A 72,089-nucleotide genomic window follows, 5' to 3' on the forward strand; every position below is an offset into this window, starting at 1 on the left:
TGTCTTCTTTGAAGAAATGTCTATTCATATCTTCTGCCCATTTTTAATTGGATTATTCACTTTGGGTGTGTTGAGTTTTATAAGTTCTTTATAGATTTTGGATACTAACCCTTTAACAGATACATCATTTGCAAATATCTTCTCCCATTCAGTAGGTTGCCTTTTAGTTGTGTTGATTATTTCCTTCACTGTGCAGAAATTTTTTATTTTGATGTAGTCTCAATAGTTTACTTTTGCTTTTGTTTCCCTTGCCTCCGGAGACATATCTAGTAAGACTTTGTTGTGGCCGACGTTAAAATCCTAGAGGATTTCAAGTCTCACATTTAGGTCTCTTATCCATTTTGAATTTATTTTTGTGTATGGTGTAAGGAAAGGCCCAATTTCATTCTTTTGCATGTTGCTGTCCAGTTTTCCCAACACCATTTGTTGAAGAGACTCTTTTTTCATTGGATATTCTTTCCAGTTTTGTCAAAGATTAGTTGACCATATAGTTGTGGATCCATTTCTGGGTTTTCTATTCTGTTCCCTTGATCTATGTGTCTGTTTTTGTACATATACCATACTGTCTTGATCACTAAGGTTTGTAATATGTATAACTTGAAGTCCAGAATTGTGATGCCTCCAGCTTTGCTTTGCTTTTTCAAGATTTCTTTGGCTATTTGGGATCTTTTGTGATTCCATACAAATTTTAGGATTGTTTGTTCTAGCTCTGTGAAAAATGCTGGTGGTATTTTTATAGAGATTATATTAAATGTGTAGATTGTTTTGGGTAGTATAGACATTTTAACAATATTTCTTCTTCCAATCCATGAACATGGAATGTTTTTCTATTTCTTTGTGTCCTCATTAATTTCTTTCATTATGGTTTTACAGTTTTCAGAGTACAGGTCTTACACTTCTTTGGTTAGCTTTATTCCTAGGTATTTTATTGTTTTTGGTGTGCTTTCAAAATATGCTGTATGTTTATATGTATATATATTTACACACATATTATTCATATGCACATATGTATATATAGGTGTGTGTATATATATATATGTAAAATGATATCCTACAGATCATTTATTATGATATATTCTATATTTTCTTCAAATGTATGCTATTTATATTATATATGTCATATATATGTTCTTTGAAATTTAACACAATTAGGAATATGCTGGTGTTGGTCCAAAAATTATTCATTAAAAAAGTATAGAAACTAATAGCCCATTATTTCATTGACACTGTAGTGGCTTCCCAATACATATGTAAATGACCATTGTAATGATACAGCTAAAGAAAGTAATTCATAATTCATGCAGAATAAGGCCACCACCTTCACGTCCCTAAGTCAAACGTGTTTATAACAATCACCATTTATCATGTAATTCAGATAAATGGCAAACCTTATTCCAAATGCATCTGATGGATAATAAATGACATCCTAAATTTTAATGTTTCAACATTCTACAAAATGCATACTCTGAATTAAATTTGTCCCCAATTTGGTCATTACAAAGCACAAGTTGATTATGAAATGTCAAAGAAAAAGTAAAAAATCACATTATCTAAAAACATAGGGAAGTTATAAAAAAATTTAAATTTAGTATGAGTAAAGTACTAAAAATCAGGACTAAAATAGATTATGAAAAGATTATGAAAATGATTTTAAAACATCAAGAAGTAAGTATAAGGTAACTAATTGCATATAGTAAATCTAATTGTATTTAATGTCTAGATTTAGAGGTAATGAATCATGTTTAACTTCTTGGAAACCATTGTACATTTACACAATACAGTAAAATGTTTAGATAAAAAAACTTATCAATTCATGAGCTCATGGCTACTAAATCTGTTTACCATGGAAATAAGTTCTTTGGCTTTTACCAGCAATGGATTGTCATAAGAGATCAAATATGAAAGCAAGTGTGTAACCCATACTGAGTCATAAAGAGAAAGTAATAAAGGGAAAGGGAAAACATTTTTTTGCAGTAGTACAACTTTTGCTTTGATACAGTTTCCTGTGTTTGTCATTTATAAATCTTTTCTCTAAATGTTTCCAGTATTGGAAGGGACATTTATAATGTCTTATATATATATTATATATAAGACATTATATAATATATATATATATATAATATAAGGCATTATAATGCCTTATATTCAGATTGTGAATAAGCTTATTAATGTAATGATCATATTATGTTTCTCAAGAAAACCAATCAAATGCATTCTTATTCAAAGTTTTTTTTGTTTCAATCACATCATTATATGAACTTTTGCCATACTTAATTGGGATTGATACATTTTTGATTCTATTCTTCCCTCATGTCCAGGAGATTACTAGTTATATTCAGTCTTAAAAGAGGAAGAAGGAAATTTGTTGTAGTTACAAATCATATTTCAATCAAACTGTGACGAATTGATTAAAGCAGAATTTAGCAAATGTGTATTGGCTACCCGCCATGTAATAATCATGTTTAGGTTATCTGGGTATTAAATATAAAGCAAGATATAATTTATGGAATCTGTTTTATGTCTGTAGCACAGAGAAAGATTCTAAAAGTATTTTGGGCACTCTTTTACTTGTCCTTGTATGAAGCATGAAATTGCCTAACTAGTGGTAATATCTGAAATAGAACCTGACAGAATGTTGTTAGTATTATCTATATCATATTGTATGCATGAGAAAACACTTCTACGTATGCTGTTAATATATTCTGGTCATTCTCTGGGTAGATAGATAGCTAGGTAGGTAGGTAGACATCACTGATCCACTGCTGCTTCTGCTCTGAATTATTTGAAGGCTAATAATTATACCCACAAAAATGGATTATTTTAATTTAATTTTACATATAGTTACCTGTATGTGAATTGTGATTTAAGTTGTTGGGTCCTTTAATTCTTTAAATCTGGCACTATGTCTTATCTTCCTTTCATACTTTCCCATTGCTAAGCAAATAATAATAAATACACAATTTTGGAATTAAATAATCGCCAATTTTAAAATAAAAGGAAACAAATAAACAGAAAGCACAGCTATTAATTTTATGTAGCCAATCATCAAAAGCAATCAAATTTCACACAAAATTTGAGAAAAACAGTGAAAATTATCAAGAATCAGGACATATGTTTTATAATTCTTTTGCCAGGGATTATGACTTATTCCTTAAATAATTGATTCGTAATGTCAGTAAATCACAAGGCATTTCCATTTTCTGAGTTTTTTAAGTTAAAATAACAAGCAAAATTCTCAGGGCACCTGGGTAGGTCAGTCAGTTAAGCGTCCAACTCTTGGCTTCAGCTCAGGTCATGATCTCAGGGTCGTGAGATTGAGCCCTACATCGGGCTCCATACTCAGTGGGGAGTCTGTTTGAGGTTCTCTCTCTCCCTCTCCCTCCCTGTCCCTACCCCCACTCTCTCTCTACAAATAAATAAGTAAATCTTTTTAACAATTACAAGCAAATTCTGAGAATTTAAAAGATCATTTGTAATTAAAAAAATAATAATAATCAGCTCAACACATAGATTCTGGTTGAAATCAGAAAGGCCAAAGCCATCTATAGAATTTACATTTATGAATACCCATGTACATATAAAATATAGTAATCAACATGGTTCTACTCTCTAGCCATATTACAAGCATACTTTCTGAAAGAATGTTCTTTTCTTTGACCTCAGAATTGTGTTAAGGATGGAAAATACTCCATCTTCCATTTCTGCTCCTTAGTTGGAACTAAGTACTCTCATATTTGAAAGAAGTATAGGTTATACATGTATGAAGTATGAAAAATTATGCCTTTTCTTCAAGAAAGATTATGAAGCTTGAGAAAAATCTATACCACAAAGTAATTTTTAAATCTTTCTCACCAGTTCATTAAACTTACACATACCAAAAGGGAAAAGTTAATTTCCTATATAAAATTCAATATCATGGATCTTAGGGCATAGTTAAGCACAGTGTTCTATAAGCATTCTCTGGCAAGGGACCTACCATTTTCTCATTTTATCATGTAATTAACCTGCATCCATGTGGAGAAAGTGTTGATCATAGGGTATCGGATGAGCAGTGCTGAGACGTGTGTGGTTACTGAGAATGATCAATAAGGTGGGTCTTTCTAAAAAATAGGACCCATTAATGCCCTTACATTTTAAATTTCTACAACATATTAGAAGACAAATATGATGGTCACTCTTGAACTTCAGGGACTTTAGGATTCTTAATAATTTTAAACAATGCTTAATTATAAAAAATTGATACCCACTTTTAATTTTTTTCTGGAAATCTCTAATTGTTTTGATATATTGAAGGATTCTCAAGGTTAGGAGAAAATAACAGAATTCCAAAATTTTCAGCTAAGAGCTCTTCCAAAGTTATTCAAATGTAAGCTCTCAAAAAAAAAATGTAAGCTCTCATTCAACTCAGCTAACTTAGACACAAAAAGGATTCTTTAAATTCTTGTTAGAGATGACATGCTTTTTGTATATTGGCTCCATTGGCAGAGATAAGAAAGAATGACTCAAAAGTGAGCCTCCAAAGTCCAGAAAAGAAAAGACTTTGAAATGCATGTACTGATTTTGCAGTCATTTATGATTTTTATTCGAGTACCTCTGTAGCATGTGCCAGGCAGGGTATTTGGAGGGCTGTAGACATTTAGTTACTTTAGAATTTTTAATGATGCTCTTGACTACTTCTGGGTAGCTAGCCAGAGCTCTATAAATCTGAACATGTATAGATTGTTTGCTTTAGCTACAAACATTTCTTTTTTTTTAAATTTTTTATTGTTATGTTAATCACCATATATTACATAATTTGTTTTGGTGTAGTGTTCCATGATTCATTGTTTGTTCATAACACCCAGTGCTCCATGCAGAATGTGCCCTCCTCAATACCCATCACCAGGCTAACCCATCCCCCCACCCTCCTCCCCTCCAGAAACCTCAGTTTGTTTTTCAGAGTCCATTATCTCTCCTGGTTTGTCTCTCCCTCTGACTTACTCCCCTTCATTCTTCCTCTCCTGCTATCTTCTTCTTTTTCTTTTTTCTTAAAATATGTTGTGTTATTTGTTTCAGAAGTACAGATCTGTGATTCAACAGTCTTACACAATTCACAGCGCTCACCGTAGCACATATCTTCCCCAATGTCCATCACCCAGCCACCCCATCCCTCCCACCCCCGACCACTCCAGCAACCCTCAGTTTGTTCCTGAAATTAAGAATTCCTCATATCAGTGAGGTCATATGATACATGTCTTTCTCTGATTGACTTATTTCACTCAGCATAACACCCTCCAGTTCCATCCACGTCGTTGCAAATGGCAAGATCTCATTCCTTTTGATGGCTGCATAATATTCCATTAGCTACAAACATTTCTTTAGAACAGCTTCTCGTATGTTACTCATTAGGATCAGTTTGGTCATAATTTATTTTGTATTTTATTTTTTTTAATTTGTATTGTTATGTTAATCACCATATATTACATCATTAGTTTTCGATGTAGTGTTCCATGATTCATTGTTTGTGCATAACACCCAGTGCTCCATGCAGAATGTGCCCTCTTTAATACCCATCACCAGGCTAACCCATCCCCCTACCCTCCTCCTCTCTAGAACCCTCAGTTTGTTTTTCAGAGTCCATCGTCTCTCATGGTTCGTCTCCCCCTCCAATGTACTCCCCTTCATTCTTCCCCTCCTGCTGTCTTCTTCTTTTTCTTTTTTCTTAACATATGTTGCATTATTTGTTTCAGAAGTACAGATCTGTGATTCGACAGTCTTGCACAATTCACAGCGCTCACCATAGCACATACCCTCCCCAATGTCTATCACCCAGCCACCCCATCCCTCCCACCCCCCACCACTCCAGCAACACTCAGTTTGTTTCCTGAGATTAAGAGTTCCTCATATCAGTGAGGTCATATGATCATTCTCCAATTTAATTTTGCTGATACTATTATAAGGCCTCAGTTTGCATTTAAAAGCATCTCTATTTTCTTTATACTTTTACAACTATTTTTCCCTAAGCAAATATTTGCAATTTAGATAAAATAGTTGTATCTCTTGAAATCTCAACTTTCCAAAAAAAATACAAGAAGATATGAAAATCTGATTATTCCTGTATCTTTCAAGGGAATTATTTTTTAATTAAATATTTTTAAATAGAAAATTTCAGGCCTAAGGTTGTCACTGTTTAATTATTTCAAATATTTAAAGAAAGGGCAATGCTTATATCAGAAAATTACTCATATTCAAAATGTATAATAAATTTTAACAAATCCATAAAAAATAAACACACAATTTAAAATGGGCAAATGGATTAAAAAGGATACTTTATAAAGGTAGATATCAAATTTGGCCAATAACCATGAAAAATACTCGACATCATTTTTCACCTGAAAATGTACATCAGTATCACAATTAATTACCGTTATCTACCTCCCCTATCCCCATGACTAAAATTTAAAAGATGGATAGTATTATATGTTATTTAGTATGTGGAACAAATGAAACTTTCATAAACTGTGAATGTAAATTGACATAGCCCCTTTGAAAAACCTTTTGGTATTATCTACCAATAAGAACATTCTCGTGCTAATGACTCAACAATTCTACTTTCGAGTCTATAACCAACAAAATTGTATATAAATGTATACCAAAAGACACTTAACAAAAATGTTGATTCCAGCACTGTTTGTAATTGCCCCAAACTAGGAACCAATGTCCATTAACTGCAAAATGGATATATAAATTTTGGTATATTTATTCAAAGCAATTCTGTGCCATAATGAGAATGAATTAACTATGGCTATACACATCAACAAAAGCAAATCTCACAAAATGTAGATAGCATTCTGAAAAAGCCAGACTCAAGAGTACATACTGTATATTTTCATTACATAAAATTTCAAAGTGGGCAAAAAATAATGTGCCATATTAGTGTTGCTAACCTTCCAGGAATGTGGTGACTAGAATAGAGTTCAAAACTAGCTTCTAGAATGAGGGTACTGTTTATCTTTCTTTATTTGAATGCTGTGTAGATAGTGTGTTAACTTTGTGAAAATTTATTGAGTTCACTATTCATTATTCAGTTCTTCTACTAGTACACGTTCCGTCCCCCAACTGCTATCCCCCATTTAATTTTTTTATTTCTCCCTAGATTTCAGATGAAAAATTCTGAAAGCCACCACCAAGACCACTGACATTTTGTACAGGATAACCATTTTATTTACCAATAACAGAATGTTACCTCTGCTAGACAGAAGAAATTATCTTTTAGATGGTCCCCTTAATTCATTAGGACCATTTGCTGGTATAACTCACTTATAACCATTCTATATGGTGTATGGTCAGTGTTATGAGCCAACATAATTCTCATTTCATCTTAAAAGCACAAGGAAGTTCAAAATATCTCATCGCTTCCACAAGATCTCATATTGGTTGAGATTGGATCTTTTGGAATCTTTTAAACAGGTCTCTCTAAAGGTATTTGTTTTCTAAATAGCCTGTTACTAGAACCTATGTAGAAATGGAGTCTAAGGATAATGTTAATAAACCCAGTAGATAGGAAAAATACTTCTGTTTTTGCCTTTCGCTTTTCCATTTCAGACACTTGCCATTTTTGCTGATAAATTGCAATACTGATTAATTTTAGAGATAATTCATTTCACTGTCTGGTAAAAAAAAAAAAGAAGTTAATTTAAAATTGTTCAAGATCACAGAACAGGGGCACCTGGGTGGCTCAGTTGTTAAGTGTCTGCCTTTGCCTCAGGTCATGATCCCAGAGTCCTGGGATCAAGCCCCGCATTGGGCTCCCGGCTCCGTGGGAAACCTGCTTCTCCCTCTCCCACTCCCCTTGCTTGTGTTCCTGCTCTTGCTATCTCTCTCTCTGTCAAATAAATAAAATCTTAAAAAAAAAAAAATCACAGAACAAAGCACATGATGAGTGCATTGAGTATATACTGTTGCCTAATAGAAGTTACCCCAGAATTTAGCAGCTTAGGACAGCCATATTTATCACACAGTTATGTGAGTGAGGAACCTAACCCTTTCCTGGGTCCTCTGGCTCAAGGTATCTCACAGAAATGCAATCAGAGTTTGCACCAGAGCTGCAGTTATTTTCAGGCTAGACTGGGGGAGGATTTGTTTCAACCAATGACTTCCATACCTCACAATAGGCAGCTTGCTTCATCAGAGTGAACGCACAAAAAGAGCAAGAGAGAGAGTGTGAATAAGATGCCAGTCACAGTTTTTTATAACAGTCTTGGAAATGACACCTCATCATTTTTTCTCTATTATATTTGCTAGAATCAAGAACTAGCAGCTAGTTCTTGACTCATAACCTTGAATGGTTATGAATTACACTCAAGGTTATGAATTACGCTATGGTGTGAACACCAGGAGGTGGGGGTAATTGGGAGATAATGTAGAAGCTGCCTACTGCAACAAGACAGTTTTTTAAAAATAACCTAAATAACTTACAAAAAAATTTTATTATTGACACAATCACAAGTTAACTAGAAAAATGATCTAAAACAAGTCAAAATCATGAGACATAGAAAATGTAATTTCCACTATCTGGCAAGTATAATAAACTGCTTGCTAGGATTTGTAAATTATTATTGATGGAAAATTACTTAAAATTCCTTTCATTACCTATTTGCAGTCTTGCAATTTTCTAGTTTCTTTATAGTACTTTCTATTTTTCATTTGTCTACATAAATTGTCTTAACTAATGTAGCCTTTTATGATGTACAAGATTAGTTTTATTCTATTCATAAGACAAGATAGAGCTTTATAAACATAAAAGTACTTTATGAAAATTAAGATATAGTCAGCTTCTAACATTTGTAGAATTTAATCATGTATGAGAATTTCTAGAGAAAAGTGAAAAGGTTATATTAGAGGTGAACAAGAGTCTAGTTAAGGGTTAATTTATAGAAACTCAATGTGGATATGCTTAGAATAGTACAACATAATATGAAATTCTTAGAGAGGCCAAAGTTCAATTTTGAAATCTCTCCTAATTAAAAAAAAAAGTTCAGAATAAGATTTTTGGTGCATTTTACCAGTATGCGGTCATTTTCCATACTGAATATTGGATGATATTTAGCATACTGTGGATGACCTAGTAATATGCAAAAGTAGCAATTATGAGAAACAGATTATAAAAAAAGAATTCACTAAGGCTAGGGAGGAATATCTTGTAAGATTGTAAATCATTAGGCAAATTCTCAAAACATAGCCATTCCACTAAAATGAATTAATATATATCAGTGCACAGAACTAAGAAAGTAACTCAAGACAGACAAAATTTTGTTGTATCTTTTGTTTTTTAAGTTTAATAATTTTAGAAGCAAACTGAAAAAAGTCTTCTTTCAAAATGAAACTCTGAAATATCTCTTTTTGCTCAACTCTTAATATCAAAAAGGAAGAAGAAAACAGAAGATAAAGGCACTTATAATTATCTTATGTTTATAATGTAAGAAAAACAACAACAACAAAAAATCCATAACACCTTATTAAATTCTGACTACTGTTTTTGTTTGGATTTTCCTTTTTTTTATTTAAAGATTTTATTTATTTATTTGACAGAGAGAGACACAGAGAGAGGGAACACAAGCGGGGGAGTGGGAGAGGGAGAAGCAGGCTTCCTGCGGAGCAGGGAGCCTGATGCGGGGCTCCATCCCAGGACCCTGGGATCATGACCTGAGCCAAAGGCAGACGCTTAATGACTGAGCCACCCAGGCGCCCCATTTCTTCCTTTTTCATAAATGCTTATCTAGAAGATATTTTTTCCTCTTACATGTTAATTACATAGAACAGGTTGTAAAAATTAATATATTTTTTGGTCCAGCACTTTTAATTCTTATAACTTAAGACTAGCAAATGACCAGTGATCAAATATATATGTAAAAGCATATTCAGCATATATCATTTATAATGCCATAGTTGTAAAACAAGTAGAATTTTTATCACTAGCAAACTGCTTCCATATATTGTTAAATTCATACATTAATGGAATACTAAACAGTTGTAAAATTACTATAGAGTTCTTTTATGGATATACATATGTAACAATTTAGATCCAGTCAGGAGAGAATCATGCATAAATTGAAGAGTAAATTTGGAGCTGAAAGGCAACAAATTGATAATTGGTGTAATATATTTGTTCATATTTATAATGCTAGGAAAAAATCAGGTTATAGAATCACAGATAAAACATTTATTTCTCCAACAAAATTAATATACTAGGTGGTATCCTGTGTATTATAAGTACAACAGTATACAAAACAGATTTCTTGGTCTGTGGAGACTACATGCTAGTATATTCTTATTATGTTAAAAACTATACACATGCAGATAGATATATCCAATATACAGTTCATTCAGAGTGCTATAAAAATCATTATCCTAAATGAGAAAGATTCCTTAGGATGAGATTATAAAACAGCATTATTTTTCTTACAATACTGTGTTTCAGTAATATTTTGAATTTTCCTCTCTGTCACTGAACAATAATTTAGGCAGAAACCATAGATTTCCAACGCAGTTTCAGGTATTAAAAGCTTCATTCTCAATTATTAAAAAATTCATTCTGATCTAAATCAAAATGTTTACCTCTTATTCACTTAGAAGTATCTCTCCCTTGGGCCTAAATGAGGCTTAAAAAATGATTATAAATGGATGTGTGATCAATTCCTTTATTCTTTTCCTACCTTACTGTTTCATGATTTCTCTTTTCACTCTGGTACCTCTGATTCCTGCAGATTGAAGCAAGGAGGAGAGAAAAAGTGAGAGGTAGACAAGAAAGCACTTACTTGAGGGCACTATTATAATCTGGCACCAGGTACTTTCCATATGACAGGTGCAATTGCTTATCAGAGTAATAAAACCTCAAAAAAACACCTTTGGAAGGTAGCGTCAAAGAACCCTAAAAATCAGAGTATATACCATGATCTTTAGATATTACTTCTGAAAAATCACTCTCAAATAATGCATCCACCTAGCATTGTCATGTGGAGATAATTTTAACAACTAGCGTCTTATCTTATGGTGGTAATCCAATAGCTAGAAACACCTGGCTTTTATTCCCTAACCCATTTATCCAACGCTAGCCATCATGGGTGAGACTGAAATGCATTCTCTGGTCAATATGAAAGACAGAGATTAGTCTAACATATAGGCAGATGGTACATCATTGTTCAAAATAATGGTAGAGAAGATCACCAAATGAAACATAAATATTCTTAAGTCCTCCATCTTTCAGAATATAATCCATTCCACTAATATCCAAATGAAAGCTTAAAGTCCTATTCAACAACAGTTCCATTCTTTTATGGGGCTTTCCATCCAAAGTATTTTTTTTAATTTTTCTTTTTTTCTTTCTTTTTCTGCTTTTTGTTTTGTTTTGTTTTCAAGAATTCTAAGCGAGAGATTACATGGTTTAGAAATCCATCCTAAATGTCTTTACAATCCCCTAGCAAATCATTGTTAAGGTGACCCTTAGGTCAATTTCTATTGTCACAGGTAATTTTTTTTAAAGCTTTAATTAGTGTTGGAAATAGCATGTCTGAAATCTTAGACATAGCACATGGGAAGTACAATGAGAAAGTCCTGAAACGAGACCACTGATACTGCTCTAGGTTTTGCTCTTCCTGGCTGGTTTTCGGCTAATCTCTCTCCAAACATGCTCAAGTGTTAAAAGGATTCAATTCTCCACATTCCACACACCCCCCCAAACAACTACCAGTGACTATTATCATCACCCCAAAATTAGGTACTCAACCTCTTCTAGGGTTCAAATAGATGAGAAAATTAAATAAGTTTTCCCTTCTCTCAGAACTGCCTTTAGCTTGGTGATATACTCAGGACTACAGTTCAGAAAGACAATTTTTATATCATTATACAGAGCATTTAGCTCAGCATTGTTTCATTATCTCTCTTGTTTCGGATTAGGCTCTCATTAAAATGTCTTTCTATCCAAACAATTCAGAAATTTCCTTGAGGCTTGAAATAGCGTTTTGTCATCAGTTTTTAAACATTCTTTGAAAGTACCACATTATATGTATGAAACCTATGTGTAAATGTGAACTTACATTTTGAGTGGGATTTTCCAGCTGCTCATCCAGTTGTGTGTGGCTGAAGAACATATTCAGTGTTTCTGCCTGTCCTCAGGTCTTCCTGGGCTTTCACCTTCCACTGGTATCTCTTCAGTCATCCCCACTCTTGAATACTTTGGACATCTGTGAGGAATATCTAGAGAGCTTATCACAGCCTTTTTTTTTTTTTTAGGATTTTATTTATTTATTTTTATTTTTTTTTAAAGCTTTTATTTATTTATTTGAAAGAGAGAGAATGAGAGATAGAGAGCATGAGAGGGAAGAGGGTCAGAGGGAGAAGCAGACTCCCTGCTGAGCAGGGAGCCCGATGCGGGACTCGATCCTGGGACTCCAGGATCATGACCTGAGCCGAAGGCAGTCGCTTAACCAACTGAGCCACCCAGGCGCCCTTTATTTATTCATTTTGACAGAGAGATAGTGAGAGAGGGAATACAAGCAGGGGGAGTCGGAGAGGGAGAAGCAGGCTTCCCACAGGGCAGGGAGCCCGGTGCGGGGCTCAATCCCAGAACCCTGGCGCCTCTATCACAGCCCTTTTATATCTCTCTCATTTCCACTATCCATTAATTTCTGGTTGGACTTCCAGGCATCCTGAACCAAGTTCATAATTTCAGGCTAACAATCATATGGGTTGTTCCTATTCATTAGAACCTGAATTGATAATTTTTTGGCTAGCAAAGCTGCAGATTTTTACTCCATCTACACCCCCTCCAGTGCTTATTTGAGTCTGCCATTGCTTATAGCAATATCGGTGGATTGCCCTATCAGCTTCAAAATGGTACACCTGTAGTTTTCACCTGAGTTGAGATTTACCAGCTAAGATGGCCACAAATGCTTGCTTTTCTTACACCAGATGTTTGTTGTTTTTCAGGAATAAACATTTCTCAGTTTATTGCCTTCCTTTGGGTGACTTTTATTACCTAAAATGGTTGTTTTTGACAATTACATTTAGCTTTATATCATTTTCTATAGTGTAGGGGAATGCCAGAATGCTTCTGGTTACCATTGCCCAAAGGTCTTTCACAATATATGGTTTCCATAGGTACTTTTTTCCTAGAGTGAGATGCAAGAGAATCATATAAATAAAATCTTGTGTGTTTTCTAATTCTTTACACACATAAGCATAAATATGTACAAATTAAATGAAAATGTCACATCCTCAGAGCTGGAGGAAAACCAGTACTCAAAACTGTAATTAGGCACAGCAACTCATGTTTTCACGTTAATCATTATCTTTCACATAAAATATAAACCACTGTAGATTTTCTTTTAAAATATGTATTTTTCTCATATTTATGCCAAGTAGAGTGTATTTCCCCACCCATGGAGTTAGGTTTGGGTATGACACTTGTTTTGACCAAGAGAATGAGAATGGGTGTCATTTATGCCACATAAGCTTTAATAATCATCAGCTGCTTCTGAAATTTCTCTTTTTCTTCAACAGAATGTCCCAGATTGGAAAACCTTCTTTAAATGAGATCTCTGAATAAAATATGTGTGAAGGATAGCTGAAACACCAACATAACGTAATATGAGCTAGATAATGAATCTTTATTTACAGTGAGTCATGTTGTAAATCATTGAGATTGGGAAATCATTGTTTCAATTCAGGGTAACCTAGTAAAAGCTTGATGCAGTTGGATCTTCCCAGAAGTATCACCCAATATTTCTACTCATGTCTCATGGTGAGAATTTGGTTAGCTGGGCACGTCTAATTTTAAGAGGTCCCGACAAATATATTTTACCAGGGCACATCCCTGAGCCCAGTAATGAGAAAGAAGGAGAAACTGAGGATTTGGATAAGGCAGCCACCGGCCTCCGCCATACCGTCACAATGCCGAAGGTCACTCATCGATGCCTTCCTTTCCTTTTCAACAAATATGTGTTGCATATTCTCTATATTTTAATTGGACTTTACCAAATGTAAAAAGATGAATAGCACTTGTTTTGCTTACTTTGCCTGCAAACTTCCTCACAGCTCGATTCAGATCCTGATTTCTCTTCCCTCGTTCCCTTTCATTCCTGCTCCATTCTCCATCACTCCTTTTTCCTCTGTTTCTCCTTAGGCTGATTTTGTATTAGAATCTGATAAAATATATTTTCCAAAGCCAATTTTAAAGGAATTCCTGGATTAGTCACCTCCTACATTTTATTCAGTTATTAATTATACAGTCATCATACTCTTCATATTTTCATTTCTTTAGAGTTTTTCTCTAATAAAAAAGGCAGACAGTGGCTTGAGGTATCTTAATAGAGATTAACTTAACACAAAATATAACCAGTATTTTCCTATTATAATGCTGGCATTTTGAACATTCAGCTTAAAGGAAAATAACATTAGAAGAAGTAATGAATGACTTGGAGTTGGGGAAAAGTATGAAATGCTTCTAGTGGCATTTGGCCTACTTCTTTCTTTCTCCCTGACCCATAAGCAAAAATAAATAAATTAAGTAAATAAATAACTATCAAATCATCTACAAATTCAAGTTCTAATTACATTTAAACCAAAGTGGCTTGGCAGGGCTGTGTTTGCCCTGTTGAGTAGAGACCCCACATGTTGTGTCGGAATAGATATGTGGAAATCCTCAAAATATGTGAAGAACTAACATACTGGCATTTATCACCATTGAGTGGAGAACAGTATCAGAGACAAGCTTCTTTTTCTGAAGGAGAGTGTGTTGTCAAATGTTAGGAACAGCTGGCTTGACAGATTGTCCTTGTTTGTCCCCAGTTTAGATTTTGTTGAACACTCAGCATGTATTGGGTATGCTATTTAGGTTAGACATGACGTTTCTAGTACCTCTTTAAAGGTCAGAATGACAGATGCCTGAGTATAATGTTCTCCACTGCAAATATTTATACAGTGATCAATGCTTATGTATTTTTCAAACACTGCTCTTTATTTTAAGAGATTTGTAAGAATTTGTTTTTTTGGAGACCCGGGTTCCAGTCCTGGATATAACACATAATGACACTCTTGTGAAATCAGGTAATATATAAATATTTACTCCAAGGGCTACTGTGAGAACTAAATACATGAAAATACTTTGCAACTCTCAAGTACCATATGAACATGAGTTATTTTCATCTAGGTATTGTGTGTGCTTATTTTTATATGAAAAAACACACATAATTTCTAGATAGACAGATACTAGAATTTGCATCCAGCAGATATCTGACTTCTTCACATGTTCACTCTGCTACCATCCAAAACCAACTATTATGTAGTAATCAAGTCAGCGTCCTTTCAGCACATCGAAACAGTATTAATACCATAAGCACTAGTGTGTATGATGCATTTACTTACATTGGTAATGAAAGAGACAGAAGAGGGTTTAACATAATATATCTCAGAGCAAACAACTTCATAAATGCCCCTTTAACACAGCTCTTCTCCCAAATCTAACTTTTGACTAGGAGTGGTGGTAGGGGTTTGGTATCAGTTTTGCCCTAGATCAGTCTTTGCTTCCCAGTCTTGTTTTCCCTGCTAAGTCCTAGGTCCCTCCTGTTTCTGCCCAGCTTTCCCACACCCTTTGCATAAAACATATTATTCTACTCCAGTTCTTAAAAAAAAATCATATATACCACAATTTATAAAACATGGCTCTTATAGTTATCGTTTATCAGGGTCCACTTCCCTAAGAAGCAGCAGATCATTTTAAATAATTATGCCTCCAGTTAAACAGGTTATATTCAAAATAAAAAATATTTTTATGTGAGACAAAAAAAGTTGTTAGTATTTAATCTGCTCTGTCCAATTATTCTAATAAACTCTACAGATAGTCTGATATAACTTGACATGAATAATTTTTATTAAATAGAAATATTGGGATTATTTAATTAGAAATTGTCTTTATCTTAAAAATAATTTTGCATGGTTCTCACACTATTATAAAGAATTTAAACCATCATTGATTAAAGAAGATTGGATGTTTCCATTAATGTAACTGGAAAAGTTTCTCCTTAAGATTTTCTGTGACTCAGGACACCTGGGTGGCTCAGTCAGATAAGCAGCCAACTCTTTATTTCCTCTCCGGTCAGGATCTCAGGGTCTAGAGATCAAGCCCCGCATTGGGCTACATACTCAGCAGAGAGTTTGCTTAAGATTCTCTCTCTCTTTCTCCCTCAGTCTCTCCCCCCACTCACTCTCTCTCACTCTCAAATAAATAAAGGAATCTTTAAAAAAAAAGATTTTCTGTGACTCTCCATTTAGTCACAGAATTGTGTCCATCTCCACAATCAATTTCAAAACCTGCCATGCTCATTTAAAAATTAATTTTATACTGTCATATAAGGTTGTTTAACTATTGTATTTCTCTCACTTTTCAAGAGTGTGTAGAAAGAATTCTTACTTTTCTCTTAACCAATCTAATATAAATTATCTTTTGTATTTCATACTTTAAATTTTACAAGTTACGTCGAAGAAACATGCACTTGATTGAGTATCCTAGGAACAGTTGGAGAAGGAGTCATATTTAAAAATGTTTGACTTCTGGTGTGCCAGGGTGGCTAAGTCTGTTAAGGATCGACTCTTGATTTCAGCTCAGGTCTTGATCTCAGGGTCATGAGTTCAAGCCCCACATGGGGCGTGGAACTTACTAGATAGATAGATAGATAGATAAATAAATAAATAAATAAATAAATAAATAAATAAATAAATAAGACTTCTGTCTCTAAGGTATACGCTCCTGAAATGTGTTTTTTTTCCTACTTTTTTCCATTTATTTTTTTATTTTATGTTACATTAATCACCAACATTATATCATTAGTTTTTGATGTAGTGTTCCATGATTCATTGTTTGCCTATAACACCCAGTGCTCCATTCAGTATGTGCCCTCTTTAATACCCATCACCAGGCTAACCCATCACCCCAAACCCCTTAATCCTGAGATTAAGAATTCCTCATATCAGTGAGATCATATGATACATGTTTTTCTCTGATTGACTTATTTTGCTCTTATTTTAACAGTAAAACTTGTTATTTTTAAAACATTTTCATACATTTTGGTAATGCTCTCTTTTTCTTTTATTTTAAAGAAGTTTTTACAGGTTTATATTTATATTTCTAAAACTTTGTGCTTTTGAGCTTCAATTGAATATGTCAACTGGATAAATTATGATAAATATTTATATCCCATGAATTTTGGAAATACCTGAAAGGAACATTCTTATTTAGTAGACAAATATGTTTTTAAAATGCATCCTCAAAACTCAAACAGTATGTAAATCTGGCAAATATTTGTTCACATAAAGTTAGGTTGGTTCTAAAAATTTTTGGAAAATAATATTCTGGTGTTTACGTCTATCATGACAGAGGATTATGACACTCATATAAATTGACCCTAGAGAATCTTTAGGTACAGATAACATAAAAATGCACCAAGATCTTTGTATTACTGTCCTCAATAATCCACTCTTTCCTGTAGGAGCATCATATATTTTCATTCTGGCCAGGTGTCCTTGTAAGTACAGTATAGTCTCTTGCCCCTTTTCTGGCTTAGCCAGGTGACTTCCTTTGACCAAGAGAATGGGAGCCTATATGAGGTATATCATTTATGAATAGGAGATTTAAGTGCACTCACACAATTCAGTTAGTCTTCTGTCTCCTCTTTTCTTCCATGAGAACAGCTTGCTCCAGTTCAAAGCTATTCCTGGGTCACGGAGTAGGACAAACATAGGATCAGAGCTGAACACAGTAGAGCCGAGCAGAGCAGGACAGAACAGAACTGACCTACAGAACTCCGAGTGTGAAATTATTTTTTATTGTTGAAAAACAACAATTTTTTATTGTTGATTTGGGGGTTATTTTCTAGCCACAGCATAAGCTGACTAATATAGTCTTTCTAAAGGTATGCTGCAAAGGGAAAATAAAGCAAGCAAATGAATAATAACATTCGTAGCTATCTGTTGACCTATCTCACTCCATGTCAGTCATTCACTCATGTATTCATTCTTTCCTTTTTCAACAAATACATATCACTGTAGGAGCAAAGAGTTGCCAATTTCTACTGGAAATTAAGAAAAAAAAATGGATATAGGACACTCCAAACACATTTGTCCCCTTAAGAAATTTACTCTTTAACACAACTGTGCACATTAATGTTGAAAGTTATTTTCTCTACAATATTTCAATACTGGATACTATATTTTGATATCAATAGGTAAATTAAAATTTTATAACCCTATGATTCAAGAAGTATGTTGAAAATTACTTCCATATTTTATACTATCTGATCACCATTAGTGAAGTAAATGGCAAAATATGGTAAATATTGGGACGCTCTGTTAACTTTTTCATCTTTGTGTACCTATTTTTCCCACAGTTACAAATATTTTCTTCCTCTAGAGAGTGTGTTCTGCAACATTACCCCCAAAATCCTGATCACTGAGGGGAAGAATTTAAGAAACTCTAGTACAGCATTCTAAGATTCAGTTTGAATTCCCCTAGGAGTTGATTTTGTACCTCATGTTTAGTATCTGGGCATCATCATTCTTTCCAAGGGAGAGACCTTACTTGTACAGTAAGAAAGATTTTTCATATTTCTTAATTGGATATTTATTAAATTTCTCTCTCTCTCTTTCTCAATCTCCCTCTCTCTCTCCTCTCTATCTCATTCTTTCTTTCTCTTAAATAAATTTTTCTTTTAAATAAAATTCAAGGGCGCCTGGGTGACTCAGTCATTAAGTGTCTGCCTTCGCCTCAGGTCATGATCCCAGGGTCCTGGGATTGATCCCCGCATGGGCTCCCTGCTCCACGGGAAGCCTGCTTCTCCCTCTCCCACTCCTCCTGCTTGTGTTCCCTCTCTCGCTATGTCTCTGTCAAATAAATAAATAAAATCTTTAAAAATAAATAACTAAATAAATAACTAAATAAATAAATAAAATTCAATTTTTTCTAGGCTGCAAAATTTAATTTCATCTTCTAAATTGGACATTTTTCAGTGTTAATTTATTGAGAGACTGAGAGCACAGGGTGTGGTGATGGGAAGTCTGATCATTGAGTCATCTATCAACACAGGCCTTATTGAGACATGCTTGAACTGGCCGTCACCATGACCCCTTTAAGACTCATTCTCTTTGGTGCATTAATGCCTTGAATATTCATGAAAGTGGAAAGATGTTGGTTCCTGTTTCAGAAAGACTTATGCTCCTGACAGACCTAGGGACATAAGGATCTTTGTGAGACTAAAAACAATCTGCTGGATTCACCATGCATCACCCCCAACCATTCAATGGAAAAAACCTGGTAAAAAGCAAGTTCACAACTTACCTTGAACGCTTCAGAGTGCTAGCTGACATATCTAAACAGGATGCAGTCAGACACCAACAATGTGAGTTCAGCTAGGATTTTGACATATTGGTGAAGGATGGTCAAATGCAAGAGTAGAGCCTCTGGGGCAGCAAATACAGTGAGGAGTCTCCACCATCTGCAGTTTCTTACAGGCTTTTTCTCCACAGTCCTCACTGGAAAAAAATTGAGAAAACAGAGCGAGTCTCTGCTGAGGTATAGAATTAGAGGAAGGGAAGAAAACGAACAGCTGTAGAGGAGCAAACACTTCTAAACAATTGCTGGGACCCTTCTCTCTTATTTCCTCTCTGGAACAAAACTTCATTTGGGAGGGAAGGGTCAACAAACTCACTGAAGTTAGAAGGGAAGAGTAGGGAAAAAACTTCAAATACCAGGAGTGTGTGAAAATGTTCTGAGTTCAGAAATCATGCAAGTTAGAAAACTGGGATATTGTCTTTAAAGCACCAAAAGAAAAGAAATCAACTCAGGATTTTATGACCAGAAATAATATTTTTCAAAAACAAGGATGAAATAAACACTTAAATTTTTTCAGGGACACCTGGGTGGCACAGTCGGTTAGGCGTCTGCCTTCAGCTCAGGTCATGATCTCAGGGTCCTGGGATTGAGCCCCACGTAGGGCTCCCTGCTCCGTGGGGAGTCTGCTTCTCCCTCTCCCGTTCCCTCTGCTTGTGCTCTTTCTCTCTGTCAAATAAATAAATAAAAATAAAATCTTTAAAAAAATAAAATAAAAAAACAATTTTTTCAGACAAAAACTGCAGGAATAAATTACAGGAAGTTCTTTAGGAAGAAGACATATGGTATCAAACTGAATCTTCAATCTACACAAAGAAATAAGGAACACTGGAAATGGAATACATGAATGTAAAACAAAATTCTTTTTTACCAACTTTTTGATCAGAAAAATAATTAACAGTCTCTGAAAAAAATTAATAATGTGTTGTCATGAAAAAGTGCTCAATATCACTCAGAATCAGGGAAATACAAATCAAAACCACAAAGAGATACCACCTCACACCAGTTAGAATGGCTAAAATTAACAAGTCAGGAAACGACAGATGTTGGCGGGGATGCGGAGAAAGGGGAACCTTCTTACACTGTTGGTGGGAGTGCAAGCTGGCGCAGGCACTCTGGAAAACAGTATGGAGGTTCCTCAAACAGTTGAAAATAGAGCTACCATACGATCCAGCAATTGCTCTAATGGGTATTTACCGCAAAGATACAAATGTAGGGATCCAAAGGGACACCCGCACCCCAATGTTTATAGCAGCAATGTCCACAATAGCTAAACTCTGGAAAGAGCCTAGATGTCCATCAACAGATGAATGGATAAAGAAGATGTGGAATATATATACATATATATATGTTTGTGTATATATATATACATATATATATACACACAATGGAATATTATGCATCCATCAAAAAATGAAATCTTGCCATTTGCAACGACATGGATGGAACTAGAGGGTATTATGCTAAGCAAAATAAGTCAATCAGAGAAAGACAAGTATCATATGATCTCACTGATATGAGGAATTTGAGAAACAAGACAGAGGATCATAGGGAAAGGGAGGGAAAAATGAAACAAGACAAAACCAGAGAGGGAGACAAACCATAAGAGACTCTTAATCTCAGGAAACAAACTGAGGGTTGCTGGAGTGGAGGGGGGTGGGGGGGATGGGGTGGCTGGGTGATGGACATTGGGGAGGGTATGTGTTATGGTGAGTGCTGTGAATTGTGTAAGACTGATGAATCACAGACCTGTAGCCCTGAAACAAATTATACATTATATGTTAAAAAAATGAAATGTTCCAAAAAAAATAATAAAATAAAAAAATTTTTAAAATTTTAAAAATTTTAAAAAATTAAAAAATAATGTGTTGTGTGTTTATCATATATGTAAAAGTGACAAGTATGACAACAGTTATACAAATGATGAGAAGGAGGAAGTTGGGAATATACTGTTTTAAGGACCTTATATTACATGTAAAGTAAGGCAAGATTATTTGAAAAGACTGAATAATTAAAGATGTATAATCTAAATCTTAGAACAGCCAATTCCCCCCAGCCCCCAAAAAATCAGGGAAACAAAATCAAATCATAAAGAAAGTACAGTTAAAATCAAATAAGGCAAATAATGCCCATGAATTGTATTTTTTTTTCCAGCTTGGCTGATGTGAATGATTAGAAGTTTTATAATGCCTTCAAACACGTTTCTTCTCTATTCATAACAGTTTCCTCACATGCACGTTCTTCTAGCACTCTGGTGAATGCTCCAGAAACACCCTCTGCAGATTTCTGACACCTCCCTTTGTGTATCTCTCTCCCCTTCCATACTCCAGCTTGGAAACTCTAGCCTGTATTCTCCAAACTCTTAGCTCTATTTCCTCAACTCAAGGAGTCCCCTCCTATTTGCAGCAGAAGAGAGACTCTGTTAAGGGAGTAAGCTGGGGCAATCTTAGTGCCTGCTATTTGTTTCTTTCTCATCTTTCAGAGATCATGATCCTTTGTCACCTAATATACAGTGTCTTGAAATCTATTGTTTCATATATCATTTTCTTAAATTATGATTGCTTCAGACAGGAATGCATACTGATATATACCAACAATGAACAATCAGAAATTAGAGTGACCAGACACTTGATGGCCAAAGAAGATATAAGTATAACAAATAAGCACATGAAAAGATGATTAACATCATTAGGCATTAGAGAAATACAAATTTAAAACACAGTGAGATACCTCTAGACACAAATTAGAATCACTAAAATTAAGAAGGCTGGCTATACCAAATGTTGGCAAAGATGTGGAAGAAATGGAATACTTGCATATTATTGTTGGGAATGTACATTGCACAGTCACTTTGGAAAACATTCTTTTCATTTCTTAAAGAGTGAAACATATACCTACAATGTGATTCAGCCATTACATTTAGCTATTTAAGGACATGAATATTTAATTGCAATGTGAGATCCTGAATTAAATCCTCGAGTTGAAAAAAATTATTATTGAAAACTGGTGAAATCTGAAGAGAGTCTGTAGTTTAGTTAACAGTATTATAGCAATGTTGATTTCTTAATTTTTATCATTGTACTATAGTTATGTAAGTTGCTAACCTTAGGGTAAGTTAGGTGAAGGGTAGATGGGATTTTCTGTACTGTATTTGCAGATTTTCTATAAATCTACAATCATTTAAAAAAATTTTTTTTGAGAGAGAGAGTGAGTGAGAGAGAGAGAGCGGGAGCAGGGGGAAGTGCCAAGGGAGAGGAAGAAGCAGACTCCCCTGCTGAGCAGGGAGCCAGACTCAGAACGCCATCCCAGGACCCTGTAATCATGACCTGAGCTGAAGGCAGATGCTTAACCAACTGAGCCACCCAGGGACCCCAATCTACAATCATTTTTAAATAAAAAAATGTTTTAAAACTCTACTGAATAAACATCCCATAACCATACTTCTTTTAGGCAGGAAATTCAGGGAAACGGTAGTGTTGACATTATACAAGGAATGGCAGAAGAACATGAAATTCTAAGTGAATTGATCAGATTAAGGTTTAAAAGTAAGACTACATTTCTCCTGGAGACTCTTATATGCAGTCACAATATCTGAAAAACTATCCAAGTGTAATTAACACCTGGGCTTCATTGTGTTCAATTATTATAATTAGCCTACATATTGCTAAGAAAATATTAAATGTTGGGTCAGTATCAATATTACTTGGAAATTTCTATTTTTGTTTTCTTTGTTGTTATTGATTTTTTATTCTCTTTTTTCTTTCTGAGAAAATATATCCCACAATTGCAATTCAACAATGAAACATGTTTATATTTTAAATGCTTTATAATTAGTTAATAATGCATGCCTTTTCTAAAAAGAAATTTGTGTTTGTTGGGTGCCTGGGTGGCTCAGTTGGTTAAGCGACTGCCTTCGGCTCAGGTCATGATCCTGGAGTCCCGGGATCGAGTCCCGCATCGGGCTCCCTGCTCAGCGGGGAGTCTGCTTCTCCCTCTGACCCTCTTCCCTCTCGTGCTATCTCTCATTCTCTCTCTCTCTCAAATAAATAAATAAAATCTTTAAAAAAAAATTAATTTAAAGAAATTTGTGTTTGTTAATTGGTATATATCTGTATGTATTTATACATGTTTTACTATGTTTGTACTGTTATTAATTATAACTGCCTCATAAGGTGTTTTTACCGGTCACAAAAATTTAATGTAATCTAATTCTAGGTGAGATATGTGAATTTTTCAAATCTTTATGGGAACCTATGGGCCTTTTTGTAGTCCAGGATTGCCATGACTTGCTACTTAGGATTCACCTCTTATAAACTTACACCAACAGTGTAAGAAAAATACTCTAGTATAGAATAAATTTATTTCATTGATTCTCATTTAAAACTCTGAACACTAATATGGCTCAATATTAGGGTAGAACCAACCTCATTTAATACTAGACATTCTTGTAAAGATGTTAATCACTTTTATGTTTTCTTTCAAGGATAAAACTTTGGAAGTCTATTAAATGTAGAATATGTTCCAGTGTTGACTAAGATTAAATGCCAGATCATGAATGTTCTTGTGACAAACATATTAAGAGCCTTATATTTAATATTCTTAAAATCCACAATTACCCATCAATTGTAGTCAGTCTAGTATAAATGAATCAGATTTTAATTTATAGCTATGAGAAACACCAGGTTAGGAGCCACTGAACAAGATGATTTAAAAGAAAGAACCTTTTGTTAAGTGTTATTGACCCTGCATTTGAAGGAAGAGAATTACCAACTTGTCATTTGACTCTGCACTTGAGAAGAAGCTCTAAATTTCCATTGTAGGACCAGTGAAACATAAGCCTGGATGTTAGAATTCAACATTACTCACTATAGTAAGAGAGGCTTCATTAATTAAACATCCACAGTGTGCTAAGTGATGCAGAGGGCAATAAAGACAGGTTCTTTGTCAGTGTGGAGAATGAAAGTCATTTCCTCTTGGGACCTCTATTGCTGAGGTAAGTTCTACCCATCAAAGAAAGAAACATGCCTCATCATGCATAAAAGAGAATATAGTTTCCTCTGTTCTACTTCAAGGATCTTTCCTTGCTACTTAACCATTCTTGAAGGACAGGGAATATGCATTGAGATCTTTGGAAGTTACATGTTGACTTATGATTTAATGTGCTTTATGATTTAATGATAGCAAAAGCCCCAGTGAACAAATAGCCACCTAGCATGCCAGTTGGGTTCATTCAGTTCTAGCATTGAGCTCCAGTAACAGCATAGCTCTCACGGCTCACTTTGCTCTCCATCTCTGGCAAAATTCTATTCAACGGTCAAGTCCCAACTCACAAATCACTTCCTCTGTGAGGACTTCTTAATTCCCTTAAGAGCAGAGTTCCTTTTGTCTTGTAGTCTAACAGAAAGTTTTTTTACTCCACTAAGAGCTCTTTATTGCTTTGGATATTTTTTAATTGCTTTGAATTTTTATTTATCTGTTTATTATTTTGCTCCCGACTAAACTGAATTCCTTGAACAAAGTGACATTTCTTGTTTTCCAGTAAACGTCAAGAGCAGAATATATAAAGAAAATGAAAGAAAGGGCAAAATGGTGTCTAGGAAATAAAACATTTTAAAAGAGAAAGTACAAAGAAATATTCTGTTTCATACTATCAATGTTTAAATTTTGGATCTAGTCAATACCTTCTACTTCTTGGTGCTATCACTTAAAGAAGGTTTGGAACTTCCTTTGTCACTTTATCACTTCGAGGAAGTCTGGAACTTAAAGTGAGGGTGTAACCTTATTCTATTTAATAGTGGTGCTCACTATAGTGCCTGGAAGGCCATTTGTCAGTTGCCAAATCCCTGATTCTACATACCTCTCTCATTTTTTAGTTTTAATCACAGTGTAGATTTGGAGACTTCAGCAGCACACAGAGAACTGGCTCTCTTTCAAGTTCTGATAGGAAACATCTATGTCCAAATTTGGAAAAAATCACTTTTCTATCTGTTTTATTTCATTTTCTATAAAATAAGGGATTTAGAATGTTTTACTTTTGTTAAATCCCAGCTACTAGAAATCATTGCTCTAAGCTTTTTTTTTTTCAAAATTTCCATTTTTCTGCTTAAGCCAAGAAAACACTCAGAGTACAAGTCACCTAGAAGCATGGTTGACAAAGATAGAATTGAATACCAATCTGAAGTCTTTATGCACATGGGAAGGTGATCTCAAGAAATCACTTTCACCTTCTATTAGTGATAGCCCTTCTTCAATGCTAAGGTAGGATGACATTTTATGGACTTTATTAGAATAAGAGAACTTCAACTTTGTGGGAGACACCTCTACAAAAATGTTTACCTATGTGTGAATGTTTGTGTGTGTTTCCTTCCTTTCTTGGCATTTAAATGAAAACGGGTAGATTCTATAGTTTTTAAAAATACCTGATAGTTTTTTATCTCTGTTCCATAATGCTTCACACATCAACTGCATATATTCTTCCTCTCTTAGTAGCATTTTATTACATGTACAGTGATGTAACTTTAGTAGTGGGTTGTTTAATGTATTCAAGTCCAAGGTGAATTTATTAGAAAAGTTAAAAATGGATAGGCCTCTTCCTTATCTGTGATGCTAACGTACTGCCAGGTAAAAAATGCAGTCTTATTAGCCTTGTTCAGAAACAAATCGATAAAAATTTCAAAAACCTTGTGGATGAAGTAAAACCCTAGGTTTACTTTTCTTACAGTGATTTTGCTTTATCATGGAGTCATGCAACTGGCATTCTTTCAAGTACTTCAAATTGTGTAGGGCTGGAATTCATACTAGACCCTAACTAAGTATTAAAGCTATATAATGACACAGTTTTGATCTCATAAACAAGATTTGAAGTGTGGGAAATTTTAAAAAAGGGGGAGTAGAAAGGAAAAAAGAGATAACATAGTACATTATAATTTTAGTTAGTGAAACAGAGAAATGAAATATGGTGATTTCAACTCTTGCTTTATGTGCAGATAGAGTAGTTGCCTTCATATAATAGCAAATTTAAGAGAACCATACAACAGACTCTTAGCTATAGAGAAAAAACTGAGGGTTGTTAGAGGGGAAGTGGATGGGGGGATGGGGTGATTGGGGATAGGCATTAAGGAGCGCACTTGTGATGAGCACAGGGTATTGTATGTAAGTGATGAATCACTAAATTCTACACCTAAAACTAATAATACACTATATGTTAACTAACTATAATTTAAATAAAAGCTTGAAACAACAACAAAAAGATAATGTAAGGAAAACCTACCCACACCATACTCTGAACATTACCCACAGGGCAAAATTCTTCACCTTGCTTTTGTTCTATGATTAAAATTCTACTAAATATAAAATGTACACATTACTTTATTTCCTCTTGTAAATGCAAATTACCAGAGTATTGAGGATATAGTAAGGCTCATTCATTCAGGCATTAAAATGAATTTATTGAAAGAAGATCTTGTTGATTTTATGCCTGAATGAAATCAGTTGTCATAAAAAAAAAAAAGGGAATTTCATGGGGTAAAGAGTTGGTTTCAAAATGACATTGAAAAAATTAGCACTTTCCACCATGCTTACACTCCCTTGTGATAAGTGAGAAAGGTACTATAATGGTATAACTCTTTTTGTAGAATATTCCAAAATCAAGCATTTTATAAATAAAGTAGGGATCAAATACTGGGCTCCAAGCACCTGTCTTAATTACTTAATTACTAAACTGCAGTAGAATAATCAGCCAGTTTTTCTCATTGATTATCTTATAAGGACATGATTTATGCCATACGTTTAATGTCAGGAAGGCTTCTGTCACCACAAGCCAGTTTCTTTTTCTTATTTCCTCTCTATCATTTAGTGTGCACTTCAGGAGTATAAAACGATTTTTTAACACCCCCTTAAATATAGCATTAATAGCAAGCTATAAATGTTGTAAACACAATTCATAACACATTGAAAAGTCAATGTATGTGGCTTTTATATTTCTTTTGTTTAGGGGTTATCTGTGCTTCTGTTCAGGCAGATAATTGTGATTGGACTAAATTCTGACTAGGAAAATAACGCTTTCACATACCTATGAAAGAATATGGAGGAAGTCATGAATATGTTTTTTTATATAAAAATATATTTACATATGCTATGAAAAAATGAAAAAAAGGTTATTTATGCATATAAGGATCACAGAATATATTTGTCTGTGTTTATTTGTAATGCATTATAACTTTTTGGAAAACTAAGTATATATGCTTCTACCCAAGAAACGTAAATGCCAAATCTATTTATGCTCACATCCTGTTTAAAATGCTTTTTCTTTTATTATATTTTGTATTGCTTCCTGAATGATTATCACCATTATCATCATTGTAATCATCATTAGGCAGTATTTGAAAATTAGTTCATTGGTTGTTTTAAATAAGAATGAAATAACTATGTTGAAATGTAGGGACATATTATTTTACCTCAGTTAATTTATAATTTAATGGAAAAATAAATCGGATGAGGTATTTATTAATAGATGAAAATTGTGACAAAAATAAGAGGAAACTGATATTTATAAATGATATAATGAAATTATACATATGTAACTTCAATGTATCCCTTTTCTAGTGCTTCCTACATAGAAACTTTGATTGTTTCTGACATGAAACTCAGGCAATTTGGGTTTAACCATCATCACCTTTAAAATTAGTGGGTCCTAGATTTGTCTTATCACTGAAATTTTTTTACTGGTGTCTCTGGAGACATAGATATCCATATCACCAGAAACAACCCAACTCCTGATAGAATTTTAGCTTATACAAATAGATTTTGAACAGATTACCCTCTTATCAGTCCACCTGGCTTCAACTATTACTTTACTCTTGATAAAAGATGTATCTAGATCTAAATCTAGATATATGATAGTATATATATATACACACACTATTATATATATATATTTACATATATATGTAAAGAGAGAGAGAGAGAGAAAGAGAGAGAGATCACAGATTTTTGGATTTGCATTCATGTAAATACGAATTCCTGGTTAGCACTGATTCATCCTGGACCCAGAACATGTGGGTTTTTTGTTTTGTTTTTAAGATTTATTTATTTATTTATTTTTAGATAGAGCAAACAGGAGGAGGGGCAGAGGGAAAGAGAGACAGAGAAGCAGACTCACCACTGAGTGTGGAGCCTGACTTGGGGCTTGATCTCACAACTCTGAGATCATGACCTGAGCCAATATCAAGAGTCAGATGCTTAACTGACTGAGCCACTCAGGCGCCCCAAAACCTGCGTTTTAAACTCCACTCATGAAAATGCCTTTCTGGGGGCACCTGGGTGGCTCAGTCGTTAAGCTTCTGCCTTCGGCTCAGGTCATGATCCCAGGGTCCTGGGATCGAGCCCCGCATCAGGCTCCCTGCTCTGCAGGAAGCCTGCTTCTCCCTCTCCCACTCCCCCTGCTTGTGTTCCCTCTCTTGCTGTGTCTCTCTCTGTCAAATAAATAAATTAAATCTATAAAAAAAAAAAAAGGAAATGCCTTTCTGATTTGTTTCTTGTCCATAGACAAATGTATGAACTTTTAATCTCATTTATATCATTTTGAATTCTTTAAAAATATTTTATATTCCATGGTTACATATTTAGAGTATAAATTCAAATTGCTACCTTGATCAGAAACCTAACAGTTCTTATTTGGTTATATTTGTGATTGAGCCTGGCCACCAAGACAGTGTCTTGATAGTCATTAAAACTGTTCCATAAGGGATGAGTTATATAAATATTCATAGAAAAGAATAATTTTTAACACAGCTGTAGAGAGATTATATTTTATCTACTCTTTATCATTTTGAGTGTTTATCATTTTATCATAGCTTCTTCATTCTATTATTTGTTCTGATAATTCCAGAATCCTGAATTATAGCTGTGTGACCTTGGCAATGTCACATCCCTTTGATCCTTTGCTACCAAATCTTGACAAGGACAATTTAAACACTTTATCTACAATGCTGTTATGAAAAACAAATGAGAGAATTAGGTAAAAATACTTGTAGCTTGTCAGTAGTAAATCCAAGGTAACTAAAGTTGTCATTGTAACTACTAGCAAGCTTCAAGATAATAAGGGAATGAAGTGATTTTTTTCTCATAGCACAGGCATGATCTTGTTTCTTTTCAATCAGTTGGTATGGTTTGCAGGGATTTCAAACTCATATTCTTAAAGAAAGTAGACACTAACATAAAATGTGTGATATGGAAGGATGTCAGATTATAGACAACAGTGGAGTCCCACTAAGAGTGTATGTTTCAGAGAGGTATTTACTTTTCATTTTTATTAGAACATGGCTGTAGGAAAGCCTGTCTTCAGACAATTAGTTTGAGATCTGATATACAGAGGTAGTCTCAAAGTGTGTTTATTCAATAAATATTTTGCTTTAAAACTGTGGTGGTCTATAAACCAAAAGATTTGAACTAGTAGAAATTTTAATTTCCTCACAACATTGATACTTACATTTTCAGTCCCATACTTTTGTACCTTTCTTTTATTTTAGACACTTGCTTTTCTACTCTAAAGATCCACAAAATGTTCACTTTTTATTCTTCCTATTTAATAACTATTGACCTACTCTAGCAATGTATTTTGAGGGTGTATTTAGAAGAGTGAGGGTCAATGCCAGTAAACAACATAAGAGAACAACAAATTAAAGGACTTGAAAATTTGGCATAAGCATGTGCAAAATAATTCCTTCTGTGAGCTTGAAAGCCAAAGAATTCAGTGAATGAACCAATGGATTCAATAGTCTGTAAACGGTTTGAAATATTTGAAGTTAGAATATAATGACATGTACAAGGAATTTTCAACAGCCATTATCCTTTAATTCCTTGTCAGAATAATGAGCCAACAGCTTCAGAAGCATTACATCTCTTTTGTAAATTATTATTTAGCTATTGTATATCCTGAAATAATCATGTTGAGTTTATTTTATTTATTCTCATTTGAATAAATGTGTTTTCATTCCAGTATTGTTCCAATTAGTAAAGACCTAGCTTTGTGCTCCTAGGTAAATTACAAATGCTTCAGAAAAATATTAATTTTGCCAGTGGTGGATTCTAGATGTTTTATAATTATTATAACATTCAAAAACCTTTTCATAAATATGAACTTTTTAGGCATATGATTATGACTTTTATTAGGGGAATTATAACTGTATACATAAAATTTTGGAAATGGTCTGTTTAATTAAAATCATTATTACCAATTGTAGAAAGTGATCAAAGCAGATAAAAATCAACCAGACGTGGCTTGTGACCAAATGGGATAATTGCAAGTCTATACTTTAATATTTCAAAATAATCATTTATGTAAATATTTAAATAATTGTTCTTACTCAACTATGGTATATTCACATATGCCCATGTTTTATGATGGTTTCTTTTAACGCTAAATGTGATTGAAAGAAAATTGGTTTAAAGATTAGAAATATGTTAAATCAATATAAAATAACATCCTAATAAATCTTAGTACTCATATCTTTCAAATTAATGCTTTTATAAACCCTGCATATCCTTAGTCATGCTGTCATTTAGTATAATTGCTATTGTACCTTTTTTTAAAAACTTCAGTAATCAGGTTTGATTCTTAAATATATTTCAGAAATTATTATATAAGCTGAAAGAACTATTTAATATCCCAGGAAGTAAGAAGAAAATGGATAAATAAGAAAATTCAATTCACTAGCTTACTTAAAATGTTTATTCCATTTAAAAACACTTAAAATATTCTTTTGTAATTTTTTCACTTATTCCTAATTTATGTAAATAACAACAAAATCAAAACAAGTACAAATCTGCAAAGACATGCTTTCCTAGCAAACTGCAATATAAGATGACAAATTTTGAAATTTTATTTTTTTATAAGATTTTATTATTTATTTGAGAGAGAGTGCACGTGCATGGGGGGGGCGGAGGGGCTGAGGGAGAGGGAAAGAGAAAATCTCAAGCAGACTCCCCCGCTGAGTGCAGAGCCAGTTGCAGGGCTCTATCTCAAGACCCTGAGATCATGATCTGCTGAAATCAAGAGTCAGATGCTCAACTGACTGAGCTACCCAGGGCCCCTTGAAATTTTATTTTTTGCAGGGTATGGGGAGGGGATTGTTCCTGTTGGTAAGCATAGAACTTTTCGCGCCATTCTGCGAACATATTCCAGACAAGGAAGGCACAGAAATAAAGTGTAATCGAGGTTTGATGAAGATCTTTAGGCTTCACAGGGGAAGCAACTGGGGAGAGACAGTTGTAGTAATGACATAGTCACATTTTTAAAGAAGTTTGTTTGAATAAATTCTCTTTCCTCTCTTTTTCTATGGTGTTCCTTTTCATTACCCATTTTCTTCATCTCCAGTTCTTTATTCTTAGAATTTCCTCTGTGCCTTCCTCAACTTGAAACATTTTAGTCAACTATGCTCACATTAAATTCAAGCCCATGTGTTTACCCATTTTGGATTGATTCACATTAGCTAGACAATTCCAGGTTGATGAACCTGTCCCTCATGTTTGCCAGATATGTGTGTGACCTACTTGGAGCATATCTTCTCTGCTTCTGGACATGCTTCTAGGTCATGCATTCCCTATCTTCATATACAATATGGCTCATTGGCTGGGATTCTGATCAGCATAATTATCACTTCTTGGAATAAACAGTAATAAATTTAGTTATATCAGCTACATGTAAAGTACACTTCTTATATGATCTTTCCTGTCTAAATAGAAAAATATTTGCTATGGTGGGAGAGGAAAAAGTAATTTTCCTTTTACCCTTCTAAGTTCTCAGGTAGGGTCCCTGTAGCAAAAGACAGATTAACAAGAGAAAACAAACATAAATTTATAAGTATGCATAATTTATGTATACATGGGAGATAATGAAGGAAAAATGATTTCAGCTTTCAATTGGTCTTTGCTAATAAATAGAAGAAATATAACCAATTTTGTATGCTGATTTTGTATTCTGTTAACTTGACAATTTTTTTTATGTCTAGGAACGGTGGGATACATTTCTTGGTATTTTCTATGTAAACAAGCATGTTTTTTGTGAATATAAACAGTTTTAAAATTTCCTTTTAAATCTGTATGCATTTTATTTTATCATTTATTTTGCTTATGGCATTGGCTAAGACTTCCAGCAAAATCTTAAATAGGAAGAGTGAAACTAGATGTCCATGACTTGTTTCAAATTATAAGGAAGAAACTGTTTAGTCTTTTTTTTTTTAAGTATAAGTTTAGGTGTGAGTTTTTGTTGATGCTTTTTTCTAGGTTAAGGATGTTTTCTTCTATTCTTAAATTGCTGAGAGATTGTTATCATTAATGCATATCAAATTATGTCAAACGCCTTTAATCATATATTAATATGATCATTTGGTATTGCTTCTTTATTCTGTAAATATGATAGATTATTTTGATTTATTTTTAAAAATAGATTTATTTAGGTATAATTTAGTTACCAAAAGACGCTTCATCTATTTAAGTCTACAATTCAGTGATTTCAGAAAATGTGTATAGGTGTGCAACCATCATGACAGTCTGGTTTCAGATTATTACCATCACCTCAAAGAGTTGCCTTAACATTCATTCAAATTATTTCCTTCTTCCATTTTTAGCCTTAGGAAACCTTCCCTAATTTTAAGTAATTCATGTATTTAACATTTTTGGTGTTCTTCATATCTTCCTATTAATGGCATGGTGTTATTTCATTTCAACCCAAAGAACTTCCTTTAGTATTTCTTATAAATATTTTTTCAAGTTTTTATTTAAATTTCAGTTAGTTAACATACAGTGTAACTGTTTCAGGTGTAGAATCTAGTGATTCGTCACTTGCAAACAACACCCAGTGCTCATCACAAGTACCCTCTTACTACCCATAATCTGTTTCACATCTCCCTGCTTACCTCTTCTCCCATAACCCTCTGTTTGTTCTCTATAGTTAAGAGTCTGTTTTCTGGTTTGCCTCTCTCTCTCTCTCTTCTTCCCCATATGTTCATCTGTTTTGTTTCATAAATTCCACATATAAATGAAATTGTATAGTATTTGTCTTTCTCTGACAGACTTATTATATTTAGTATAATACTCACTAGCTCCATCCACATCATTGCAAATGGCAAGATTTCATTCTGTTTTATGGATGACTAATATTCCTGTGTGTGTGTGTGTGTATAACACGACTTCTTTATCCATTCATCAGTCGAAGGACATTTGAGCTATTTCCATAATTTGGCTAATAGACATATGAAAAGATGCTCATCAGTCATCATTAGGGAAATACAAATCAAAACTACAATGAGATATCACCTCACCCCTGTCAGAATGGCTGAAATTAACAAGACAGAAAACAATAGGTGTTGGCAAGGATGCAGAGAGAGGGGAACCCTCTTGCATTATAGGTGAGAAAGCAGACTGGTGCAGCTGCTCTGGAAAACAACGTGGAGGTGCCTCAAAAAGTGAAAAATAGAACTACCCTATGATCCGGCAATTGTTGCACTACTAGGTCTTTACCCAAAGGATACAAAAATACTGATTCAAAGGGATACATGCACCCCAATGTTAACAGCAGCATTATCTTGTAATACAAATCTATTAACAAGAAATTCTCAGTCTTTGTTTATCTGGGAAGCTTTTTATTTCACTTTCATATTTGAAGTATTATTTTTCTGGAGATAAAATTCTAGCAGTTTTATTGAGGTATAATTGATATAAAAAATTGTACATCATTTAAGTATATAATTTTATGAGGTTTGACATATATATACCTGTGAAACATCATACAATCGAGGTAATAAACATACCCATCACCTTGAAAAGTTAGGAAGAGCTTGTTTTTTTCTTTCTGAACTTTGAATATGTTCTTCCACTGCCTTCTGACTGCCAATATTTCAGATATGAAATAGGCTTCAATATTATTGATGTTTCCCTATAGATGATGAATCATTTTTCTCTCTCTGCATTCAAGATTTTCACTTTTCACTTTAAACAGTGTGACTATAAATTTCTATGGATGATTTTTGTATTTACCCTATTTGGAGTTTATTGAGCTTCTTGGATATGTACACTGATGTTTTTCATCAAATTAGGGAGTTTTAAATCATTTTTTAATCAATATTTTTCTGTTTCTTCTCTTCTCTTTCTCCAGTTCTCTGGGACTCCCATTACACATATTTTTGTATTTGCTGTTTTCCAAAAGTTCTCTGAGACTCTATTTATTCTTTAATCTTAATTTTTTTGGATAAATATTGGATTATTTATTGCTAAAGTTATTAGATATCAAAAGGTGTAGAGTTGGTTCAAACACAGAATAAATAGAGAGTGCACAAATATATTGGCACTGACTATATGACAGAAATTACACTCCTGGATTAATGGAGAAAGGATGGATTAGTCCAAACACAAAAATTAGTTAACTAGACAAAGGGAATTTAAATCAAATACCACATTAAAATCATCCTTGGTAGATTAAAATTTTTAATGTGAAAGGAAAAATTTCAGAAGTTTTAAAGGCATTCATATAAGAATATAACTTGATCTCAGGGGAGGGAGGTTTTCTTAAGAAGATGAAAAGCATAAGCCATCATAAAAAGCTAATAAATTTTATTTATTTATATTAAAACTTTCTTTGTGTCAAAATATGATAGGGAAAGCATGCCACTGAAAAAGAAAACATTTTGAATGCATGTAAGCAATTAATATCCAAAATCTGTGAAGGTAATCAGTAAATCAATGACTATATATTAAAAATTAATACATAGAAATAATTATATAAAGTTACTTCCAATTATAGTAGTAATCAGCAAAAGCTTGAAATTATGAATTATCATTCTATTATTATGACCAAAAGTAAACATGTACAAAAAACAAGCAAAAAAAACAAACAAAAATCTTAACAGTATCAAGTGCTGGCATGAATACAGAATATCAGAATCCCTTATCCACTAATATTAGAAATGTAAATTGTTACAACCACTTGAATAACTATTTGGCAATATTTAATAAAACTGAATAGCTTATACCCTCACCGTTCCACTATGAAGAGCTTACAGTATTACAGTTTATACATGAGTGTAGGAATATATAACAGTAATATCAGAATGGGATTAAAACATAGTGGAAGTAGAGTAAATGGAAATATTGAGTATGAACAAATCTTTTGATTTGTAAAAAGAGGTATATTCAAAATATTTTTTTAGATTTGAGAAATAACTTCATGTTTATATGTTGAGTGAAATGATCTAGGTGATAGGTATGAGATTCAAATGCTGATAATTAAGTAGATGTGGTGGTGAATGTCAATAGAAATTCTATGGAAATATAGTGTTTTAGGAGATCATAGAATATCCTTATAGGAATAAAATAATCTCCTGACCTCTAATCTCCATCTCTATAACACTTTAGACTTTGCAAAGCAATGTCTCTATAATAAGTAATAACGACAACATTCTTATACAGTATTCAAACCTTTATTATTTGGCAAGACCTGTGCCCTGTTAAGACCTGTTATCACCATTTTGGACATGTGGAGAATCCATTTTGAGCGGCTAAGGGATTCGCCCTAGATCATCCAGCTAGGAACACAAGTGTAAAATTTAAAGCAGCATCTACTAACTACAAAATTCAACTTAAACCACTGTCATACTGCCCATATGACTATCTACATACTAGTTCTTCAACGTGCAACTACTACTCAAGTATTCTCCATATCTTCATATTTATATCTATATATGCGTGTGTTTTGTAATGTGAATTTTTCAATTGTATTGATTTTTTTTTTGAGATAGCAAGCCTCAAGATTCACGTTTTCTATTACATTACAATAGGCTGTTTGGCAATAAAACAAAGAGAAGGAATCTGATGTGAGATAGTTTTGTTTCTTTTATGTTTCTAGATCTATCTTTATGCAAACTATATTTAGTCTGATTTTTTATCTTTGCAATTATATGAGCCAAAATATTTTTCCCATAAAATCATTTGAGCTGGACTGACACTTTCACCAAAAGGGACCAGAGTAATCCATTTCCTCACCTTCAGTTAGGTTCAATCTTTCTCTTCCTTATATTCTCAGATAAGACATTTAGGAAGCTCTTTATTATTAAACTTTTTTGTATGCCTTTTCTAGTTTTTCAGACTGGAAGGTCAGGATTATGTCTTTTTCAGTTCTGGAGCACTGCTTTCCTTGATATGCTTTCTAACTAGTTATGGTAGAAAAATAGTTAATATAGTAAAAATTAATGAAAATGAATAAAGAATTGTGGTAGGAATTCTGGTGCTTCAATAATTGAGTTCTTCTAAGACTGATACACTATGTTTTAATTTTTCCACTGGTATAATAGAAATTAAACAGCCCTGAAGTGTTAAAACTATTAAAATGTTTATAATTAAAGTCTAAAATTTTTAGTATATGAGGAGTAATTGTATTGAGGGTTGTACATATGTGGCTTCTCTATTTCTGCATGAAAATTTCTTAGTATGAGGAAATGGTTTTCATTTTTTACATTAGTAATCAATCTGAGTGGCATATTAATTGCTAGAATCAGTTACCATACACAGAAATAATTGCCCAGTTTTTTAACCTACCAAAATATATTGCATTTCCATGTTCTCTACAATTTTAATCAACAGAAATACTATTCCATTTACTATTAAATTCACATTTATTATGGAAATATTTATGGTTATGCCAAAAATTGAATATGATTTTCTTCAGAAATCAAATTAAATTTCTTTTAAACTGGAAACAAATTTTCACTACTAAAGTGTTGCCACATAATTGACTCTCTGCTTTGTACACAATTATTGTTAATCTCCACAGGAAGGCCATTTCTTAACTTCTCATCCAGTTGATGGCAAGTATTAAATCCTGATTTTAACAGAATAGCTAAATATAGTAAAAATGCCTCAGTGATTTAAGTTGAAAGCAGTACACTGGAACATGGCTCTTGTACTCAGTTATCAGGAATGTACAAATGTCTTTTTTATTAAAAAATGCACGATAAATTATTTGTCAGCATGGACAATGACGGCAGCAAACCATTATTTACTGTTAACTGAAAACAGTAACTCATGATTATAGTGATTTTCTTAAATATCAGCCAGACTTTTCTTCAGTCATTTCCTTCAATTGATTACTCTGAAGTTATTGGTGAGGAGCACTGCCCTGAGCTTCCTCTCATAGTTCATTAATAATGGGAAAGCACGAGTCTAGAAATTAGAACATGCCACCTGCCATTCCACACATTCTACATATTCCAGGGTCCTTCTCTTCTTTGAGAATTTCTGTGACTACAATTTCTGTGATAATTAACAGAGTGGCCACTCGAGCAGCATCCAATAAAACAGTTCTTTCAACCATAGCTGGATCCATGATTCCTTTTTTCATCATATTCACTTATCTCCAAATACAGCAATGGTCATTGCAGGGATTTCAAGTGTTCTTTTAATAATTTCTATATTGATTTTTGATCTTCATTAGCTGGGGTTATTAAGTCCAAGGCTGGAATACACTGGCGCAGAGCACAAACCCCTCCGAGAACTCTGCCTTCTTCAACTGCAGCTTATAGCATTGAGGACATCTCTAACTTTCTTTTCATTCATTTCAACACCATTTGTCCCACTGAATTTGGCTTAGTTCCTCCATCTGGGAGTTTTGCCAGATGATCATTTAGTTTTTCCTTTTCATATTTAATAGTTGTGATATCTAAGTGCTTGATGATTTATTGAATACAGTTTTCAATTTGAGCCTTCCCACATTTTCCTTTCAAGAGCATGGCATCATCTTTGGTCACAATGAATCTCCAACTTTTCCTCAGTCATGAGGCTGAACATCTTCAAGATTTAAAGTCAATCCTTCTCCAAACATGATGCTACCAGTAGCAATAGCCATGTCTTTAATCTCATTCTATTCTCACCAAAACCAAGAGCTTTGACCACTATAACCTGAAGATCAACTTTTAGCCTATTCAAAACTAATGTACCTATTAGTTGTAACCTTCTCCATCAACATCTTCAATGATTATGAACAAGGGCTTATGGTGAACATTGGCAACTTCAGTAGCAGATACAATATACTGGATGCTAGCAATTTTCTTTTCATTCATTAGAACACAGGCATCTTGGAATTCACATTTCTGACCTTCTGATGTATAAAAAAAGTATGGAGAAATATCACCTCAATCAAATTTCATGCCTTCAATAATCTCTAATTCCTCATTTAGTATTTTTCCATCTTTGTTCTGACAGCACCCTTTGTTCTAGCCTTCCTCACTGCATCAGAAATGATGTTGCCAATTCCTTTATATATACACTTGCAGAAATCATTGCAACCTGAGCAGTTTCTACAGGGTTTGTCATAAGTTTAGACTGCTTCTTAAGTTCAGCAATTATAACATCAAGAGATAACCTCACACCTCTTCTGATTTCCACTGGATTAGCATCTTTGCTAATTTTCCCAAAGCTTTCGTTAGCAATAGGGTGTGCCAGCACAGTAGCGGTCGTGGTACCATCCTCGGCTTCTTCATTTGTGTTATTGGCAATATCTGGAACAAGTTTAGCACCAATGTTTTTATATTTATCCTTTAAGTCCATGGATTTTGCAACAGTCACACCATTTTTGTTACTTTGGGACTTCCCCAGCTCTGTGCAATAATGGTTGTTTTTCCTTTGGCCCATAGTATGGCTTTTGCATGGGATAAAAGGTCTACACTTTGAGGCATTAGGAGTTGGGAATCTGCACCAAATATTATATCCTTAGTACTTCCCAAGTGAGATGAGGAACTAGTGGACACTGGCCTTATCTGGCAAAGGTCTATGGTAAAAGTTTGTAATAAATGTAATAAAATGTCTGTGGTGTGCAGGCAGCCACTCAGTCCCCTTGTGGAGAGAAAAGGAGAACTCTATTTTTTACCTTGTTATTCATTTAATCCTGAGGTATGGTCATTTAAATTTGAACACACTTAAAGAGAAGGCCTAGATGAGTAAAATCCATCTCACATTTATATTATAAACATTATTTCATGCCCTTAGAGTAGATTCATTTGAACACAATTTTCTAATGAGTAAAATAAGGTCAACATTTATAGTTGCAAATTAAGAACTGATGAAGCCTACAAATAAAATGTTCAAGTTATATGTTAGGCATTATCCCTGACCTATCAAGAAGTCAGTTTTTTATCTACCGTCAGTTTTCTGAGAACTGAATTGAAACTGACTTAATTTTAAAAAATAGAGTGAAGAGCCTTGTGTGCCCTCAAAGCTGAAGATATAAACTTACTTAAATAATATTCATTAAATTCACTAATCAAGAGATCCTCTGACCTTGACTACTGCTTTTTAGTGTATGAGCAGTGTCCTTGTTTAACAACCTTAAGAAATCCTCTGTATTTTATTTCAAACAATATATTGTTAAGAATTAATTTAGCTTTAATAAGCTTTTCCCATGGCAGAAAAGGATGCAATGTTTTTTTTTTAAAAAAAAAAGATTTAAAATGGCTTTATCTACCTTGTGTTATAGTAAAATCTAGTTTCCTAATTATTATGTAAATGTATATTTTTCTAATACCTATCTAACAAATGACATTAAGGCCTGTTTCCTAAAGTCCAAAGTGTCAATATTTTATAAATCTGTTAATAAATGTGTGTATGTGTATGTATGTGTATATATATATATAATCATCAAAATATCAAACATCAAAGTACTTCTCCCATAATTTAAATATTGTTGCTTTTTCCCAAATCATATGTAAGCCAAGAGGAAGACAGGAGTTTTTTTGTTTTTGTTTTTGTTTATTCACTGCTGCCTCCCCCATGCTCAGATCCCTGCCTTCCACATAAAAGTTTGGTCAGAATATATGTTACGATGTATGAATAAAATATTACCCATTAAATATTATCCTATACCTGCCAGTGTAAGTGAGCAAACAAAAAAAATATTTGCTTGAGAAATGCTCATTGCTCATTTATGCCCTTTTACCTTATGAAGTTGGCTTTTGCTGTGGAATGTCAGTAGTGAGTTAAAATTCATGCCCATCTCCTCATTCAACTGTTGGCCAGAAGAACCCTCAGCTTTTGCAGATAAGCCAGCAACAAGAGCAGTTCATCCAGATGCTGAATGAGACCCCTGGGGAGCTGGCAGACATCTCAGATGTGGAAGGTGAGGTAGGCCCATAGGCAAGGAGGCCCTGCAGATAAACTACATCTAGGTGAAGCCACAGTAGAAAGAATTTATAAGGAGGTTGAAGGCCCTGGGCTTCTCAGATAACCTGGTGATCCAGGCCTACTTCTCTTGTGGGGGGCGGGGCAGGGGTAGAGAATTTGGCTGTCAACTTCCTCCTGAGTCAGAACTTTGATAGGGAGTGATGCTGGGAAGCCAGGCTGCCCACCAACCCACCCTTCCCATATATATATATATATATATACACACACACACACACACACACACAGATATATATATGAGTGAAAAAAAATTATATATATATATTTATTTAAGAAGTGAAAGAAAATAGTCCTTAAAACAAAAACACTCCAACTTCCCACCTTCCTGAAGTAGCCCTATTCCCATCTTGGCCTGAGACCAGGGCAGACAGCTGTCTCCCGTCTCTTGCCCCAGCCCAGCCACCTCAAAGGAGCTGACAGAACCTGAGGTGACAGATGAGCTTCTCTTGGCCTCTGTCATTGCTCTCTGCAGCTAGGAGAGGTGGGTGCTTGCTCCCTCCTCCCCCAAAGAACCTCTGACACTTCCCTGCCCCTCTTGCAGGGTGAACGAAAGCTGGGGAGCCCCAGACTTTAAACCTTCATTATAGTTGCCCAAATCTTTTCTTCTGGGGGCCAAGGTCCCCCTCCGCAGTCAGGCCTTGACCCCTAGCTTGCATCCATTGCCGAGGAGAAGGAGGTCTGGTTTGTCCTGCCTGGGGAAGGGGTAGGATCAGAGCCACTCTGGAGTTGAGCCCACCCCTGGACCAGAACTGTGTTTCTAAGGTTTTAAAGTGACTAAAGCTTTGAAAGCCAAAAAAGAAAAAAGAAAAAAAAAAAAGGTGAAGGAGCCAGCTCCCCCATGGTAGGGTGAGCTGAGCCTGAAACAGAATAATGCCCTGCAGCTGCTCTTCAAGTAAAAGGCTCCAGAATGCGGTCTCCTAGGACAAATTTTAGAAACTTCACAGCTACTGGGGGGGAACAAATGGCCCCGAGGACATGCAGTTGGGATGGTGCTAGGGTTGCTGCGGCTTTGGACCTTGGCGGACCTCAAGTTGTGGCCCCACAGTTCTGCGCCAGGAAGCCCCCGTCCTCTCCCAGCGCTCTCTGGGCTCCAGGTGGCTTACGGCTTTGCACTCCACGCATGCGCAGTTCACCTCCTGGTCGGACCTGAGGCGCTGCTTTCTAGGGCACAAGCTTTGGGCCACAGACCTTCCAGGCTTCCTTGCTGGGCCTCTGGGGCGAGGAGCTGCTGCATAGTGAGTCTGATTGTGTGTGTGTGGGGGGGGGGTTGGGGGTTGGTGTCAGGAGGATTGGTGTTTGCGTGATAGGTGGCAGGAGCCAGACTCCTCGCAAAGGAACGCAGAAGGAGGGGACTTGGCACCAGGGGGCAAACAGGCGTTTTTCATCCCAGGACTCACCTCCAGATCCTGTAGAACTCCCAGTATTCCCGAGCTTTCTCTGGGAAGAGTGTTCTTGCTGTAGGGACTTGGGCCTGATTTTGCCATTTGTGAGCTGCCTCCGAGGCTCAGCGCTTTGCTGGTCCATCCTCCTTGCCCCACACTGCTGCCCACACAGCGCACCCTGCAGGCTCCAACTGTGCCATGTTTGCCTTGCTGGGGAACCTCACACTCCACCCATGGCACCAGGCCCCGGCTTTTGGCCCGGAAGAGTAATTCAAACTAGAGAAAATGGCATTCATTACTAAAAAACAAAAAAAACAAAAACAAAAACAAAAAAAAACATGTCTGGAAACAAATGAGTTAGAATTAAAAAGCCTTTTAGATTTTCATAGGTCAAAGGTTCATTCTGACTCTTAATTAAAAGGCAGATGGAAGATTGAAAGAAAACAGGAAGGTCAGTCAAGAAGGAAAAGGAAACGGACTACTAGAGGGAGAAAAAAGGTTCCTTCTGCTTTGATCTATAACCTGTGGTCTAGATCCAATTTTACGGTACGGCATGGGGTAGGGAAGAATTATTGCATTTTCCTTCATCAAGTCATAGATGTACTATGGCAAAAAGTAGTTTTGTCATCTAGCCGTGACTGTGTTTTCCAAACAAATTTACCAGTTTAGAAATACTGGAACTTTCTGCCGTTGTATTGACTAATTAAGCAGCAACTCCCAGAGACATACTTTCAAACTTTTGAAGAGAAATTGCTCTGGTAAATTGTTGTGTATCATCATGTCCTAGGAAACTCCAGGAAACAAGAGTGGAAGCCACATAGCAGCATATAGGATATAATAACTCAGGACACATATGCAGCAAATCATTTTCACCAAATTAACCAAGTAAATTGACCTTTACTCCTTTACTGGGGGGTGGGAGCAGAGGGAGTAGATAATGCATTAGAACCAATACCACATAGCTATTATGTGGAATGGGTCTTGAGTCATTTCATTTTTCTGTTAAATAAAATAGTGACCACAGGGTGCTGGGAGACTTGGGGCTGTCTAGGCTACAGGTATTTACATTACATATGCCTCCTGTTAGAATAAAAATACCTTATCATTTTATCTCCCACCATTCCTTTAACATCTGTTTGGTGTGAGTCACTTCCTATTGCCCATGTGAAAATTCAAGCAAGTATGTGACTTTGATGGTTATAAAAATGTGTCATTCAGATCTCTTACTGTGGCCAACAGCTTAATTTTCTGATAGTTGCCAGCTGTAGTCCTTTTGAATCCACCAGCTGAATTCCATAGGCTTCTCATAGCCCGTGGCTGCACACAACAGGGATCTTACCTTATGCAAGATATAGGACTCCCCTAATGGGCAATTTTGACTCAAAGATTTTCCATCTGCCTGGAAAAAAACTTCCTTAGAGATGTTCTGCAGGCTGAGAGACTTCACCCTGGCTCCTTCAGGGAGACAGGCCTTACTTTCAAGTCTGAAGCCTCTCCCAGCCTTCTCTGGCTCCAATTCCTCTTCTTCATAGAAATTTGCCCAAATATATGTATATAATCTTGGTGTCTACTCCCTTGAGTACCTAAATAAACAATATCTTTCCTAAAAATTACAAACATCTCAGTTAAGAAATTGAAATTTCAAGTACAAATTATTAGTGCAAACTCAGAACCTATTTTAATGGCAAACCTCTCAACTAGCTCAAGCCTGTTGTCAATAGAAGCCTTACTTGGAATGAAGGCTAAGGCTCCGTTCTCTCTTTCTCCCCATGGTGCTTCTCCTCTTCCTTCTCCTGTTCTCTAATGTATTTTTTATAGATTTTATTTATTTATTTATTTATTTATTTGAGACAGAAAGAGTGAGCACGTGGGGGAGGGGTGCTGAACCGCAAGCAGACGCTTAACCAACTGAGCCACCCAGGCGCCCCCTGTTCTCTCATCTTATTAGCTGGTTTCTATCAAGGGACATGGAAAAGAAATGTAAGAGAATAGGAAAGGAGCAGGAAAAGATTTTCCACAGGAAGCTAGATCTCATTCCCTGGGCCTGACAGATACTTAACGCTGACTGTGTTAAGGAGTCTTTCCTCTGGACATGCAAAGTTTCCCTTTAGGCTCCTTTGTCTACTATTTCTTTGACCTAGGCAGATGCGGTTTATCCCAGTCTTTAGAAATCGGCCGTCATCCCAGTTCCTTTCTGCTGGAATTTCTCCATCCTTTGATAGACATACACTGTCATAATGTGATTTATAATAAGAAATATATATTTGGTCTTTGTTCCCAGTTCTGGCACAGAGCTCCTAAAACCATTGGAATTTCCTAAGTGGTAAGAGCAATAAAGTTGTCTCAATATTCATAACCTCATTCAACTACATCTGAGTTTATGTTAATGAGTTATGTTAATACTAAGGGGGAACGCTAAGATTGAGGGGGACCAACCATGTGATTAGAGTGTTGGAACTTTCAGGCAGTCCCAGGAGGGTAGAGGGGCTGGAGTTCGATTCAGTTGCCAATTGTCAATGATTGATTAATCATGTCTATGTAAGAAACCCAAATGATGGGGTTTAGATCATTGGGTTGGTGAACACATGGAGATACAGGGGGAATGGTGCTCCCAGAGAGCAAGGAAGCTCTATGCCCCTTATCTAGGGAAATCATTTCAGCCATCCCTCTGAGTTTGAGGTAAAGAGGCAGCAGACTCTAGTCTCTGTAGAGCTCACATATTGGAAGAGCTCTTATCAAAGAGTTCTTATCAATAAAACTTTCTCCCCAGTTGGCCTGTTTTCTATCTGCATCAAACTTAGGGGTCTAATAGTTGTGGAAAGAGTTCTTAAATAGTTTCTTTGAAAATTTCCAAAGGGTGATTTTTTTTTCCCCCTCACCTTCAAATTTAACATTGATCATAGTTCTTTGTATACACATACAGTAAATGCACAATTATATTTCTTGCAAATGATTAAAACTCACCTGGAGATAAGAGGATGAGCAGCAGGTTAGAGACATGGTATTTGGAGTTTCTTACTTCTGTCATGTTCACAGAAAATTGCTAAAATTACTTAGCAATATTTTTGTGGGTAACTAAGCTTTAGAAATAAATGCATGGTGACAGGTAAATACCTGAGTCAAAAAGTTTTTTAGGTGTAATTGGATTATTCCTGTTGTGATGAATATTTTACCCATGCTAGTTAATCATAATTAAAATTACATTTAATAATTTGGGAGTTTCACAAGCAGAGTATTTTGGGGTTATTTGTATCCCAGTAGGTATTTGGATAATAATTAAGAAAAAAGACAAAATGAGAGGAAAATAAAATTAAGTTGATTTAAAGGAAAGGATAAGTAAGATGGTGATAATGATTGTAGATTATTAATAATAACATGGGAATTCCTGTACCTCAAGGAGTAATCCTTTTGCAGTTCTGAATAAAAGTTTTGGATAAAACTGCTGAGTAAATTTTTAAGATTTTTAATTCTCTCTTTTTGTGTGATGCTATTATTTAAGACTTGTAAATCTTATGATATATGGGCATATTATTAGCCTGAGGAATTCCAAAGTACAAAACCCTAATCACTTCTCTAATCAATTGTTTTATATTGAGGAAAAAATTGAAATGCAATATTTTCCAAGTTACATTTATATGTAAAAGTTGTACTCTGAACACATGTGGGAACCTTCAAATTACTGCGTGAAAATCCTATGTAGTTTAAGGTTACATTTTCTAGGAGTACTTGTGCAGAATGCATATACATTTGGCACAGTGAACTCAGCACAAGATTGGTCTTTGAAAATATTTCATTTTTTTCTTATTGCACTTGAGAGACTGGACAAATATTTTTCCAGTGTGTAGCTCCATCATGCTACTTAACCTGGTCTTTTCATTATTTGAAGTTAATATTTCTCATTGTCCAACTGGAGCAGGTTATTGACTTGACTTAGTAACATTTACTCTCAGTCTATAAGGCTTCTCTCCAAAACATGCATCTTTTACATTAATTAATTATGCATATTCTTACTGAACATTTTTTATGTTCTTGCTCTGGGTAAACAAGGGCCAATATAGCAACTCTTTTCTTAATGGAGTTTTTATCTAATCAGTAAAAGAAATTGTCCAATGCATCACTAATTATAAAAAAGTAGGATAATTATTACACTGGGAATAGGCCCCAACCCTAAGAGGAGTACATGAGAGGAGTGAGGATTCCCTCCTATTGTTATATGTGAACAATATATATCAGAAAGCGTATATGGTAGTAAGTACTTACCAATCTGAGAACAATTTCCCCTCAGATGTATTACCTGTAAGTAACAGTCAGATTTCGTTTCATAGATAATGTATGTTGATTTGTGAGCTGATTTAGGGATTTATGTCCTTAAGTAAACTAAAAAATTATTTGATCTATAGTTTACCTTCAGTAGAACGAAAACAATGTGATATGGTGTCCATAGGACCCATTAGTAGAAGGTAAGTCAAATTGAATAATTGAATAAAATAAATATATATATGCTTATCTTAAATGCTAGCAAGTAAAATATAAAAAAGCTTAAGGGGAGAAGGGTGGCTGGGGAAATGCAATTTAAACAAACACATAAAGAGGCAGTATAGTGTGTAAGTGCTTAGGCTCTGGAGACATTCTAAACCTTCAAATCCTATCCCTGTAACTTAACTAGCTTTTTGACTTTAGAGAAATATTTTATATTCCAGTCTTTTTGGTCCTTTTTCTGTGCAATGAAGATGATAATAGGTTGAACCACATGAAATTGTTATGGTTGGCTATTTTTTACAGCTTTGAGGTATAAGTGATTTACAATAAACTATACACATTTAAAGTGTACAATTTGATGATTTTTCCTAACTACGTATATATGTAAGAAACCATTGCCCTAATCAAGATATACACTGAATAGTCATTTCAAAAAGTTTTCTTGTGCCTCTTTAAAATCTGTGTCTCCTTACCTCCCATCTCCCAGAAGCACTGATTTGCTCTGTCTTTATGGATTAGTTTGCCTTTTCAGGATTTTTTCTTTTAATGAATGGAATCATTGTAATATATACCCTTTTAGTTTCACTTCATTCAGTATAATTATTTTGACATTCATTCATGTTTTTGCATGTATCAAGAATAATTGCTGACTAGTATTTCATTGTATGGATAGTCCATAATTGGTTTATTCATTCAAGTGTTGGTGGACATTTGGATTGTCTTCTGTTTTAGGTGATTATATATAGTTGTTAAAAACCTTTGCATACAGGGCACCTGGGTGGCTCAGTCGGTTAAGTGACTGCCTTCGGCTCAGGTTATGATCCCAGGGTCCTGGGATCGAGTCCCACATCGGGCTCGCTGCTCAGCAAGAAGCCTGCTTCTCCCTCTCCCTCTGCCTACCACTCCCCCTGCTCGTGCTCTCTATCTCTCTGACAAATAAATAAATAAAATCTTTAAAAAAACAAACAAAAAAAAAACCTTTGCATACAGAAAACAGAGAAAAACAAATAGTTGTTTCTTTGAAATGACCAATAAAATTAGGAAAGAGAGAAGACATAAATCTCTAATGTCAGGAATGACACAGGTGACATTACTCCAAATCCTACACACATAATAAGAATAATAGGAGAATATTATTAAAACCAGCCTACTAAGAAATTGGTTAATTAAAATACAGTGGAAAAATTCCTTGAAAGACAAAAATTACCAAAGCTCACTCAAGAAAAAAATGAGATATATGAGTAGCTATATATCTCTTGAAGAAATTGCTTTCACAACAACAAAAACAAAACTTTCCATAAAAAGGACTTTACCCCTAGATGGTTTCATAAATGGTTATACCAAGTAATTGTTAAGTAATAACAATACTACATAAATACTTCTAGAAAAGTGAGGAAAGAATACTGTGCAATGTATTTTATGAGACTAGTATTACTCTGAAACCCTAACTAAATGAAGACATTATAAGACAGAAGACTGTGTAGGAACAAAATCTCCTACAGACCTAACACAAAAGTTCTTAACAGAAAGCGTATCAAATCCAGTAATATATTTAAAGATTAATACATCACCACAAGTGGGGATTATCCTGGTAATACAATAATTAGCTCAATATTAAAAATCAGTGTAATTCACTGTAGCCACAGACTAAAGAAGAAAAACATTATAATTGCCTTGGTAGGAAGATCAAAAGCATTTGGCAAAACTTAACCTCCTTTCAGGATAAAAACTCTCAACCTGATAAAGGATATCTGTGTAAAATCCATAGCTAGCATCAAACTCAGTGGTAAAAGACTGCATGTCTTCCCCTTGACATTGAGAATGAGGCATGGATATCGACTCTGACAATTTCTATTCAACATTTTACTGAAGGTCTTAGACAATGTGATGTGTTTGTTAAAAAAAAAAAAAAGGAAATAAAAGGAATACATATTGGAAAGGAAGGTTTAAAAATTTTTATTTTGGGCAACCTGATTTTCTAAATACTACATCTACAAAAAGTTTTAGACTCCCAAAAGAGCATTTGACAGTTTTAGACTCCCAAAAGAGCAATTCTCTTGTTTTATCTTAATAATAATACAATGTAATTCAAAGATTATGGTGATTAATTGACATGTTTGAATATGTTAATATATATATGGCATTTATCATTGTGTCTCAGAAGAAGTTATCTGCAACCCTTAGCTAATGCTTTTTGTAATGCATAAAATTGTTTATTAGCAGCAAAACTTGGAAACAGCAATACAAGGCAATTTAAAATTGAAAAAAAGAAATAATGAGTAGGGACATAAATATTGGAAACATTATAGCAAGTAGTGTTAGGTTAAAAAATAAATGACCCCTGAGAGATGAGTAAAAACTTTGGCTCTGAGTGTCCTAGCAGTTGATACTAAAAAGTAAACACCCAGTATATCACGTTTGTTAATATCCATACCATTTAAAAACATTTTTTAAAACCAATAAAGATGTTAATGAGAAGCACACCATTTTTGTTACTATGACCAAATAGAATATGTCTGGGCTCTCTTATTAAGGACACAATGCAACTTAGTGACCACAACCCGAGCATTTTTTAATTACAAATAAAATGACAACATTTTAAATATATGAAGTTTATGTGGTTTTTTCGTTTTACAAAGTGAATCTCAGTAAGCTATTTCTACATTGAGTGATAATGTATCTTGAGCAATAACGAGTAATAATGACGTCAACAATTATATTTCAGATAGTGCTACATACTAGGCATTGTTATATACGTTACATATTTTAATTTATTTACTATGTATGATCATATCAAGGTAATTATTATTGCCTATAGTTTAAAGATAAACTGATGCACAGAGAGGTCGAGTGGTTTGGTTAAGGTCACACAGTTTGCAAATAGCAAAGAGAATTCAGAGGATAGGTTGTTTAGTTCCAAAGGCCACTGTCTTTACTGCCCAACCTTTCCTTTTTTGTGATCTTATGGGTACCATATAGTACAATAGTTTTTTTCATCGTTGATGCGATTGCATGTCTCTAATATTCTCAGGTAGACTTGTTTACCTGTTCTGATCATTCAGGATGGAAAACCTGCTTCTCTGAATTTTCTACCCTAAGTCCATGTAGGTAAAATTGATGAATCTGATGATTCAAGTCTGAGATAGTGTAATGTTAAGCACACAGGACCTTGAGCTAGACTTTTCTAAATATGTGTTCTTATTCAACTACTTACTAACTCAGTAACATTAGATGAAACACACAACCTCTCAAAACTATTTTCTTCATTTGTAATTTTTTTTTAAAGATTTTATTAGAGAGAGAGTGAGAGAGAGCATGAGCAGGTGGAGAGGCAGATGGAGAGGGAGAGGCAGACTTCCCGCTGAGCAGGGAGCCCGATGCAGGGCTCGATCCCAGGACCCTGGGATCATGACCTGAGGCAGATGCTTAACCAACTGACCCATACAGGCACTCCTCTTCATTTGTAATTTTTGAAATAATAATAATAACTATCACAGATTTACATGAATCAAGAGACAAGATAATTAGTGTTAGTTGAGATGGGTAGAGGGATGGGATTCCTGCCTAACTTTGCTGGAGATAAATAAATAGAAAAAAACATAAAAATAATTTCTGTTCTCTTTCTTATATTATTTCCCTTGGAATTAAGTAGCTTTTTTTGCATCTTTGTTTAGGGTGAGAATTAAATTACCTTAAAATACTAATACTTTGTTTTGCAGTTTTCTCCTTTACCACATGATTCCTAAAATATATGCAATAGAGCATTTTTATGTGAGAATATCCATTTTATCAATGCATTGTAATTCCTGTGTGTTGGAAACAATAGAAAAACATAGCAATTACAAATAGCACTTAATATGCTTTACTGTATTTTACCTGTTATAAGACAGTCACCTTAACTAGAACAATTGTTGTTACAAATAAATGCCATGAGATATAACATACAGAATTTAGAACTGTGTATGGAACCTAACTGTTATGCAAGGAATAGTTTGTGGTAGTAACAATGGTAGAACAGCAATATTGACAGTTGTTTCATTGGACTGCAGGAGGCATTAAAGATAAGAACAATGTGACTTACCCTGGAGTCTACAGAATCTAGTAGCTCCTTAAAAATGCTGGTTAAATGAGTGGATGAAGAAATACTTAAACACATAAAAAATGGTAAACTACCATTCTTCCATACCCCCTGCTGTGGAACATGCCAATTTGAAGAAAAGTAGAAATATGGTCAGGTATAGTTTTCACCTAATCTTCAAGAACATGATCATTTTTGTGTCAAAAAACTGGAAGCAGTACAGATGACAGCGTCCATGTCCATATATTCTGAGAGGTTAGGGAAAATACAAACTAACTCAATATCATCTTGTTAAAAGACTCAGAACTGGGAAAAGCTAGGAAAAGTTTAAAAAGTTATAAGAGAAATAGATTCTGATTCATCCTGTTTGTGATATAGGGACTCAAAAAAAGGAAAAGAAAAGAGCATCATTTTGTTAAAGTAAAGATTCCTAAAAAAATAAATAAAGATTCCTATCTATTCTGGTTATTAATTTTATTTTAGAAATGGTCCTTAATATTTTCTTTATGAAACAAGTGTTGCATGACTATTACTTAACTAAAGTTATCATTGACATGTGACTAATTCAGAATATGTAGTGACTGCATCTGTATTTTCTCAGAATCTATATAGTAAAAAATGTACTACTTTTTTCCCTTTGGGGTGGTGAATAAATTATTCGAAGAATAAAAAGTATTTTAGTAATATGATTTTCAAGTGTTGTGTATACTAAAACATTCTAATAAGTTATAAAAAGCAGTTTGAGTGCTCGCTTTGGCAGCACATATACTAAAATTGGAATGATACAGAGAAGATTAGCATGGCCCCTGCGCAAGGATGACATGCAAATTCGTGAAGCGTTCCATATTTTTATGATCCAGCAATTACACTACTGGGTATTTACCCCAAAGATACAAATGTAGGGATCCGAAGGGGTACGTGCACTCAATGTTTATAGCAGCAATGTCCACAATAGCCAAACTGTGGAAAGAGCCAAAATGTCCATCGACAGATGAATGGATAAAGAAGATGTGGTATATATACACAATGGAATATTATGCAGCTATCAAAAGGAATGAGATCTTGCCATTTGCAACGACGTGGATGGAACTGGAGGGTGTTATGCTGAGCAAAATAAGTCACTCAGAGAAAGACATGTAGCATATGACCTCACTGATATGAGGAATTCTTAATCTCAGGAAACAAACTGAGGGTTGCTGGAGTGGTGGGGGGTGGGAGGGATGGGGTAGCTGGTGATAGACATTGGGGAGGGTATGTGCTATGGTGAGCGCTGTGAATTGTGCAAGACTGTTGAATCACAGATCTGTACTTCTGAAACAAATAATGCAATATATGTTAAGAAAAAAAAAAAGATAGGAGGGGAAGAAGGAAGGGGAATAAGTCGGAGGGGGAGACGAACCATTAGATACGATGGACTCTGAAAAACAAACTGAGGGTTCTAGAGGGGAGGGGGGTGGGGGGATGGGTTAGCCTGGTGATGGGTATTAAAGAGGGCACATTCTACGTGAAGCACTTTGTGTTATGCACAAACAATGAATCATGGAACACTACATCAAAAACTAATGATGTATGGTGATTAACATAAAAAATTAAAAAAAAATCAACCTTGTTATCTTACAAAAAAAAAAACAGTTTGAAATACTTCTTCTGAGGTAAAACTGAGGATTACCCTGATTTAAAAAGTACTTTATCAGGGCACGTGGGTGGTGCAGTTGGTTAAGCATCGACTCTTGGTTTCCGGTTCAGGTCCTGATCTCAGGGTTGTGGATCTCTGCCTCCTGCAGAGTCTGCTTGGGACTTTCACTCCCTCTCCCTCTCCCTCTCTGCCTCACATGCTTTCTCTTTCCAAAATAAATAAATAAAGCTTAAAAAAAGTACTTTATCTACTCTTGTTTTTATATTACCAATGACAATAATTAAACATTTGATAAAATGTAAACTGAAATCTCTTCAGTGATTTCTTTTGTTATAGTGATAACCAGATAATCTTGGAAAATTCTTGTAAGGGCAGTAAAATCTGGAAGGCCATTGTCAATGACTGAAAATTCACAGAGGTAGTAATGTGTTATATTGCTGAGATAATCATAATGGGCACCTAGTGTTCATCTTTGGAGAAAACCTCTTTAAGGGTCAAAACATGGTCAGGTAATGGACTTTTGTATAAGGACAAATCAATGAATAACTTTTAATATTTACAGATGGATACAAAATGATGGTTAAATAGAAATCACAAATTCTATAATAACAATCTCTCTACTAGTTTTTAATAGGGACATTGAAAGAGGCCACAATAGACCCACTGAAGAGTCTAACAATTTTAAGTGCTTATTCTGTAAATCACAGGAAGTATTTTCTTTGCTGGAAACTTAGGTAAAAAGAAAGGTAGTATCATAAAGATCGTACAGTTTTAGAAAGTTAATGTGTAGAATCATTCAAAATAAGGCACTTGGGAAGGCAGATTCAAGGACATGGAGACATATTCTTAAAAAATAGTGTGTGCCTACATGACCTAAATATGCTTTTAAAAAATATATAATTAAAAAATAGGTAAAAAACAGGGGTGTTTGGCTGGCTCAGTCAGTGGAGCATGTGACTTCTTGAACTTGGGGTTGTATGTTCAAGTTCCACATTGGGTGTAGAGATTACTTAAAAATAAAAATCTTTAAAAGGGGATGCCTGGGTGGCTTAGTTGGTTAAGCATCTGCCTTTGGCTCAGGTCATGATCTGGGTCCTGGGACTGAGCACTATGTAGGGCTCCCTCCTCAGCGGGGAGTCTGCTGCTTCCTCTCCTTCTCCCCCATCAGGCTGTCTCTCAATTGCTGTCTCTCACTCTCTATCTCAAATAAATAGTCTTTTAAAAAATCTTTAAAAAATAGGTAAACAACAACAATAAAACTATTGATTTCCATTGCATGATAGGAATTGTATTATATTTAAATAGGCATCATTTTATCTAATCCTCATGAATTTCATTCATTCATTATTGTTTTTAAATGAGTACCTATTTAAATGTTTGATGAACTAAAAGAAGCTGGGACTTTGGAAAAAGAAGAAAAGTAGCATGTGAAAGATATCAGAGAAGTAAATGATTGAAAGGATTTTCACATTTACCCTAAGTGCCTCAGGAAGTCTTTGGAGTATTTTAAGGAGTCATGTGATCTGACTTATGTTTTGACAGGATTACATTGGCTGTTGTCCTGAGCATTGAGACCTTCTAATTCATTAATCCAGATTAAGAATGATGTTAGCTTGGAATAGGCAAATAGCAGTAGATATGGTGAGAAGGGACTGGATGTTTTATTTTTCTAAAACAGAGGCAAAAGGATGTACTGAAACAGCCCATGTAAGCTGTAAGAGAAGACTGGATTTGAGTATGTTGCTAAAGTTTTTACCATGTAGGGTTTTGTTAACTGAGAAGGGGAAACTTCTTGAAAAAACAGGTTGAAAAGATGGAGAAGAACAATAGTTTAGTTCAGGGCATGTTGAGTTTCTGTCAAGGAGGAAATTGAATAAGTTTGGACTATATAGTAGGGAATTGGATAGCTTGATCTGCTCAGCACTCAGAGGGAAGTTCTGACTATAGGTATACATTTGAAATGTGCAAAAATATACATAGAAATAGCACACACATAAAGGCATGTGAATGAGCTCATCAAATAGGTGGTTATAAAGGTAAAAGAGAAGTTAAGAGGCAGAGCTCTGGGGAATTAAAATGTTAAGGAAATAAAGAGAATCTATCAAAGGAGACAGAGTCATTGCCATAGGTGGATAATCAGGGGAGAAATTAAATGGTCTGATAGCCGTGCGAAGAACATGTTTCAAAGAGAAGAGAGTGATCAACTATTGATAGTTAAATGGAATGCTAAATTGTGTGCCCACCTTTATCCAAAAGTGTTAGATTACAATCATGTTCTCAGGTAATCAGAGATCTCCTCAGGAGTCAAAGGCAATATACAGTCTTTGGATAATGGTACCAATAATGAGAGTCAACCATTCGCTAGAAAAAGTATATGATACATATGCTTGAAGGCACCAGATACCTAATAAGAGAGTAGAAAAATAAATATAGGCCAGATCTGGACAGGATGGAAGTCCAATTGAGATGAGATTAGCAATTCATGCCCCTTTGCCCTGTTTCTTAAGTCATAGTTTTTGAGGAGAGTAAGTAGACTAAGAAGCTGAGTTAAAGTTTTAACTTAGTTGTTGGGCTAAGGTAGAAGAAATTTCATGTCAAGAACACAAGAGGGTACCCTGGTGAACCCATTTGCTTGAATCTCAATTCCTGGAATTTGGTTAAGTGATTGCATACTAAATGTGCCCCTGTACAGGGTGAAAGCAAAGATAAAGTTCCTAAGAGATTAATATGATGTATTGTACCTAAAGTTACTGCTACAATTTTCATGGATATTTGGTGCTCCATAAAAAAATAACCACCCAGAAGGGGAGAAAGAACAACATGAACAAAAGCAAAGAAAATTACAGAAAATAAAAGTAAAGACCTTCTAGATAATGAGTCATCAGACTCTCATATAAAGTAACTATATTTAGTATTTTAGAAATATAAAAAAAGTTAAACGTGGTAGAAAACTCAGAACCTCACATGTATAATAACCAAACTTGAAAACTTGATGGATTTAATGACCTATTTCCTTTTTTTTTAAAGATTTTATTTATTTATTTGAGAGAAAGAATGAGAGAGAGAGAGCGCGCATGAGAGGGGGGAGGGGCAGAGGGAGAAGCAGACTCCCTGCCGAGCAGGGAGCTCAATGCGGGACTCGATCCCGGGACTCCAGGATCATGACCTGAGCCGAAGGCAGTCGCTTAACCAACTGAGCCACCCAGGCGCCCTAATGACCTATTTCCTACAACCAAAGAGGTAATGAACAGGAAGAGCGAGAAAGAAAGAAGGAGGAAGTACTCACATGGGACAGACTATATCTAGAGACTATAGAAGAGAAGCAAATTCAATGAAAAGAAAGCAGAACAAGGTAAGAGAATAAATAGAAATTTATGAGGAAGAAAATATAATAAGAATAAAAATCAAATTCTATGAATTTTGGAGGGAAGTTCTAGTAAAACTGATAAATCTCTGGCAAATTGTATCAAGAAAATAAGAGAAGAGCTAACTAATATCAGAAATGGAAAAAACATCATTAAATATAAGAAGATATAAATTATGGATTAAATGGATAAATCTGAAGAAATTACAGTTTATATAATCTTACATATAAAGAACTAAAAATCTGGATAGTTCTATAAACAAAGGAATATATAATATATATTTTTCAATCCCACTAAGTAAGATTTAGGTCCAGAAGACTTCATTAAAGAATTCTGCTAAGCATGAACAGAAAAATCAAGGCCAATCCTACATATACATATACATATATGTATATTTCTACATATACTTCTACATATACTTTTTTAAGGGAAAATGAAACCAGCCTAATTTTAACAATAAAAGACAAGTATATTAAGAAAGAGAAACCCAGGCTAATGAATACAGAATTAAAAATTATAAATAAAATATTAACAAACCAAATTAAAGACTATCTGAAAAGGATTACACATTGCAATCAGATTGGTTTTGTTCTAGGAATGCAATATTGTTTTCACCCTGAGATACCAATCAATGTAATTCACCAGATTAGCAGAATGAGAAAATCTACACAATTATTGCAATAAAGGTAGGAAAAAGTTAAAATACAAACTCAATTTTTGTTAAAATTTCTCAGCAAATTAAAAATAGAAGAAAATTACATTAAGGTATTAAATTTTAGGTAACAAAAACTACATTAAAAATCATAGTAGATGGTGAAATGTTGAAAGTTTTCTTCTTGTGATCAGAAACAAAGCAGGAGGCTCACAGTCACTTTTACTTTTGTACTGGAGGTACTAGCCAGCACAATAAGGAAGAAAAGTTAACAAAAATATAAATACTAGAAATGAAGAAGTAAAATTTCATCCTAACCAAAATTTGTTATTTTTATCTAGAATATCTAAATGAATATAGGATTAAATAAAAGACTTTATAAGCTTGGTAGATGCAGGTCCAAAACATGAAAATAAACTGACCAGAAACAAAAAGCCAATGTATGAACAATTATTAAAATTACTCAACAAATATTTAGGAATAGATTGCATACAAATTATTAATAGCTCTACAAAGCAAAATATAAAATACTGTTGACAGCAAACCCAAATAAATGGAGGAATGTATATATTGAAAAATTTATTTAAAGGATTTACCCAGTTGTGAGGTCTGGTAATAGAAAATCTGTAGAGAGGATGGGAGGGTAGAAACTCATGCAGGAGTTTCTGTTACAGCCTTTCAGCAGAATTTCTTCTTCACTGGGAAAGCTCAGTTTTTGCTTTTAAGCCCTTTTGACTGATTGGATGAGGCCCACCAACATCATTAAGGGTTGTCTGCTTTATTTAAAGTCAAGTGATTGTAAATGTTGACCACATCTGCAAGATACCTTCACATACCTAGTAGGGTGAAATTTATGGGACTATAACATAACCAAATTGACACTTAAAAGTAACCATCACAGTAGAGCAGTTCATAAATTAGCTGTTATCTTTCCCATTTACCTATGAGAAAACAGAGAATCATTGATTTTATATAAAATCCCCAGTTTCACTAAACTTACTTGTGGCTGAGCTAAGACTTTCATTCAGGTCTACTGGGCTCTCAAATTCAAAATTTTAACCAGTATAGTATAAAACCAAGAACACAAAAATATTTTTAAAACTGTGTTTAGAACAAAGCACTATTTCTCTGGTTTCCGTTTGCCTCTCTTTTCCCACATGTGTGAGAGGTTGAGTAACAGAGTCGGATACAGTCAGAATTCCACTGTGGTGAACTAACTCTTCTGGTCATAGAGCAGGTAGAGGAAGTGATTCTGGACAAGAATGTAAAGGTGGTCCTGTCCACATTCCATATCCAACAATCCTGTATTTCCTCTGGTAATTGAGAGCACTGGTTTAGTGCTATTAACATTTTTTTTCTTTAGAGTATGAAATGCAAATATTTGATCTGAATTTTCTTTGGTGAATGCTTAATGTTTAGTGCCAATTGCATTTTAAGCTGCTAAATGTCAGGTCATTTGGAGACATAATGAGATGACAAAAAAGGTATTTTACTTTGTTGATAAAAAAAGGTTGAAGAGCACATTTTTCATACTCTTTTTCACAAAATAACTTCTCACTCATTTCAGCTTTTCCAATAAAATTGCATTATCGTATTGTAAGTAGTAAGGTCAATTAGTACATGCATCTGCAAAGTGTTCTATTCTTAGCATCAAAGGAGGTACTTATAAAAGGTTGTGCTTGTCAACTTCATTCATATTCAGGTTGTCTAAATTATAAACATTCTGTCTTAAAAGCTTTTATATTCTCTGAACTGCTCAATTACATTACTTCTCTATCAAACTATCAAATTTATATTATTTCAAACATATTTTTTTTCTCAATCCATCTTTGGCAATCCTTCTCAAACATGACTTAAAAAAAACACAAAAACATTTTTTCTATTTTAAGTTCTATAAACGGCCAAGTGTGTAGCTTAAGCTTTGTATTATTTGAAAGAGTGCTTACATTTCTGACAGTATTATGAAACATCGAGTTTGAGCAATGATCTGTGATATGGGTAAATTCTTATTGTTATGCAGTTAATAACATTTCTTTGTATTCTTCTATAAATATACTATTAAGTAAATGTTTTTTTTTCCATGTTATTTACCATGAGACAAATATTACATAGAGGACTTTGAGGATTAGGGAACACATGCATAGGGAAAAAGTCAAATTTCATCCAGGAGCATCCTTTCCTCTTGATCTACCTTCAACCTTAGAAAACAGAAATGTTAAAAGTAAAAGGATAGGAAAAGATAATCCATACATTGTAAAAATAAGAAAGCTAATTTAGTAACACCAGCATCATATAAGAGTTTCAGGCAAAAATCATTGCTGAACTTGAAGAGGGACATCTCATAGTAATAAAATGTTAAGTTAAACATCCATGTATAATAACACTAAGTTTGTATGCATGTAATAACAAGATTTAAAATATATGAGGCAAAACTGACAGAAATAAATGGAGAAATGTATAAATTCAGAGTCATCTTTGGAAACTGAAAAAACCTCTCAGTAAATGATACGGGCCACATAGACCCCATATATATATATATATATATATATATATATATACAGAATATATACACAAATATATATTATAATATCTCTATATAATATAATAATTATATATATGTATAATATAGAACAGCATGAAAAACAAAATGACATATAAAGCACATCCACCAATACCTCCACAATGAAAAGTATTTTCAAATGCACTTGGAGCACTTGCCAGATGGATCATATACTTCTCAATAAGAACAAGCCTACACAAATTTCAAAAGAAAAATTAAAATCCAAAAAAATACGTTCTTTAACAACAGTGGAATTCTATTAAAATCGAGTAATAGAAAGCTAAGTGGAAAATCCCTTAAGCAAGCAAGCAATATATTTCTGAATAACCAACCCATAGGTTAAAGGAGAAATAAAACTAGAAATTTGAATGTTCCAAACTGGAAAATGGAAATAGGACAACAATTGTGAGGGAGCTAGAGCCATGCATAGAGGGAAATTTATAGCCTAAATGTTAGAAAAGAAGAAAAGCTTAAAAAAAAAAAAACTAATACAGCTTTCTTAATAATCTAGAAAAAGGATTTTAAATTAAGCATAAATGCAAGTAGAAGAAAAAAAAGAAAAAGGACATTAAGTTAAGCATAAATGCAAGAAGAAAGGAAATAAAGAGAAAATCAGAAATCAATAAAATGAAAAAAAAATGTGCAAAGGCAAGTTCAGCAAACCAAAACTTAAGTTCTTTGAAAATTAAATAAAATTGCTAGGCCACTAGCAGGTCTTTTTAAGAATAAAAGAGAAGAATACAAATTGCCAATACTGGGAATGAAGAAAAGAGATTACCACTTCATATTTTTAAAATATAAACATAATATGCACAACTCTAGGAAAATAAATCAAAAATTTGGATGAATGGACATATTTCTTGAAAAATATAACTTGATAAAAAAGGAATAAAACCTCTGTGTGGTCCTATAGTTATTAAAGAAATATGAAATGTAAATAAAAACTTCCCTACAAAGTATGTTCAGTGATAAATTATTCAAAATATTTAAGTAATAAATAGCATCGATTTTAAATGAAATCTTCTAGAGTCAAAACAAACTTATAAAGGACTTCTTCTTAACTCATTTAATGAAGTCACCAAAACTTTCTGAAGCCAGGGTGCCTGGGTGGCTCAGTCGTTAAATGACTGCCTTTGGCTCAGGTCATGATCCCAGGGTCCTAGGATCTAGGCCCCACATCAGGCTCTCTGCTCCACAGGAAGCCTGCACTCCCTCTCCCACTCCCCCTGCTTGTGCTCCCTCTCTCTCTTTCTCTGTCAAATAAATAAAAATAAATTAATAAATTTAAAAAAATCTGTTAAAAAAACTTTCTGAAGCCAAAACAAGACAATAATATTAAAAATAAAGGTCAATTTCTTTAATAAATAAAATTCTCAATATTACCAAAGATGAACAACTAAATTCAAAAATAAGTCAAAAGGACATCGCATCACAAATAAAGGAAGTTTACATACCAGAATACAAATTTAGTTTAACATTTGGTAGTGTTAACAGAAAAAGTAATCATCTCCATAAAAACCATAAAAACATTTAATAAATTTCAACATATATAAGTGATAAAGAACTTTTGGCATTCTAGAAATAAGGAATTTTTATTGTATATTCTATATATAGCTAACATGATACTTTGGGAAAAGCCATTCAAATTCAATATAATCTAGTGGTTTTTCTTCTTTTTTTCTTTCTCTTTTTTTTCTTTCTTTTTTACCAAAATCAGTATTAAACTATAGACATTTTGCTAAGAGTATTCCACAGATAGGGATTCTCCTCCTAGCAAATGTCATTAGTCCTTTTATCAGGAGGTAAGCTATCAGCATATTTACAGAAACCCTCCACTCTCAATGTCTGATCACCCTTGATATCTAATAAGTTTCCTCATCTTCCACCTTCTCTCAGATCATGTCTGATTACATTAGGTCAGGTGAGCCAAATCTCCCCTTACTCTTATGTTACCGCTTAGTAATTTCCCATCCGCTGACCCCCACCTTGCTCCATGGCTATCAATTTCTACTTACGCAGGCTGTATTTGGGGTTGAGCACAATCTCTTTCCCCCACTGCAGAATCCCATTGCAGGTGTCACTGTGCCTTTTGTGATGGTCTTGAATAAGTCTGCCTTACCATTTTTAACAAATGTTCGTACACACACACACTGGTCCTATATGTCAGTGATTAGTGGAGTCAGAGCAACAATTTACTAGATCAGCAAATATGTGAGGAGCAATGACAATTTTGAGTAACAGTTCTCCGTTCACCAGAATTTTTTTAATTAATATTTTTTCCTGGTTAAGGTAGGGAATAACAGGAACAAGAAAAAAGAATCGGGTGTTCTGTGATAGTTGTAGGATTGACAGCTAAATTCTGGATTTTCCTACAAGCATAAGACTGATACTTCTTTCTCTGCTTGCACACTTAAGAGTTCTGAGTTCCAGAAGTCAGGTGTAAGTAGGAGATATTCTTGTAGCAGTGATAGAAACATAATTGCTTGAGTTAGTGCAGTCAAATGGCCAACTGTGAACAAATTCTAACCAGCAGCTTAGCTAAGCTAATAAAGAATTTTTGTGGTATAATGTTATTTTTTATTTTTGTTAAATCTTAAAAAAAAAAAAGGTCATTTAGAGGCAGAGAGATTAGTGGATTTTGCTTTTGTTTGCAGCAACCAGTCAGGAAAAGTTCAGCTCAAATCACTATGTTCAGGGAAGCATATTAATTCTGCTTTGATTTAAGAGAGAGTTGCTTATTCAAGTATTGATAGAGCCTGGACGTACATCATGAGGCACTAGAACATAGAGATGAAAGGAAGATGCTTAATAAAGAGAAAGTCTTCATTTGAATTCTCAATTGTGACATTAGTCTAGAACAAATCTCTCTGTACTGTAAGTTGATCATATATAGATGAATATAATTAAAATGGCATGTGGTGGTATGAGGATAAATGATATATGCATGGTGCTTAGGATAGTTCCCAGAACACTGCACACAATAGAGGTAAGCTATCACTATATAGAAAGCAGGATGATAGCAAAAGGGTCTAGGCAGAAGTGACTTTTTGCTGTCAGGCAGAGAGCCATGTGAGGATCTAGGAGGGCTCATAAAGAGTAAACACATATTGTAAGCAGTGCCTGAGGGTACAGTTAAATAGGGTCTAAATATGTAGGGAGTGAGACTCTCAGTTACAGAAGCCAGATCCCAGTCATTTCTGATTTTAAATTAGAGTTATTTCTGCTTTCTCCTTTTGGAAATCTCCCCCCAAATTAAAGAGAACCAAGAACAGGTTTTAAAAAAATTAGTAGATATCTGTAACCCTAAATTAAAATATATGAGGGAGAACTACTAAATGCAGTTAAGCTCAAAATGGGGTGATTAAGATCAAGTCACCTACAAATAAAACTGATAGGAAACTGTAGTTCTCTAAAGCAGAATTTTGTTCTCTGAGGAAGAAAGCTAACACCCCCTTATTTTGGTCAATTAGGACTATTCACAGTTCACGGTATTGTGAACTTTTTTGGACCACATTTGTTATCACAAATAGTGTGAGAAACAATTCTGAACCAAGGATGCAAAAAAAAAAGCCATATTTATGGGCAGATATCTGTTTATGAGACAAAATGAGGAGAGAGTCTCAATTTCAAATAGCCCTGTAGTTGCTAATGCATGTATACTTGGAGAAAAAACATTTTTTTAGAGGAAATAATATTTTGCAGTCGGTAGGTGTCACCTTAACTGGGTCAAACTGATATTAGGTATTTGTCAGTATGATGCAAATGGAAGTAAATAATATCACCTATATATTTTTGTTAAGAACCATTTTAAAATGACCCTAATCACGAACAAAATGATCAGGCAATCCATAAGAAAACTGGTGTGGAATCTTGAACAATGTGAATACCATGAAAGACAAAAGTGTCAGGGGACTCTTCTGAGTTCAAGGAGGTTAAAGAAACAGGATAATAAGAGGCAGTGTATGATCAGTCATTGGATCCTGGAAAGAAAAGAGCCACAAATGACATTTTGAGGGAAATTGGAGCAATTTGAATATGGACTGAATGATAGGTACTATTAGAGAATTAATGTGAAATATCTTGTATGTGATAATGGTAGTTTTTTAAAAATTATATGGTGGTAAGAACATGACATTTACCCTCTTAATGGATTTTTAAGTGTACAATACAATATTGTTACCTATAGGCACAATATTGTACAGCAGATCTCTAGAATTTACTCATCTTTCATAACTGGAATTGTATGCCTCCTGATTAGTGGTTCTTCATTTTCCCCTCTCCGGAGTTTCTGGCAACCACAATTCAATTCTTTGTTTCAATGAGTTTGACTATTTTAGAAACCTTACAGAAGTGGAATCATATAGTATTTGTCTTTCTGTGACTGGCTTATTTCACTTAGAATAATGTTCTTCAGGTTCATCCAAGTTGTTACATATTGCAGCATTTGCTCTCCTGTTTTGTTTTTTTTTTTTTTTATGGCTGAGTAACAGTCCACTGAATGAATACTGCATTTTTTAAAATCCATTCATTCGTCAGTGGACATTTAGGTTATTTCTACATTTTGGCTATTATGAATAGTTGCACTGAACATGAGAGTGTTACTGTCTCATTGAGATTGTGATTTCATTTCCTTTGGATAAATACTCAGAAGTGATATTGCTGGATTATATGGTAATTCTATTTTTAATTTTTTGAAGAAACTCTATAGTGTTTTCCATAGTAGCGGTACCATTTTGCATCCCCACTACCCTTGTACAGGAATTCTAATTTCTCTACAGCTTTGCCAACACTTGTTGTCCTTTGTTTTTTGATAATATCCATCCTAAGAGGTATGAGGTGATACCTCATTGTGATTGATTTGCATTTCGTGATGATTAGGGGTGTTGAGCATCCTTTCATATACCTACTAGCCATTCATATGTCTTCTTTAGAAAATATTCTGTTCAAGCTTTAGCCCATGTTTTAATTGGCCTAGTAGTTATTTTTGCTATTGAGTTGTAGCAGTTCCTGATATATTTTGGACATTAACCTCTTATCAGATATATGGTTTGCAAATATTTTCTCCCATTCCTTTTTGGTCTGTTTATTTGTTTCCTTTTTAGTTTTTTATATAGTCCCACTTGTCTATTTTTGCTTTTGTCGCCTGTGGTATTTATGAAATAATTTCCAAGACCAATCTCCAGAAGATTTTTCTCTGTTTCCTTCTAGGAGTTTTATGGTTTCAGATCTCATATTTCATTTTTCAATCCATTTTGAGTTGACTTTTGTGTATGGCATAAGGATCCAACTTCATTCTTCTGCATGTGGATATCCAATTTTCCCACCATTTGTTGATGAGATGATTCTTTTCCCATTGTGTATTCTGGCACCCTCCCATTGAAGATCAGTTGCTCATGTATGTGTGGATTTATTTCTAGGCTCTCTGTTCTATCTCACTGGTTTATTTTTCTGTCTTTATGCTAGGATTTGGTATTGTTATATATATAAAACACTGAAATATTTAGCATGAAATGTGAAGATATCTGTGACTTATTTTCTTATGTGGCAATAAACAATAGCAATAACAGTATGGAGTGTGTGTGTGTGTGCATGTGCATGCGCGCACGTGTTTGTGTGTGTGTGTGTGATATGTTATCACTGAAGTCTGAGAATTTTATCTCACTGTCTAGCATGGCAGCCCCTTCTACTTAGCCTCATCTCTGTTTTATGTTAGGACAAAAGAGTTATCATTGAGTTTCTCCCATCAGTGGTCATAAGTTTTGACTAGTATTAGGTAAATTGCCAGAAATCTGGACAGATCGGTAATCAGAGGTTACCTGATATTTGAGTAACAATGCTAAACCCAAAATTGAAGATGAGGGACTCTTTTGATTAAAATAAATTTGGACAACAGAAACCCCTAATGGGTGGTCGTTTGATTCAGGAGTGACCAGAGGAATTGCATAAGAAGCTTTAACAGTAATCCAGCCATCACCATTTCTTAGGTGAAAGATTTCAATCAGCGCTTTGTTGGTAACTACTGACCATCTTCCAAGAGCCAATGAAATTTTTTTGCTTGTTTTATTTACTTTTATGTTTTAGTTATCCAAATGTAGTTAGCACTTAACTATGCTAGGGGCCCTGTTTTTGTTTTGATTTTAGAGAGGGGCAGAGGAAAAGGGAGAGAGAATCCCAAACAGGCTCCATTCCCAGCACCAAGCTGGAGGCGGGGCTGGATCCCCATGACCCTGAGACCAGGATCTGAGCTGAAATCAAAAGCCTGTAGCTTAACCTTAACCGACAGAGCCCCCCAGGCACCCCCTTAAAGGCCCTGTTTTTAGAGTTTTACAAATACTAAATTACTTGGTTGAATTTTATAAATTATGTAATAGGTTGATGATTATCCCTATTTTAAGGAAGAGAAATCTGAGGCATAGAGAAATTAATTGTCTGGTGCAAGACTACACAGCTAGTAAGTGAGAAAACAAGGATTCAGCCTAGGTACTTTTAGACCTTATGGACGATATGGGTAGTATGCTTTGGATCTGCATGCAGATGAGGTACTTTTGTAACAGATTCCACATTATGGACAATGTTACCTTCCAACTTAGTAACTTCCTTCAAGCTTTAAAAAGCTCCTAAATGTTTGCCATAAAACTTCACCTTCTTTAGTTTGGTCCTCAAAGTCTTTAAATATATATGCTTGATTAATACTTAAATCTCATGTCTAATCATTTCATTCCTTACATTCTATGCCATCATTTCTTATTTTCTTTCATATATATGTGCATGTGCCATTTTTATTAATTATGCATTAAATCAATTATTTACTTGAATAATACTGAATACTGCTTTGATAATGGACTTAAAGTGTCCCAGCTTCCTCTTTTCTCCAGATTTAGGTACATGCAACTATTGTACATCTAACTTATTTCTGACACATTATACATCCTGACCTCTTTTCTTATTCTATGAACCTGAATTGTCTTTAGCATTCTGATTCTTGATTTTTACCCTAACCTATGTGTTGTTTAAGGTTAGTTTCTCTTTCTAGAGCATAACATCCTCATCAGGTTTCCACTTTTCCTGTTAGCTTTGCCCCAGTATGACATAATTAGTGATTTTTATTAGAGTATAGGAAATATAATGAGAGACTATAATAAAACTGTACTATCATGGGACTATAGGAATCAAAATAGTTCCGTGGAGTAAATATTTGTATATTCATTTGCTAACCAATATCTATAATCACTCAGCAATAATGAAATAATCTCAGAAATGCTACTTATTTCCTTTTAGAGATTTGTGTTTTTTTATTATCACCTTTTGTTGGTTTTGAAAGTAATGTACCATTAAAAATTTCAACTTTTGTTAAAGTGTTAACTGCTAACTAAAATTTGGTCAGCTCTTATAATATATGATTAGGTACATTGCAGATTATCTATTACGTTATATACCCCATGATATAAATCAGCACTCAAAGTAATTATTAAAACTAGCAGTTTTCATTAGAGGGGAAATTATATGCATTGTGAGAATATTTATTTTCAAATGCAAATTAGAAGTGGTCAGCATGAAAATTGTTCATAAATGAATATTGATTAATAATGTATGATAAACATTTTTCTACTAATAACATGATACTAACAAAATATGCTGTTTTGCAGATATTATTTTTCTGAAATTTGCATTTCAAATAAACCTTTTTTCCTTAAGCTATGTATATACTTTTTTTTTCAGGAAGCCCTTTGTTTCATATTTTTGATTCTTAAATTGGCTGTAAGGAACCAAACATATTTAAAGTCTATTCTTATTGGGGGAAAGTACTCTAAATTTAGAACTTTCTACTTCGTTTTGATTGCATTGGTAGGTAAGGAACTTTTTATCATATATAATGTGATCTTGAAGAGGTCTATAAGCAAACACTTTTCAAAGCTGTGTTTTGTGCATTGGAGTTATAAACTTTAGTGGCAGTCAGTATCAAGCGGTGAAATGCACAATAGTCAATAATTTCTAGCCAGTATATACATCATAACCCCTTTGCAAGTGATTTTTTCACACACACACAAACATCACTAATTACATAAATATTAAATATTCACACAAATTACAAACCTTGACAAATATATGCATGTCAAATGTTTCATGTTGAATTTTTCTTACCTCTGCCTGCTGCTCCCCCTGTTTGTGCTCTCTCTCTTCCTCTTTCTAGCTCTCTCTCTGTATCAAATAAATAAATAAAATCTTAAAAAAAAAAGAATGGGATTAGTACTATTAATAAGAGACCCCATGGAATACTACTCAGCCATCAAAAAAAAATGACATCTTGCCATTTTCAATGATGTGGATGGAGCTAGAGGGTATTATGCTGAGTGAAATAAGTCAATCAGAGAAAGATAATTATCATGATCTCTGATATGTGGAATTTAAGAAACAAGACAGAGGATCATAGGAGGAGAGAGGAAAAAAATAAAACAAGTTGAAATCAGAGAAGGAGATAAACCATAAGAGACTCTTAAGCATAGGAAACAAACTGGGGGTTGCTGGAGGGGAGGGGGGTGGGGGGATGGGTCACTGGGTGATGAGCTTTAAGGAGGGCACGTGATGTAATGAGCACTGGGTATTGTATAAAACTGATGAATCACTGAATTCTATCTCTGAAGCCAATAATACATTGTATGTTAATTAATTGAATTTAAATAAAAAAATAGAAATCCCTCATTCTTTGCACCATGTGAGGACACAGTGTAAAAGATGGTCAGCTACGAACCAAGAAGCAGGTTCTCACCAGACACCGAATTTGTCGGTATCTTGGTCTTGGATTTCCCACCTTCAGAACTATGAGAACTAAGTATTGCCTATAAGCCACCCAGTCTTTTGTTATAGTAGCCTGAACAGACTAGGACGTACAAATAATATAAGCCTCTTCCAAATGATTTTTAAAATCATTGTTTCAATATATATTTTCTTTAAAAAGAACTCAGTTTGTAGGGAAAAATGGTAAAGCATAACATTCTGTTGTGAGTTAATTTGTTTACTTGATTAGAGTAAACATGACTTTTAAGGTTTGTTTATGGGACACTGGGTGGCTCAGTTGGTTAAGCATTTTCCTTCAGCTCAGGTCATGATCTCGGGGTCCTGAGATCAAGCACCACATGGGGCTCCCTGCTCAGTGGGGAGCCTGCTTCTCCCTCTCCCCTGCTTGTGTCCTCTCTCTCTGTCTCAAATAAAATCTTTTAAAAAAAGGTTTGTGTATTTTATTTTTTAAGATTTTCATTAATTTATTTTAGAGAGAGAGAGAGCAGGGTGGGGGGGCGGGAGGTATGTGGAGAGGGAGAGTCTTAAGCAGATGACATGCTGAGCGCAGAGCCCAACTCAGGGTTCGATCTCACCACCCTGAGATCACGACCTGAACCAAAACCAAGAGTCAAGAGTCGGTGGCTTAACTGACTGCACCACCCAGGCACACCAGGTATGTTTGTTTATTTATTTATTGAGTATAGTTGACACATAATATTATGTTAGTTTCAGGTGTACAGCATAGTGATTTGACAAGTTTATACATGATGCTGTACTCACCACAAATGTAGCTCCCATCTCTCACCGTCCAACACTATTACAACATCATTGACTGTATTTCTTATGCTGTAGCTTTCATCCTCTGTGATTTATTCATTCCATAACAGAAAGCCTGTATTTCCCACTCCCTTTCACCCATTTGGTACATCCCCTTATTCTCCTCCCCTCTGACAACTATCATTTTGTTCTGTATTTACAGGCCTGATTCTACATTTTGTTTATTCATTTTTTCTTTTTTGATTCCACATGTGAGTAAAATCATATGGTATTTGTCTTAAGAAGGTAAATTTAAATACTTCTGTGTGAGATATGCCTTATGGCCTAGTAGTTATGAATCATATTTACAAGAAATTCCATTCAAATAAAAAAAATGTGATCTACTTAATGGATTGCCTTCGGCAGAGTCTTGGAAGTATTGATTAGAACAACATTTAAAAGATAAATAGATAAAAGATAATCTTTGAGATTTGGAATGATTAACTTAAAACGTTTTGCTGTCTCAAGTTCCAAAACATATTTCTCTGCCAAGTATATTTTAGAAATTAGGACATAATCTTTATCAATCAAGTGTTTTAACACATTTTGATTATATTTAAAGTCAACCTAAGAGTATATTCAAAATATATGATGTAATATTTGGAGGAAAAAGCAAAACTGAGGAACCAAAATATTGACAACAAAAACCTGTGCAGCAGGTTGGTGGTTTGGAGCTTTGTCTTTGTTATCTTGGAATAATGTGGGATAAATATTTACATTTTCTAAAGAGAAGTTCTAGACCTATTCAGGAAAGATATACCAAAAAAAAGTAAAAGTTCCTGATACTATCTTCCTGATTATCCACTTGTAGTCTACATAAAAGAAAATAGAAAAAGACAAGTCTAGAATCTGTAATGTGTTGACCTAGTAGGTTATGACTACATATCCCTCCTCCTCTCCAGGAGCTGTTTCTGTCCCACTTTAAACAAAGTTGGTTAGGAAAAGAAGGTATTTTCAAAAAGAGAAACCTAGTGTCTTCCTGCCTGGCTAGGTCTTCGCTGAATGAGCAATAGAAAATTGTATAAGCACTTCAGTTTAACAGAGAGAGAGAATTAGTGAGGGAGTTCTTTGGAGAAGTCACCATCTGTTCTCTGAAATTGGATGTTGTATGTAAAACAAAACAAAAACCTAGAGAATTTTGAGGGTAGTGAACAGCTGGAACTTTCTATGGTGGCTGGAGTGAAGACAGAGAAACATTAAAGGAGTTTTTACCACCTGTAATTATATCAAGAAAGCATGATCATCTGGTAGGCAATGTGTGCATCCAAAAAAGGAGCTGGGTCTTGGTCACCTTGATGGAGCCCCAGATGAAGTGTATTGGAACACAGTAACTGCTGCATAGGAGGTTGCAGAGTGTGTCCTTGGGTGGAGGCAGGCAAGAGCTGAGGAGGTTGAAAGAGTTTAGCCACGAAGTGTATCACAGAGTCTGAAAGCTGGACTGTTCAGACGGTCCTTCAGGGCTAGTAAATGACCCACACATGACCTAAAGTAGGGCCACTGAGACCAGGCAGCATTTGACTGTGGAAAAATACAAAGAGAGCCACTCAGTAAAAATATGGTTGTACTAATTCATGTAGTTGTTTTCCATACATACACTCTCTGAATTCAGCCCTCTCCAAAAGGTTACACTAGACATGATTTGAAGGACAGAGAGGTATTTTCAGTTAGAAATAAATGTATCTGCAGTTATAGTTCTATAAGATGCTTTCAGTGGTCCCCCACACACCTCCATTGACTTCAGACAAATTCCATGATTTGGAAAATATCTGGGATGGTTATACTTATATGACTAATACTAGGAATTTAAGTTAAATTATCTTCCCAGTTGTGCACATAAGACATTTTTAGCCTCTGAACGTTAATGTAATAGAAATCTAGATCTATGAAAGTATAAAAGGATGAAATTACTATGGCTGTTGTAACATTTTAATTCTTCATTTCCAATAAAATTGACTTCATTATACTAATAACCACAAAAAGACTACCATCTCAAGTCAAAATTTTTTGGATCCTTCATATATTTGCATAATTCATGGGCTTGAAACATTTTTTAAAGTGGGGAGATTTTATTGAGTTTGTCCTAAAGTGTAATATTATAATCAGATTGTTTCGAAGTGGGAAATGTATACTCTTGCACAAATAAAATAATATACGTGTGTATGTATGTATATATATTTCATATATATTTGTGTATAAATATTGAATGACCTGTATTAAATCTATTGTCACCAATTAGTCAAAAGCCCACTGAATATTCCCTACTATATGTATGATATGTATGTGAATATATATACATAATATTATACATATATATATTAAAATATATTATTTACAAACATAATAACATACCCAAGAAAAAGCTAATGAACATCAGTGGACTACTAGTTTGCTGTCTGTGAGACTCATTTTACTTAAAATCATATTATTATATTCTTAGATATGTAAGATCTCTTTTCCCATAAAGGAAATTGAGGATAGAAATTGAATTTCTTATCATGCCGAATCTTGTCATTTTACAGTGTGATTTCTTACTAGGCTCACAGTGTCCATTATTCTTTCTTCTTTTAGATAGGGTGAGTCCACTACAGTGACATTACATTTGAAGTCAGACTCACAATACGATTTTTTTTTTCAAATTTAGTACAATGACCAAAGCCTTTTACGTTAGACAATGAAACAAATGGGGGTAATTGCATAATTTATTCATGATAGTTTAATATTCATTTAGATTTTTATTTTTATTTATTTAATTTGTAAAGATTTTATTTATTTGACAGAGAGAGACACAGCAAGAGAGGGAACACAAGCAGGGGGAGTGGGAGAGGGAGAAGCAGGCTTCCTGCTGAGCAGGGAGCCCGATGCGGGGCTCCATCCCAGGACCCTGGGATCATGACCTGAGCCGAAGGCAGACACTTAACCATCTGAGCCACCCAGGCGCCCCTCATTTAGATTTTTAGATGTTGAATCACTCCTGGAGAAAACTTGATTCTGTAAGGGTATGTAGAGTTTTACTGTGCTTTTATATATACTATATGATCTACTTACAGTCCTACTAACTCCCTTTTATATAAACTAAGAATCATGGAAATTATGTTCTCAAGTTTTATGGCCATTCAGTCATAATCCTCCCCCTCTCCTTGCCCTCTCACTCTCTTACATATGCGCAAACACACACACATATATGCATACATGCAAGATTTTGGTAGCAGAGAGTTCGAAATTCAGTCTGATCTTAAGATGTGGAGAGGGAAAACACAGGCCATTTGGGTTTGCTAATTGGCTTTACTCAAAGGAAAAGTCGAGTTTCTCTTTGTGAAAGGAGGTAGTTTTACAACTTGGAACAAGGCACTACTGAAGTCTGGCTCCTACCCTCCCACATAGTCTGGGAGATAGGGTGCTATCTCTCTTAAAGATTACATTTCAAAGGGATATTCCCAGCCCCTTAAAAAGGACATTTCTGGAATGCAAAACTAACAAGAGGTTTTTAAAATGATTTATATATCTAAGGGACAGAGGAAAAATTTACAACGAACTAAAACAAAGCCTCTTAATAAAAAGGGAGATCAGGGGACTAGAGTCCTGAAATGAAAGTAGCCTGTCAAAAGTTTGGTCAAGGTGAGGGGAACTTTAGGGCATATTCGTCACTAGATTAAAAAAAAGTTTCTAGAGTTTCTAATAGTGTACTAGACCTGTATTCCAAATAT

At 34.5% G+C, this 72,089-nt stretch overlaps 1 non-coding gene and 1 pseudogene across 1 annotated transcript; one reads left to right on the forward strand and one right to left on the reverse strand.

The window, feature by feature from the left end:
* Positions 1–37,637: 37,637 nt before the first annotated feature.
* LOC114214876 (60 kDa heat shock protein, mitochondrial pseudogene) lies at positions 37,638–41,099 on the reverse strand (annotated as a pseudogene).
* A 10,223-nt stretch (positions 41,100–51,322) lies between these two features.
* Positions 51,323–51,429, forward strand: LOC114215108 (U6 spliceosomal RNA). Its single transcript, XR_003610535.1, has one exon. It is a non-coding gene; the product is annotated as a U6 spliceosomal RNA (small nuclear RNA).
* The last annotated feature ends 20,660 nt before the right edge of the window (positions 51,430–72,089 follow it).

This window comes from Eumetopias jubatus, unplaced genomic scaffold (genome assembly GCF_037043125.1).
Source record: "Eumetopias jubatus isolate StellerSeaLion01/CBP00866 unplaced genomic scaffold, mEumJub1_p1.0 scaffold_8, whole genome shotgun sequence".
NCBI classification, from domain to species: domain Eukaryota; kingdom Metazoa; phylum Chordata; class Mammalia; order Carnivora; family Otariidae; genus Eumetopias; species Eumetopias jubatus.